The following is a 72,089-nucleotide window of genomic DNA, read 5'->3' on the forward strand; positions in this document are numbered from 1 at the left end:
GCAGAGAGCTGGATCAGAGGGTGGAGCTGCTGGGACCTGAAACAGTGCCCATATGGGATGCTGGCACTGCAGGCGGCAGCTTCACCCGATACACCACAGCGCCGGCCCCAATCAATCTATTATATATCCTTTAGAAATGCAGTAAATCAATCTATCTTCTTTTTGCATCCTATCTTTTGCTATTTTCCCAAAAAGTCTCAATCTGTATTACATTCTTTTTCTCTCTGGTGTCTCTTTTTTTAACCCTGTCAGTAAAAACTGAACAATTTCCATCTATTGGACTGAATTCTAAACCTGGACTTAGTGATTCCAGTTCATTATTGAGTGTTCTTTTTTTTTTTTTTTTTCATTATTGAGAGTTCTTAACCATCAAAGGAAGGATTCTCTGTCCAGCAACAAAGTGCTGGTGAAAGTCTTAGAATCCACTGGACAGATCTGGAACTTCGTACACTGCCCACGTCCTAGGCATGTCTCAGCCACCATTAGAACGGAGTTGTCTTTGTTTCCAGAAAATGTCAGCTGACACCCATCAGACCCACGGGTGGACACACAGTGTCGGGTCGACCGGCTCCTGGAAGATTTCTGCCCGTGCTCCGAGTCACAGATCCACACGTGATTTTAAAGATCTTAACCCACCTCTCCTCCCTGCCCCCCAGAACTAATCTATATGCTAATTTGCACTTGATAATGCCGCCCCACAATATGGTAATTGCTGTAATGTTTTCCAGGGAGAGGGGGAGAAAAGAAGTCGAAATGGAGCTGTGGTCTGACCTCACAGGCTGCACAAACAGCAGGCAGCAAAGCCTGGGCCCCTGTCCACATGCAGGCCAGAGCGGCACCCTGAAAATGTCCTCTGCTCTCCAGCGACTGTGCGTAGCAGAGGCCGGGACCTGCACCCTCTTGCTGGTGAGTCAGGCGCGCATTTCTCCCACCTGCGAGGGCCTGCGGGTGTGCAGGACATCAAGGATGGCCAAGGCTTCCAGGGCGTCTGGCTTCTCCACAGACCCTTCATCTGCACCGGGGTCCCTCCCCGCTTGCCTGCTTCCCCACACGTGCTCTCCAATGCTATTAAGATATCAAATGCCGGGATGACAACAAGAGAGTCCTAATTAAACAGCAGCGTGCGCCCTCGAAGGAACAGCCTGAACCCAAACAAGAGGAGCTTGGGACCAGAAAGGGGTAAAAAAGGATAACAGGGGCTTTGAAATCAACTGGGTTTAGCACAGCCAGTTTGTGGGGTGTATTTAAAGGGCCAGATGATGCAAAAGACCCCCATGCTGCCAGGCCAGGGACCAAGCTCTGGATCTGGATTCAAGACGGGAGGAGTAATAGCCACTGAGTCTTATGATCAGAATCCAATTGTAATTGGCCTCTGAGATCACTTATGGCAATCAGGGAAGTAATATGCTTCTGAATAATTATGAATAATTAGGCACATTTATGAATAATTACACTGATAATAACTATCTAACTCATTCCATTTTAAAATTGTAATTCCGTCATTACGGACCAGGGACTCATTCCCTTCATCCTGCTGTCTGCATATTCATGGCCTAATCCACCTGCCAATCTCACAAGGACTGGAGTCCCTCTCCAGGACAGCACCGGACTCACCTTGGGGACAAAGGGACGTTCTGTCCTCGGGGCTGGGGCTTGGTATCCCCCTGATTGATCTGAGAGCACTCTGGGCAGTAGAGCGATGCAGAACAGATCTAAGGAAATATTTTTCTAAAACATTGGAACTTCGCCATCTAGTGACTCATTTATCAATACGCAAATGACTACAAAGCAGGGTCCAGGGGCTCAGTGCTATTGTCGGTGCGGATGGGGGAAGCAAAGCCGTTGGCTCCACAAGCCACTGTGAAGAAAACCAGTACGCTGGACAAGAGCATTCTTCTACAGTGCCTCTGACCAGGGACTGGGCCGCGGAGAGGATCAAAAGCCCCAGCTTGAAGATGGAATCTTAAAACGACATCCCTAGGGCTGTCAACAGAATGTGCCCTTACAGCCTCCCTTCGTTTTTCCATCTCTCTGTGTGTGTATGTGTCTGTCTGTCTGTCTGTCTGTCTCTGCCTCTCTTTTTCTCTCTCCACATCCTTTGCCTACTTCTCTGTCACTCCCATGTCTCTTTCTGTTCTGATCCCAGTCATGGCAATTATAAAATCAAGCTTATCTTTTCTTGAGTTCAAAAGTAGTAGCTGTTAATTTAGAAATTTGGAAAATATCAAAAGGAGTAATTATTTTAATTTAAATCAATCATCTCAGTACCTGGGAGAACCAATAGTGGCTTGATATTTTAGTGTTCTACTTTTTTATATAGTTCATACAACTGAGATTTTATTACAAAAGCAATTTTGCACTCTGATATTTCTCTTACCATTACAGAATAAGCATTTATCATATGATTAAAATCTCGTATTTTAAAAACTGACAAAACAACTTGATGGGCCATTTGTGTCTTCTGACAGCCTTGTGAAGACATAGTCTAGTTATTTTTTCTTCCATATCAATGTGAAGCATCATTAAAAACAGGTTATTTGGAGGAACAGTAAAGTCCTAAGGGGAAGAAAAATATGTTTGGCACCAAAATTACGCTACATGAAAGTGCACATAATAACCAATTTACAAAAATCGGGGCAGCCGTATTTCCCATTTTTTGCTGTTTTTGCCATATTATCTCGGGGGAGGCCTTCCCTTGTCCCTCCACCTCATTGTACCTCTTCTGTGTTCCGTTCTCATCTTCCGGGCCTTGACACGGCTGTAAGGAGGCCACAGCTCCAGAGGGCAGCGGGGGGCTAAGGTAACTGCCTTAGTGCGCGTGAAGCCTCCCCACGGACAGTCTTCTGCGGCAACAGTAACACGCTGCAGTTTCACTATAAGCGAAAGGCACTGTAACCACAACAAGACTCCGTGTGGACCCTTCTTGAGACTTGATCTCAGGAAGCTGGAGGGGCCTCCCCCTGAGATTCTGGAAGAGTCATTTCCAAATGATTCCCAGCGGCTCGCGCGCCTCAGAACAGCCCAGAGAGCCTTTTGGTAAAAGATTTCTTTATGTGTGTATTTGAAGTGTGGACACAGGAAGACAGAGAGAAAGAGAAAGAGAGACAGTCTACCTAGTTGTTCACTGTTGACCCAGCCCCAGCCATTGCTGCCATCTAGGGAATGAACCAGCAAACAGAAGACACCTTTCCTTGTTCTCTCTCTCTCTCTCTCTCTCTCTCTCTTTGTCTTTCAAATACATAAGTGACATAAATCTTTAAAAATCCCTCTCTGGGGCAGAGTTGAGGCACAACAAGTTAAGCCACACTTGCGATGCCAGCATCTCATGTGAGTGCCGGTTCGAGTCCTGGCTGCTCCGCTTCCAATCCAGCTCCCTGCTAATGAGCCATGGGAAAGGAGTGGAAGATGGCCCAAGTGCTTAGGCCCCTGCCACACGTGTGGGAGACCCAGAAAGAGTTCCAGGCTCCTGGCTTCAACCTGACTCAGTCCTGGTTGTTGCAGTCATTTGGGGAGTAAACCAGCAGATGGAAGCACTTTCTCTCTCTCTCTCTCTCTCTTTCTCTCTCTCTCTCTCTCTCTCTCTCTCTCTGTGTGTACCTCCCTCTCTCTCTCTGTAAGTCTTTCTTTCAAATAAGTCAATATATCTTTTTTTAAAAAAATCCCTTTCATTTCAGAAAAAAATCCCTTTTATTTCAGTTCCTGTGTTCCCCTCTTACCTAAATCCTACCCTCTTGGTTGTAGCACCACACCACCCCATGGAAGGCCTGGATGGATCCCAGCTCCCAGCGTCAGCCTGGTCCAGCCCCAGCACTCAGCACTGATCAGACTCTCGCTCCCTCTCTCTTTTTCTCTCTTTCCCAGTCTCTGTTTCAAAAATAAATAAATATTTTTTAAATAAAACAGAGTGGCGGGGGGTCTACTTTACAAGTTTTAGATAACATGAGCACATTTTTAAATTGTGCTCTGGTCAGATAAGAAGAAACCAAGAGGAGGGAGAAATCGCAGAAAGGTCAAGGGTCTCGCCCCAGGTCACATTGTAAATCAACTGCAAGCTAAAATTAGGGCAGGTAATTAGTGATGAAAAGCACACACTCTCTTGATCCAGCAATGAGAAAAATGCAGCCTCACCAGACCGAAATCCATCTTCCTAACTCAATAATCACTGGTAAAAGTGACACCGGGCGCTGTCAGCATCGCGCCAGACAGCCTATGGAGAATGTGGATGGATGGCCCTGGAGAGCGGACGGGAAACAGGGGGGACAGCGAACGAGACAGCAGAGGGCGCTGCTGCGGCACTGGGCACATGAGGGCCTGTCAGAGCGGGCAAACGGCTCCTTGACACGGTGAGCTTTTACATGGATTTTACCCGATAATCCCAAGCATCCACAAAGTCTCAGAATAAATCCTGAGAAGGCCTTCATGGGAATCCCTTAGGAATGGGAACTGAACTGTAAATCCTCACTGGAATTTCACACATCAAATTATAGTGAGTGAAATGATATTTTAAGCAGCTTGGGCTACCAAATGGAGTTTGGAGAATTTATTTTACTTTATTATTATTATTAATAATAATAATTATATTCCACTTTAAGATTCCTCTCTGCACCCATTGGATCTTTGCATATCTCTTGCGCATACAACACTTGTGGTTATAGACCTTGAAGCAAAGCAGGCAGGTTTTCAACCTGAAAATTGCTTGGATGACAATTCACTTACTCTCTTGGGTGACAAACTTGCCGAGTGCTCTTGCTATCAAGGATAATGCCACACAGATTCAATATACAAATGGACAGTGGCCAGATCGTATATAAAAATAGACCTCCAACCCACAGTCCGCAGCAGCCAGCCTAAGAAAAAAATCACCTTACCTACAGTAACCAACACAGGGAGTGGGCTTTGGCCTGGCAGTTAACACACTCGCTTGGGAAGACTGCATCACACAATGGAGTGCCCGGGTCTGGGTCCCAGCTCCACTCCTGAATCCAACTTCCTGCTAACGCACATCCCGAGAATCAACAGATAAGGACGGAAGTAGATGGTTCCTACTACCCATGTGAGAGACCTGAATTGAGCTCCTAGCACCTGGCTTTAGCCCATGTGAGCATTTGGGGAGTGAACCAACTGATGGGATCTCTTTCTCTCTTTCTCTCTCCGTCTCTCTCTCTCTCTCCCTCTCTCTCTCTCCCTCTCTCTCTCTCCCTCTCTCTCTCTCTCTCTATATATATATATATACACACACACAAATATATATATACACACATACCTCCTTGCCTCCCTCCCTCTCCCTTTCAAATAAATAAAATTAATAAAAACAGTAACCAAGCAAGGAAGACAGCCTATTATCTACAAGTCAGATGTGGAGAAAATCAGACTATTATCTCTAGTTATCAGTCCAGGAAGCCAAATAATAACTCAGTTACAGCCCCAAATGCCCAAAATTTAATTAATAACTAATGTATTCCCTAATCTTTATTCCCATTTCAACTTGGGACCAACCAGAGAAAGCCAAATAAGCACTCCAAATCAATCCTGTGGGATGCCATGTCTTCCTCCATTCAGGCTGCTTTCTAACAAAATACAGTAGACTGGGTCATTCATAAATAATGGAAATTTCCATGGACCTGGAGACTGGGGAGTGCAAGGCCAAGGTGCCAGCAGACTCAGCGTCCGGTAACAGCTTGCTGCTTGATTCAGAGGTCATGCCTTGCTGTGTCCTCGCACGGCAGATGGCAGAGGGTGGGGCAGCTCCCTGCAGCATCTTATGAGGGCATCGCTCCCATTCACGAGGGCTCCACTCTCACGACTCCAGCGCCTCCTACAGGCCTCACATCCTAATCCTATCCCCTGGAAGATTACGTCTCAACTCCGGGATCTGGGGAGGACACATTCAAACCAGAGCACTCGGCTTCCAGGTGGCCCACCCCGGGCCCCCAGTCCAGCAATCCCAGCAGCCTCCACTCGGCACACAGCTGCAGCCGTCCCTTTGTTCTACTGCAGAGCTTCCCACCCCACCCTGCTGCCTTTAGTCTCTGCCAAAGCACCAAAGGGGGGCTGACTGTCTTGCTACAGCAGCTTCTGAATCAACAGCCCCTTCTCGTTAGGCTGGTCTTCATGGATTTCCACGTGCCCCAAACTTGAACTTCCAGAAAGTTTAATCAGAAAAATTCAGTCCAATCCAACTCTGAGGAGTGCAAGGACGTGGTGCAAGCCTGAACCTTTCACTCCAGGGGTCTCAGTCAGAACACTGTGAGGGTATTTCTGGACACAGTTATCCTTTGAATCGGCAACTGAGGGAAGCGGCTTGTCCTCCGCAGGTGGTGGTCCTCACTCAATCGTGAGAAACAATCCTCTCTCTGCCCCGCTGTCTTCGAGCTGGGACATAGGTCTTCTCTTGCCTTCAATCTTAACCCAGACTAGAACTTGCACCATCAGCTCTCCTGGCTCTCAGACTTGTGTACTCAGATCTTTTTACTTAGACTGGAACAACATCATCGGCTCTCCTGGTCTCCAAGCTGCCAACGCCATCACTTCGGACAATTCGGCCTCCACAGTAGTTGCATAAGCCAGTTTTTCACAGCAAACTGAAAGAGACCAACACCCCTGCCGCACTCCCCACCCCCACCCATTTTTTAAGAATCCAGGCTAATACTCCCAGGAACAACTTCAAAAAGTGAATGCTCAGAGCCTACCTACTGATTCAAGAATTCCTGGGGATGGGTTTTAATAGCCAGCAGTAGTTCTGGAGAATGGTAAAATGTGAGAACCTTGCTACAGAGCATGCCTCGGAGCCTAGGGGTCAGCTCCCTGCACGTTCAGCCTGCCCCGTGCAGGAATGAGGACAAACTCCTCAGTCATGCAGAAAGAACCCCCGGAGCAATGAGTGCTGAACTGGGCAAGCACAATACAGACACCAACACCGGCCACTGTGGCAAAAATATGCATAGCTGTCCTTGGAGCTATCACTGATGGTTGGCACCGGCATCTCCCACCCAGGGAGCCTTCCTCCGTTCCTCAATTGCTTGGATTTGGTTCCGACACAGAATTTTAAATGGGAGTCAGCGATGATCATCACTCTTCAGCAGTTCTCTCCCGTTTGTCTTCCAAGCGTGTGATGAGAAAGCACCTTCCCTTCATCCAGAGGCAGACGTGGCCACGGGACTGACTTGGAGGACTGGTAAGTGCCACGTGTCCCCCTGCCTTGCAATCACCGCTGTGAGTGTCTGCATGAAGCCTCGGGCTGGCTGGGTCTCAGAGTGACCTCGAGGAGCACACCCGCCTTCCCAGGGCCAACTGCGTAAATACGCAACCCACATGAGCCCCATGCTCACAAGGACCCCATCCTTAGGTCATCGCTCTACTCTCACTGTCTTGAAATTCTTCACAATGATCATTTGCTCTGTGGAATTCAAATTTCTTAGCTCATCCTGCCCCCGGTGACATCATATTGTATTCATAGCATGAGAAGAACATAAACTTTTGTGTGTGAAGCCACTGAGATTTAAGCTCAGAACTTGTCCTAAGCGCACAGGTTCAGACCCTATACACTTAATCCCGATAGCCCAAATAACTTGTCAGGTTAATGACATCACATTCTGTACACTCTGTCTCAAAGGCCAAGAAATACAAAGAAAATCTGGAAATCAACTGATTTCCCCTACATATATTATAATCTTACCAATATTTATTAAACATTATTATTAGTTGTAGATGCAATCACTACTCAGAGCTGAGTTAGCACTTCTTCCAACTGTTATCTGTTGGTTTGTCTATTAATACACAGAATAGGGGCAACTTCAAATTATGCAGCCTAGTTTGGTGTTTGATTAACATCTCAGGGCACCAAGGGTAAGTATATGAAATATATAAATGAACAACTGTTAAGAATTAGAGTATGCTATAATATACATATCACTCAAGCTAGGCCATATAATTTTTTTGATGATGCAAGGTAATTCAGAATTTGTGGCTTGTGGCTTGTGATTATCATTCTGAATGCCATTTATCTTAAGCATGTTAGATTTTTCTGTGATAAAGATTTCTAAATGAAAAATTTTGGATAACAGAGTTTTTATAGGAATAATAGTAATGATAATAAAACATAACCTTAAGTATTATTACAAGTGCCAATTACATGCCAAGGATATAACCCATTTTTCTCACCATGGGAGAAATCAGACTTCTCTGATTCCCTTTTACACTTCAGGGCAATTTCAAGGGACCAGGAGATCTGTCCAGATCACATACACAGTAAGAGGCAGACACAGGAATTTGAACCTTGACCTACCTACCCCCTTTAGTAAAAGCCCATGAGCTCCACAGTAATGCTAACTCAAAGGAGGAAAAAAGAAGAACTGTATTTATTTATAAGCAAACATAAAATAGTTCATTTAATACAAGTAAAATCACAAGACTAAAATTTTTTTTTTAAAAAAAGGGTTTTTCAGGGCCAGCATTGTGGCACAGCAGGTTAAGCTGCCATCTGCGATGCCAGTGTCCCAATTGAGCCCCAGTTCAAGTTCCGGCTGCTCCCCTCTGATTCAGCTCCCTGGAAATGTGTCTGGGAGTGCAGAAGAAGATGGCCCAAGTGTTTGGTCCCCTGCCACCCAGCTGGAGTTCCCGGCTCCTGGTTTCAGCTTGGCTGAGCCTTGCTTCTTGTGGCCCTCTATGTAATAAAAAATGCATCTTTTTTAAAAAATGGCTTTCAATGAGAAAACAGCTAAAAGAAAATTAGATTATAATTGACACAATGTAAGAAAAAGTGTTTATAATCTATAAAAGACATTGCAAACATAACATACTGTTTTCCACTGATATGGATTGTGTAATCTTACTTTTTGTTATCAAATTAGAAATGAAAAAGTGGTAAGCACTCTCCAAGTTTACATTTCCAGTGTAATGGCTACATCATATGTTACCACGACTTTTATCTTTCTAGCTCTGGAAACTGATGGAAAAAGATGACTGAATGTGATGGGATCAGTAGAAATTTGAGGAACGTCAAGTAAAGCGCCTTACGTATTATTGCTGCTTTAATTGTGTGACATCTTGTAGACTTCAGTCTCTGCCAGAATGATCAATCCTTCACTTGAGTTATTTGACTATTGATTAATTTTCAGAAATGTGTTGACAGAAGTCTTGCTGTAAAAGGAAAACCAGCTCCCCTGTCTCCTGTCACCAGGATTCCGAGTCGCACGTCTTAGCCTTTCTGCATGATTAATGTTGTGCTGAAACTGGAGAATCAATAAATATTTTCTGAAGCAGGGATAGCCACCTCCCTAAAGAGGGGTGCCTATTTAGTTTCACAGTCGATCTACAAAATGCATTACCCTTTGGAATGGAAGGGTCAGGCGTGGCTGGTTGATGAGAATCAGGCATTTTATTCAGTTTGGTCGATCCTTAGAGAAAAGTCCTACATTCAGGTCTAGGAGTGTACCAAATAGTCCCTCTGGTGGCCTGGAAGAGTTACTACACCAACATATCTCCAGAATGACTTAAATATTGGAAAGATCCAGTTCTCTGAGTACTGCATTTTGAATGTTGTTGACAAGGTCCTCTTAAGAGAACAAAACTGAAAGAAAATTCATACAATACGCACACACACTCAAATACATATAGGATTCTCTGGAAGAGTCAACATCAACCTCAAGTGCTTAAGAAATCTACCCTGTTCCAAGAACTAGCATTCACTCAGATTGAAAGAAAATTTGTCTACTGAGACCAGAGTATTTGGCTCTTCTGCCTCTCCACAGGGACAGATATGGCCTTGGGGTAAATGGCAATACTGACAAAAGTTCATGGAAAGAGGGGAGTAAAGGGTGAACTTATTTTGTGCAAAAAAAAAAGTTGAAATCTATGCCTAGTTTTTAAAATAATACACATTTTTTCATGAACATTTTATTATATATTACCATATATTACCACACACACACACCCCAGTGCCAAGGAGTATGACAAGGATGTCCAACCCTGAGAAATGTTTGAAACAAAACCATGGTCTAACTTCTGTACCACTCCAGACCCAGGGAAGGATAGGGAAAAAAAATTATGAAGTAAAGTATGGTTGAGACCTTTCTCTGGAAGAAATGGACTGCTTCTTGTGATTCTGGACTCCTGATTTGTAAAACAGGACAAGGAAAACATGATCTGATGTCCTGAATTGATGGCCAATCCACTTGGCCTAAATAGGGACCTTGTCAACACACTGGATTTTAAATCAAGAATTCCAAGAAAAATCTTTTCTTGTGCACTCATCCTGGGCTACCAGCCTAGAGAGGAAGAATGAGAATACCTGATTTTCTTACAGAGGATGCCATGGGGAAGGTATTTGGTTGGCCCAGCAGTTTAGACATCGCTTGGGGGCTGGCATTGTAGTACAGTGGGTTTAACCACTGCTTGCAATTGCTGACATCTCATATCAGAGCCCTCATTCGAGGCCCAGCTTCTCCAATTCTAATCCCTGCTGATGTACCCGGGAAGGTAGGGATGATGGTCCAAGTACTTCCACCCCTACCTGCTGTACGCGCGAACCAGATGAAGTATCTGGCTCCTGGCTTTGGCCTGATCCAGCCTCTACTATTGAGGCCATTTGGGGAGTGAACCAGTGGTTAAAAGATCTCTTTCTCTTTCTACCCTTCCTTTCTCTCCATGACTCTGCCTTTCAAATAAATAAACAAATCCTTAAGAAATAAAGCCACTTGCGATGTTCACATTGCATACTGGAGTGCCATTTCACATTCGGTTCCGGCTTCCTGGGAGGCAGCAGATGATGTTCAAGAACCTGGGTTTCCACTACCCACATAGGAGACAGACTGAGCTCTGGGTTCCTGGTTTCAGCCAGGCCCATCTCTATGGGCAAACAACAAATGGAAGATCTCTTTCTATCTGTCTGTCTCTTTCTTTCTCTGTCTCTCTGTCTTTCAAACAAAATTAAAATGAATAAGATGCCATGGTGAACTCCAGTTTTATCACAGCAATGATTCCAAAATCAGCCAACTTCGGGGGCTATTTGTGGCACAAATCTTCAAAGAGGATTCTTTTCTTGCCTGGGAAGAATAAAAATTAGCAGTCCAACCATGTCATTGAACCAACCTGGGACATTATTTAATATATCTAATTACATGAGAATAATTTCATTAGCACCAGCTTTCATTTGAACATCCTGCAAATGGTCAAAAAATTTATATCTCCTCACTGGAACACATCCATAATGAGATTCCACAGCTAAAGATTTACTCCATAAGACAACTACAAGGTACAAGATTTCCAGCTGAAGGAACACAGTACTCAACCAGGCAGTATTTCTTAGCTTCCAGATTATATTATGTACAAAGTATTCTTGTAAGTACCAAATATCCTGAAAGCCCAACACACAGTTTGTAGAGAGTGCCCAAGTGGAAGAGCCCTTCGCAGAAGCCAGGGGGTTCCGGATTCCGGCTCCTAAGCCGTCCTCTCTCCTGCGTTGAGTACGGACCTGGGAAGCAGGTGACCTGTGCTTCCTCTGCCTGTTCTCACTCACTTGTGAGGCTGCCGGGAGCTGGGTTCCCTGTGCTGGACAGCCTTCAAACGAAACGTGACCGCGGGCAGAAAGCTAAACTCTCCTCCTCTTTCCCTCCAGTCTTTCCTCCCTCTTTCCATCTCTCTTTCTCAAGCTGTCCATTTTCCCTTGCCTTCCCTTCATTCCCTCTTCATGTGCCCCACTCTCAACAGCACCAGAAAGTCAACATTCAGCGTTGACTCTTGCTACCTAGTAATACCAGCTAAATGTTACTTATGGAAAAGTGCATCATCCCACGACAGCTTAAAGACTGCCGGATAAATACATCACAATCCAGCTCAATACAGCACCCCGTCACTGGCCTGTATAGTTAGCAATCCCACTGTTTTTCGTTACTTCATATGACTTGGCCAAACAGCCACCTGTCCCTTCAGAGCCTTCTGTGACCAATGCCACGCTGTCTTTCGTTTTTCTTCTGCACTAACTTGTAGCCTGCATCACTCTATCTCCACAAGGCCCCTGATTACTTAACCAGATCCGGTACCTGGTAGCACTGCATTATCTTTCTATTGGAAGCAGCAGGATGAGGACTGTAGTCACAGATGCAAGCAGGCACCCATAAAACCTTATTAATACCTGCAGCTTCAGAGGAAAAACCAGACCAAGAGCTCGGCTTCAAAAATGCCAAGAATCAAGATGACAAAGGCAGGCTCCTGCTCCCCCAGCCCCTCTCCAATCCCCCTCCACCAAGAACAGATGATATTTCACCCAGATTGAGTGAGAGAGGATGAGCCTCCCCGAAAGAAACCCAAAGGGAAAAAATGCACTAAATTCAGTCCTTCTTCCCCCATAAGTCTTCTGCCACTATAAGTGTGTTCATTCCGACACGGCCGCTGTAGAGCAAAAGAGAGCTTCAGGTGAAAGGTTACCTACATTTATAATGTCAGGCACTGGGCCTGCCAGGTAAAAGGTAAATGGTAATTTTATCATTAGCATGCCTGACCCCGTGGCCCACCATATCTCACAGGAAACGGTAAGAACAGCTCACCTGTCAAGACGCAAAAGCATAAAGGTCAATGCTCAGAGAAATCTTCCAGAGCTTACAACGGAACTGCTGACACCTTTTATTATTGCCCGCTTAAATAAATGATCCAAGGGGCAAGACAAGGGGAGGCTGGCTTCAGCTTGAGGTGTGCATGATGGAGTCTTGGAGCTTCTGCTTTAAAACTAGGAAAATAACGCTTTTGCTGTGCTTCGGGATTAAGGAATGAACAAACCCTTGGAAAATCATAAACATTCCTGGGCCTAAGAGTTTTGAGAATTCCTCAGAAATACACTATTGTTTTTAATATAATCATGAGGCAATTCCCCCCTGCCTTTCTTCCTAGTCTATGTAAAGATAATTTCTCCACTTTCTTCTGCTTTTCATTGCGGGCAGAAGGCTTTGAACAGCATTGTGTGAACATTACCCAATTAAAAAAAGTGAGAGGGATGAATAGAGATTTGAAAGATTACCACTTATCTTTTCACTAGTAAAGCCATAGGGGGAAAAAATACATTGCTTTAAAAGTAAGCACAGTGGTTCCTCAAATGATTAAACGTAGAGTTGCCTGATGGCCCAATAATGCCACCACCAGGTATGGACCACAGAACTGAAAACAGACACTCAAAGAAATACTAGGCCGGTGCCACAGCTCACTAGGCTAATCCTCCACCTTGCAGCCCCGGCACACCGGGTTCTAGTCCTGGTTGCAGCACAGGATTCTGTCCTGGTTGCCCCTCCTCCAGGCCAGCTCTGTGTTGTGGCCCGGGAGTGCAGTGGAGGATGGCCCAAGTGCTTGGGCCCTGCACCTGGCTAGGAGAGGCACCTGGCTCCTGGCTTCGGATCAGCGTGGTGTGCTGGCGGCGGCGGCCACTGGAGGGTGAACCAACGGCAAAGGAAGACCTTTCTCTTTGTCTCTCTCTCACACTGTCCACTCCGCCTGTCAAAAAGAAAAAAAGAAAAAAAAAAGAAAAAAGAAAAAACATTAAAAAAAAGAAATACTTGTGCTCCAGAGCTCACCAGAGCCCAAGTGTTCATCGGCAGATGAATGGGCATACAAAGGACGGCACACTCACGCACTGCATAATGAAGCTTCTGTCAGTGACTGACCACATACACAATGGTAGTCCTGCAAGATAACAATGGAGTTGAAAAATCCCTGTCAACCCTGTCGTGTCTGGTGTGCTGCTGGTGGAAGCACACCTACCGTGCCGCCCACCATGTCAAAGCACAGCCCGTACAGTTACACACAGTGAGGAATGGGTCTCGAGGACTTTATGCCAAGTGAAATAAACCACTCACAAAAGGACAAATAGTGCATGGTTCCACCCATATGAACTGTCCAGAATAGGCAACTCTATAGTGATGGAAAATGGATGAGTGATTCTCTAGGCCTTGTAGCCAGGGGTCATTTGGGGGCTGAGGTCTCAGGGGTATGAAATACCCTCTTCAGCCAATGAAACTTTTCTGATTGATTGAGTTGATGGATGAATATCAAAGCCATGAAACTGCACACTTTCAACAAGTGAGTTGTGTGCCATGGGAATCACAGAACAAAAACACTTTCTTTTTTAAAGTAAATATGATATATATTAGGGTGGGAGCACTAATATGACCAATGCAATAAAGGCAGAGTTTCCCGATAAAATAGGCATTGGTCTTATTATTTGCTAAAAATCCCACAACCCTAGCTAACCCCTGCAAAAAAAAAAAAAAAAAAAAACAAAAAAAAAACACCTTGATACAATAGTACCACCGATGCCTGTTTGATCCATTCTCCATGGTGAGCAGACAGCGTGTATGCACCTCGTCTCCAGGTAGAGGGATCACGGCACTTCCAGCTCCACTAGTGTCAGGTTCTGGCTGGGAGCCCCTGCAAAGCCTCCTCCGCTAAGCCATGGAAAGTCGGGGCTTCTCGCCTTCCGGAAGTCTTTCAGAAGGTTAGCTCCCAAATACTAGCTCGTTATCGCTCAAGAAAATGGATGGTCACACTTGAAATAGCTCCCCGCCTTGTATTTAAATAAAACCTCTCCTCTTTCAAGCTGCTTTATCACAGCCACTCTCCTGGGCCCTTCACGCTGCCACACTGCAGGAGCCTCGGGCCATGCTAAGATAAAGGTCGTCAGAATGCCAAGCAAAGATGAGGTTGGTCACTCACAGGTTTGTTTTTTAACCTTCAAAGGACCATAAAAAAATGGGCTCAGGGAAAGAAAATAGGTGCAGAATAGAGATCTACGAATAGTCTCAAATATAACCTTAGTTAAAATTGATGTTTAAGGATGCCCAGTTTTAGGTTCTACTTTTATCTAGGAAAGCCAACTTAAACAAAAGAAAACAGCCCCCTGAAAAACGTTCATCGGAGGATCTTTTTGAGTAACCCTCCTAAATGGGGTCACTGCCTTTGTAAAACAAGAGACCCAAGGCACTTTTTCACCCTCTTTCTGTCCCGTGTAGACACAGGAGGAGGTAGCCATCAGCAACCCAGAAGAGGGCCCTCCTTGCAGCCAGACCCTGCTGACTCCCTCTTGCCACACTTCAGCCTCTCGAGCTGGGTCATTTATGCCACCCAGTCTACAGCAGTTTTGTCATAGTAGCTCCAGTGGTCTAAGACAAGTGTCTACCTCAGTGGCCAATTTGTACTGCGTGCATTCTCTCTCTAGAAACCTGGGGTATGGAGGGCATGCGAGCTGCTTTGAAAGTGTGAGCCCCACTCAAAGGGGATTGGCCAGCATCTTTTCTGGCTCCCCTCCAAGAGGATCTGATAATTGTGTTTTCCCTTTATCAGATCTCATCCCTTGAGTCTCATGGCTTCCTCTGGACCGTCCCCTTATTGCGCTGTCTCCACTCCTTACTCATGTCACTCTAAAAACTAAGTGAAAATCTTGCCATCCCCACCGTGACAGCACCCATGGAGATGCTCTCTGTCCTACTGGAAGCTGACGTCCTAGGCAAGCTTCACCCTATCCCTTCCCATCCTCCTTTTCTTCCTACTTCCTCTGCCTCTTCTTCCCTGTCTCCCATTCTCCTTCCCACTCCACTGCCCCACACACCACAATTCCTGCACATCTGGTGCAGCCCTCTGAGAGCCATGTGTAAGGGATTTACTGGCAGAAGTCAGCTGGAAGGGCAAAATAACCAAACAACCAGCATTCTATCAAGAACCCTTAGTGCTCTCAGGAGCACGACAGCCTGTGAAGAAGCCAGATCTTCCGTGGTTCCCCTCCAGACCCTCCTTGGTTGGTCTGCTGTGTGACTGGCCATTAGTTACCAGGAAATCAGAGGTGAATTTGCTAACAGTCCCTGCAAATGTGGGGGCTCTCATAAAGCTCTGGGGGTGCCCAAGACTATCCTTAAATGATGGGAAGCTTTCCTCTCTCCTTACCTCCCATATTGGGGAACAGAAGGAAAACAGGATTAGGACCTCATTGGACAGGTGCATGTAAGAGTCAATTTGATTGCTTTAGAATATAACAAGGTGGCCTTACAGGAGTGGACACACACACTGTTTGCTCTCTAATGGAGCTTGGGGCTGGCCACTGAAGTCAGTACAAAGAGCAGTGAATCACTGATGAGATATAACAAAAGTGGAGTGATAAATCGCTGATAAGATATAATTGAAGCTCAGCATCACTAATCTTGGCCAAGGAAGACGCCATCATCATCTGTCTAAGGGACAGGAGAGAGCCCAGGTAAACTTTGTTCCCCACCTGTCTGCAGGGGAACTAGATCCACCGAATAAGTAATTTTTATAAGATGTAAATAAAATAAATCCAGGCAAATTCTGAACACAACATGAAGGGTCCTCAAAAAGCTCATGGAAATGTCTATTATGAAAAAACTTTGCATGGATTTCAAAATATTTTGTACCAAAATAATCTTATCCTTTAGTCCCTTTTTTCGTTGAGCTTTGGTTATGCCGCTGTCTATCCAGCTAACTGCAGGGTAGTGTATAGATCAGGGAAGCAAACAAGCTCTTCTCTTTTTCATTACCAGTTGTGCAATAGTTTAAGATAGTTTGAGCATCATTTTATTTATTGTTTGATTGGCTGAAATAAAAGGCACCAGAGATTATCCCATGCTGCAGCGCCTGAGGATATACTTTCTAATTTAAGTCCTAAGATCAGACCAGAATACACTACGCCCAATGTCCTTGCAATCTTATTTCTACAGAATCTGATGATCAAAATCCCTCCATTTGTATGCTTGTTTATATATAGATTTTATATGAATATGTAAGCATGAAGAAGAATAAGATGTATTCTATAATGTATCCACCAGTTGAGGCAGGATATGGGAGAAAAGCATCGGAGAGAAGTACATGGGAGTTAAGCAAAAGGGCAAAAGAAAAAAATGAAATCACAAGACATGAACCTATGTAGTACCATCCCTTTTGGACGACTTTGAGGTTTTTAATTTACATTTTAAGGAATCTGTACAATTTTAAAATTAAAGAATAACGCCAAGCAAATGTCTAAGGAGTGAGTTGACAGCCCTTCTCCATTTGGGTGAAACGGCTGCCTTGGCAGAATTTACAGCATGGGCTCGTGACTGCCTCTGTGAGTGCCTCCACGGGGGCAGGGACTGTCCTGCACGTTCCCCACTAGGTGTGGCGCTGCTTAAGGAATGTTTTGATTGAATGCACGGCTGACAAGGCACTCACTTCTGAAGGATCTGCAAAACAAACCAGCACAGACGCAGGCGGATTATCCCTCTTCACTGAACAAATGAGAATGTGCATTCGAATACTGCGTAGCAAATTAACCACACAGCCTTCCAACTGGAAGAACTAAAAAAAGTAATCTTCCCTTTTCTAATTTCAGATTCAACGAAAATACTCCTATCTTATTTTAAGAAACAAAGTAGGGAAGGCTTGTGTTGTAGCAGAGAAGTCACTGCCGGGAATGCCCACGTCACATTTAGCAGTGCCTGGTTCTCTCCCAAATAGAAGTCCAGGCTACTCTCCTTCCAATCCGCTTCCTGCTAATGTGCCCCCTGGGAGGCAGCAGGTAATAGTTCAAGTCCTTGTCACCCCATGGGTGACTTACATGGCTCTCGGCTTTCGCCTGGCCCAAAATTGTTGGTGACCATCTGAAGGGTGAACCAGCTCTGTTTCTCTCTGTGTCTCTCCCTCTCTCTGTCACTCTGCCTCTCGAAGAAAGAAAGAAAGAAAGAAAGAAAGAAAGAAAGAAAGAAAGAAAGAAAGAAAGAAAGAAAGAAAGAAAGAAAGAAAGAAAGAAATATCTTTAACAAAAGATTTATTTATTCTTTTGTTAAAGATCTTTCTTTCTTTCTTTCTTCGAGAGCCAGAGTGACAGAGAGAGGGAGAGACACAGAGAAGGTCTTCCACCAGCTCATTCACTCCCTAAATGGCCACGACTGCTGGAGCTAGGATAATCCAAAACCAGGAGGCAGGAGCTTCTTCCCAGTCTCCCCACCAGGAGCAGGGGCCCACGCACTTGGGTCATCTTCCACTGCTTTCCCAGACCATGAGCCGGGAGCTGGATTGGAAGTGGAGCAGCCGATTCTCGAACCTGTGCCCATATGCAATGACAGGGCTGCAGGCGAAGGCTTAACCTACTATGGCACAGCACCTGCCTAGGAAATAAATCTTTAAAAAGAAAGTTCAGACTAGCGCCACGGCTCACTAGGCTAATCCTCCGCCTTGCGGCGCCGGCACACCGGGTTCTAGTCCCGGTCAGGGCGCCGGATTCTGTCCCGGTTGCCCCTCTTCCAGGCCAGCTCTCTGCTGTGGCCAGGGAGTGCAGTGGAGGATGGCCCAAGTGCTTGGGCCCTGCACCCCATGGGAGACCAGGATAAGCACCTGGCTCCTGCCATTGGATCAGCGTGGTGCGCCAGCTGCAGTGTGCCGGCCACGGCGGCCATTGGAGGGTGAACCAACGGCAAAAAGGAAGACCTTTCTCTCTGTCTCTCTCTCTCACTGTCCACTCTGCCTGTCAAAAAAGAAAAGAAAAGAAAAGAAAAGAAAAGAAAAGAAAAGAAAAGAAAAGAAAAGAAAAGAAAAGAAAAGAAAAGAAAAGAAAAAGAAAGTTCAGGCAGGCGCCGCAGCTCACTTGGCTAATCCTCCGCCTGCGGCACCAGCACACTGGGTTCTAGTCCTGGTCGGGGCACCGCATTCTGTCCCAGTTGCCCCTCTTCCAGGCCAGCTCTCTGCTGTGGCCTGGGAAGGCAGTGGAGGATGGCCCAAGTCCTTGGGCCCTGCACCCGCATGGAAGACCAGGAGGAAGCACCTGGCTCCTGGCTTCGGATCAGCGCAGTGCGCCGGCCGTGGCAGCCACTTGAGGGGTGAACCAACGGAAAGGAAGATCTTTCTTTCTGTCTCTCTCACTGTCTAACTCGGCCTGTCAAAAAAAAAAAAAAAAAAAAAAAAAAGAAAAGAAAAGAAAAAAAGAAAGAAAGTTCATAAGTAAGCTCTCAGGAATACTTTTCTTCCAAACATTGGGTAGAGTCGAATTTTGCATTTGAATGCACTATTTTTACCTTAATCATTCAGGGCTTAAACATGGACCTTAATGTAGATAAAAGGTGCAGAATTGTTGTAAACTTACGTTGTAGCTGCTTTCTGAAGAACAACTGCCCAATCGTGGTCGTCTTGCAGTGACGACCGTGGGCGTCCCTCTAATGAGAACCTCTTTATGATTTTCCAGCCCATTGTTAATTCACAAGCATTTATTCCACTAAGGTCATTAAACTATGCTATTTGCTATGGGCTGCTAAAAAGAATGCTAATAATTTAAACGTACTCCCTGATTCTGCAAAATAAGGTCACCCTGTGTTCCACTTCATTGTATCTTCATTCTTCCTTTTTAAAAGCCAGACATTTTCACCTGCAATCAATTTTTTCCCATTTTCCAGGTAAGAAGATAGCAATAGACTTAGCAAAACAAAACCCTTCACGTTGTTTCATTTTACTCCACTAATTTTTGAAAGGCGATATTTGCACTTTGATTCCTCTTGTCTTCTTTCTACCTGTAAGTGAACGTGGCCTCAAAAACACGGTTTCCAGAAGCTAATACGTTTAATTTTGTTGGCTTCTATTGGTTTCCAAAGAGCTTTAGACACGGGATATTAAAAAAGGGCAACAGTTTCAGAAGCCACTAAAATTTTATACTTGGCTTTGTGGCCAGGATTAACACATTTTAGGGAAGCTCGATAAGAAACGCCCGTCATTGCACTGTGTGCCTGTCACAGCCGTGAAAACTCCCCACCACATCAGCCTTCCCCATAAACAGTAAGTGTATTGTAAAACCATTTATCGCTGCTGTAAAAATATTTTGACTACTTTACCCGACTACCTTAGCTGCTGATACTAGGTAAGGAAAAAGCATTCTCTGTCCAGTCAAGCCTTCCGGAACGTGGGGGAAGGCGTGGAGAAGAGGAAAGCTACTTTTCTGCAGAACTGGCTGCAGCTGCACCGACAGCACACCCGTGATAGTGTCGCATCACAACCAATTATCTTCTCTTTTCAGGGTCTTCATTTCCTGTCCGACAATAAAGCATTCAGCCCCTGGCTTCCAAATGAGAAAGGCCATGCACTATGTTGCGACAGTGTCCAATCTATCCAAAGGAATGCAGACCCCAGCTGTCCACAGAGGACATTTCCAGGCTGACCCAACAATACTCTGAGCTTTAAACAAGCGTCCTTCCTCTGGGGAGCGCAGCTCCGGGCCAGGCTCTACAGCTTAGCACCCTTGCGAACACCTGACACAACTTGGCTGGGGCACATTTCCACTCGTATTCCGTTCTTCCTACAGCCTTTCTACCCACATGTTTACCAAAAACCCTACCCTCTTAGTGCCAACCTGAACTCTAGAAGCAAGTCCTTACTTCACATATATGGACTAAGCCATGATATACAAAATAGACAATGGCCAGACCACAGTTCAATGTTTAACTGACTCGCAGTTGTGCAGCCAGCCTGGAACAGCAACCCATGGGAGGCGAAAGCACAACACACAATATGCATGTTCAGGAGGTCAGCCGCTATCTATAGCGACCATCCAGGAAGACAGACAATAAACCCAGTAACATTTGGCTCTGAACAGCCAGGACTTACGTCTCTGCTTTCAAGTTAGAATCAACCAGAGACGGTCAAAGAACCACCCCTCACAAATCCATGAGATTCCCCACCTCTAGTTGGCTGCCTACAGCTTACCCAGGCCAACACCTCCAGTGAGCACTAATGAGCCTTCCCTTGGGTTCACAAAGAAGCTTTCCCAGGTAAAGCTGCCACCTGCAGTGCTGGCATCCCATATGGGTGCTGGTTCAAGTCCCGGCTGCTCCACTTCCAATCCAGCTCTCTGCTATGGCCTGGGAAGGCAGTGGAGGATGGCCCAAGTGCTTGGGCCCCTGTATCTGCATGAGAGACTGGGAAGAAGCACCTGGCTCCTGGCTTTGGATCAGCGCATCTCTGGCCATTGCAGCCAATTAGGGAATGAACCAGCAGATGGAAGACCTCTCTCTCTCTCTGCCTTCCCGTCTCTCTCTGTGTAACTATGACTTTCGAATAAATAAATAAATCTTTAAAGAAAAAAAAAAGAAGCTCTCCCAACCCTCTGCCTGCCTTGAAGTCACTGCCAAAGTGCAAATGCTGATGGCCAACCACCTCACTAGGGCTGGCTCTGAGCCTAGGCCAAAATACCCAAACTACCCCTACAACTTCAGGCATTTCTTCAAGGACAATTATTTTACATGATTAGACTCTGCTTTTTGAGAAACATCCTGATTTCCATTGCAAGTAGAAACAAATCACTCCCAAATTTCCCAGGGCTGCTCCCAGAGGGCTCTGTGCTAAACCATACCATGTGAAATGTGGGTGGGCCACGTGAAGAGAGTTAATGTGTGACACAGTGCCTGCTACATCACAGATATTCAGTAAATATCTGTCACACAAACAGACGAAATCAAACACAATCTAAAAGATAGATATTCAGTGCCCACTGACACTGAAGGCGGTGGTGGCAACAAGTAGTCAATGAGTAATCCACTTCTACATTCTCATCTGGCGCTTACTGAAGACAACATAATTTTTAAAAGTAAACTAGTGACACGTTTGCAAAACATGAGATAAATATTTCCATTCTGCTGCCCTTCCAAGGGGGTTAGAATTCCAAGACTCAGGACACCCAACTCCACATCAGAGTGCCTAGATTCCAGTCCAGCTCCACTTCCTATTCCCATTTCCTGCCAATCCGCACGCCAGGAAGAAAAGGTGATGGCTTAAGTAATTGGGTCTCTGCTGCACATGTGAGAGACCTGGATTGAATTCCTGGATTCTGGCTTTGGCCTGGCCCAGCCCCAACTGTTGGGGATATCAGAGGAGTGGATGAGGGGATAGAAGATCTCTTTCTCTCTCCCTTTCTCTGTGTGTGTGCCCTTCTGTGTGTGTCTTCCTTTCAAATAAATAGAAATAAATTGATTTTTCAAGAATTGCAATGCTCTCTCCCTCTGTGTATGCCCTTGAAATAAATACAGATAAATTGATTTTTAAAGAATTGCAATGATAACTTTCAAAGTCAGTAGTCTTTGCTAATTCTCTAAGGCTGCTCCTTAAACAACAGACTCCTGGGCCCACAACCTCACTGCATTAGAATTGACAGAACAGGATTTAGGGATCTGTATATTTCTAATACAACCTCTGAGTGGTTATGAGGATGGTCAAAGTTTAGATAGTACTGTCTCAGAAACTAAGAGTGCTGCTCGTCACGGGGCAGCAGGTCCGAGAGAGCTCCTCAGGGCCAGCCTGGGGAGCTTGGGGGCCGAGCGGGATGACGAGTGTGGGCGGCAAAGGAACCACACCAGAGCCGGGAGATCAGTCAATGCCCAGCGTGCAGCCGGGTTCTTGACTTTATTGGGAGGGGAAGAGCTTTTACAGACACAGAAAGGGGGCTGTCCAGGGCACAAGGGAACTGAGCCAACCAGCTGAAAGGTAAGGCAGGACATGAGCCGGGCACGCCCTCAAGGGCCTATCACAGCCGAGGACACATACTCTCCACGAATACGGAAGTCTCCTATCAGGCTAGGTACCGCCCCCGGAGGCCATCTTAGGTTGTTGGAAACGCTGAGTCACTGAGATGTGGAAGTGCGGCAAACTCGAGCAAAGGCTTAGAGGCCTTGTGGAGCGAAGGCTTAGCAACTTTGTTTCCTTTTCGATTGGAGCCCCACCCCCCCACCCCCGCATAAGAGTACTAGAAAAAGCACAATAGTGGGAGCTGGAAGTCCCGAGTTCGGGGGCCCTGTCATTCACCAGATGCAAAACTTCATGCAGTCCCCGAACAATGCTGAGCTTATTCCCTTCTCTGTAAAGTGAGGAAAACCGTAGCTGCCCTACTCACCACACGGGGCTGTTGTGAGGGCCAAATGCAAAGCTCTAAGAAAGCAATGATGGGCTAGGGAAGTATCCTTAGTATCTACTTACCTATAACTACCCACCTCATGCATGGCTCCAAGACAGTGTGGTCACTCACGGTAGAGAGTAAGTGGGCATTTCAGCAACTTAACAACACAGGAATCCAAAAAAAACACAACTCAGACTTGAAATGGTTTCCCAACAATGTGACAACCCACATGCAAAATGCCAGTGTGAGTTCTAAAGCTCAAAATCCTACATAGAATGAGGCTCAGCAGGGAAAGGGGAGGGTCTTCCCTTCTAGAGCTTTCTAAGAGACTGGGAGGCGGCACTGCCAAGGTGAGAGGTGAAACGGTGGTGGTGGAAACGTAATCTTTGTGCACTTGCAGGCATGGGAGGGAAGGGAGAGATGGTTGTTGCTTTTCATGAACTGACTACTTGACACTGTCTTAACTATATGTCACCCAATTAATCAAACCACTTCTCCTAGTCCAGCTGAGACAAACAAAAAAGGAGATGCTTGTGGCCCTCTCTTTTGGTTTTAGCTGCACCATATAAAAATTGTTGATGTGAAAGCAACCTCTCAATCTTATTTTTCTGTGTAGGTATCCAAATGGTATTTCAATGACATATTCCTAAAGTTGCCTGCTTAGGTCTGGTACCCTATTAAGGTGAGTGGGGCTTTCTCTAACAGCACAGGTGTTCCAGTTCTGAGTATTCTGTCTCATGGAGCAGTCAGAGCTGCACAGGGAGCAATCGATCCATTGAGAGCAAGGCTGCAGAGGGAAGGATGGATGCCATTTATAGTATTGATGAACAAGGCCAGCCTGTGATGAATGACTTTATAGTAGTAACAAGGGCTGCCAGATTCCGATTCTCGGTTAACTTGAATTTCAGATAGGTTGTTTAATTCCTTAGCTATAGAAGTATATCCTGTGCCATATTGACTCTGAAAAACAAATGTGCCAGTGATGTGAAATTCTGATTTTACTAGAAATCCTGTATTTTACCTGGCAGTCACAGCAGCCCTCAGTTTCTCTTTGCTGGTCCAAGTCTACGCTGCCCATTCCAATCACTTGGAAATTCCCATGTCCAAACTGCACTCTGGACCAATGAGACAGACTCCCTGAGAGTGGTACCCAGGCTTCTTTATTTTTATGAATCTAAATCTCGGTCAAAATTGAGAAATACTGTCAGATATCGAAGTTTTAGTCAATATTAAAACAGCAAGAAAGATCATGGATAGCAGTTTTTTCCAAGGTTTCTTTCATTGGGGTAGAGTTTCAACTTCTAGTTGGATTCAGTCTTAGCAGAAAAATATGATTTACGAACGCTTCCACCAATAAGCACAGATTGAACCCGGTGCTGGACACTGGAGTAACAGAAATGCAGGAAACGGAGTCCCTGCTCTCAGGAACATACTCAGGTGTATTTATCTCTGCAAGTAAAGTTCTTTCTGTCTAAGGAAGAAGCCAGTGAGCAAGCGGAGAATGGCATGTGGAGGGCGATACCGCCGTGTGCTGGTGGGCACTTGATTCAGAACAGAGATAACACAGGAGGATGGACGAAGAAGAAAGGAGAGGGAGAGGAGGCTACAGACTAAATGGAAACATTTTATAAGATGATGCAGGAGATTAAAATCATAAAACCATAAAGCAAAAGATTGATAAATGCAACCACATTAAAAATTAAGAACATCTGATCTTGCAAAGACACGTGTGAGAAGGACAAGGTAAAGCCAGAGACGAGGACAAGATCATGAAAGTTCAGACCCTATTCATATTGTGAGTATATATTTTAAAAAAACAACTCCTGCAAACGAATGTGGAAAAGACCACCCCATAGGGGAAAAGATAGGGGCCCCTTAGGTGAAGCCTGTCCCAACTCAACTTGCATTACAGACACACATGTTTAGGAACAGACGTGGGTTTCTGTGTAGCAGCGACATGTATGACCAGAGGTTGTGGTCAAACACCGTCCCCCAAATACTTCCTTTTTGTCCCAACAGATGCCTCAAGCAGGTCTTCATTTCTACAGCAGCTTTTGTTTATTCTACTCAAATTCAAAGGCCACTTTCAAGTGTAACATATTTAGTCTAACAGTTTAGCCTGATATTTGCCTTTTTTAAGCTTGTTTTTCCTGATTGTAAGATTTATTTATTTATTTGAAAGGCAAAGTTACAGAGAGCAGGGTGAGAGAGAGAGAGATCAATCTTCTATCCACTGGTTCACTCCCCAGATGGCCACAATGACTGGACTGGGCCAGGCCAAAGCCAGGACACTGGAGCTCCATCTGGGTCTCCCAAGCCGATGGCAGGGGCTCAAGCACTTGAACCATCCTCTGCTGCTTTCCCAGGAGCATTAGCAGGAAACTGGATCAGAAGTGCAGCAGCCAGGACCTGAACTGACACTCATATAGATGCCAGTGTCGTAGGCAGTGGCTTAACCCACTACATCATAACCCTGGTCCCTAACCTGTCCTTTCAACCTAGAATCATAAAGATGAAAGTATTCTTAGGAATTACTTTCCCCAATGAAATACTGCCATCGTCTAAATAAGGGCGTTGGAGGCTGATGGGTGCCACAGCCTACCCAGTATCACTGGACTGACGCTGGCCATGCAACACCAAGGCTGCGTCTCCTTATTCTCTCCCCAAGGCTCTTTGTGCTGTGAACGTCCTGGCTTCAGTGTAAATAAATTTAATGAAGTATTTCCTAAGAGCAGAGTGAGAGAGCCGGCAAGTCAGCGGGTATTGGATTCCTGAAGTAGGTGGAGAGGCACCGAGAGAAAATGAGTAGACCCAATTCACAAATTTTGCCTAGGGCTAGACCTTTATACATTTAATATATGATGATAATAATAATAGATCCACTCAGTCGTTCTTTTCTTCTGAGGGACCAAATTCACCTGCTCCTTTGGATGGTCAGATAGGAATGAAATTCAGGGGCAATGACATTCCATATACATTTTGCCCTTGATGTCCCCCGGTGCACCTTCCTTGAGGGTTATAATTCTTTAGCTGGCTTCAAGTCTACTCCTGGTTCTCACACCAATGACTTACACCCAAGAGTGTATATCTATTATAATTGCTACCTAAAGAGAATAAGAATTACAGATAAGTAATTTTCTTTTTCTAATCTAACCCCCTGGAGGCATTTTAGCAGCTAATACGGGTGATGACAGGCATTTCGGCTATAATTTATACAATTTCATTTTTCTTAATCATGGATTTTAGTTCTCTTACATCACCTGCTTGAAATGGAAGCAGCATTTTTGTCGCTGCTTTTACATTTATAGTCTCTCTTGTAGAGTGTTTTAAACGTCCACACAATTATGAGAAATTCAGATTAACATCTCCTCTGAAATGGCTTTCCTCTAATTGCCTGAAAATCTTCTTAAAACAATTTATAAAGCATGAATTCAGGGGCTTCACTAGGGCACCATATTTTGAGTACTTAAGAAAACGTGAAAAGTTAATAAGTGGAACCTTAGAGCTATTTGCCTTGGCACAGAAATCGGCGACTTTAAAAGGTGTACTTAGAATAATTTGTATGAACATTGATGAGAATTAGGGAATGTTTCAGGGTAGATGTGGGTTTGTATAATTCATTTTTGTGGTTCTCATATCTAACACAATGCCCGGTATGAAGAAATGTCAGTAAATATTGGTCGTTTGTATCTAATATCATTAAGAGGTCTTCATAAAATGCAGTATTTATTCTGATCACTCCCTTAACCTCTCACCCACTCTTTCAAAGCCAGTTCTGTGATGTCCACCCTAAGGAATCCAAGTGGAGCTAGCTAGCGTTCCCCAGTCAAGAGAGTCCAGACATTCTGAAACTGCCCAGAGTTCATCCAAGATCTAGAACTGTGGGTGGTGATACCATTAACGAATCAGTGAGTCAGAAAACAGGACTTTGTTGGAACGCTATGATGTTACAGATCAGCAGGATGCATCCTGCTACATTTTGAGTTCATGTGTTACAGGCTTGGTCCCCAGGTGCATGGTGTGGGAGGTGGTGTGGAGCCTTTAAAAGACAGGGTCTAATGAGAGGTCCTCAGGCAACTGGTGGCAGGCCCTTGGAAGGGATGGGGTGCCCTTTCTCTCTGGCTTCCTTTCTGGCAATGTGGCCTCTCCCTCTCACACCTGCTTCTGCCAGTGTGGAGCCATCTGTCATAAGTTGATTCCAACAAGGGACCCTCACGACAGCCAGAACTATGCCATTTGAATTTTCAACTCCAAAACAGTGAGCTACATAAACTTCTCTTCTTTTGGGTGCTTTCTGATGGCATTGAAAAACTAATTCAACATCTCACATGGTAAGAGAAAGCATGGTTTTATGAACTTCTCGGAGCCAGTGTTGTGATGCAGTGGGCTAAGCCGCAGCCTATTTACCAGCATGCCATATAGGCACCAGTATGCTGTGGCATAGCAGGTAAAGCCGCCGCCTGCAGTGCTAGCATCCCATATGGATGCCGGTTCAAGTCCCCATTGCTCCACTTCCAAACCAGCTCTCTGCTATGGCCTGGGAAAGCAGCGGAGGATGGCCCAAGTTCTTGGGCCCCTGTACCCATGTGCGAGACCCAGAAGAAGCTCCTGGCTCCTGGCTTCAGACATTTGGAAAGTGATCCAGCAAATGGAAAATCAATCTCTCTCTCTCTCTCTCTCTCTCTTTCTCTCACCCCCACCCCCCTTTTCCTCCCTCCCTCTCTGTAACTCTGCCTTTAAAAAAGAAAAAAAGAAAAAGAAAATTTTCATTTCCCTGGGTACACTGGGGTTAAGTATTGTAAAATGTATCTCTCTGTGGACTTCAAAATAAGTTTGAAAGCACCATAGCAGATTAAATGGGGTCCCCCAAAATGATGAGTCCACGTTCTAATACCTGGAACCTATGAATGGGACCTTATTGGGAAAAAGTATCTTTGAGAAAATCATTAAAGAAAGCTCTCAAGATGCTGAATCATCCTAGATTACTTGGTGGGCCCTAAATCCAACTAAAATGACCTTGTAAGAGAAAGGCAGAGACCTATTTGAGACAGACTAAAGAGGAGGGAGCCATGTGACCACAGAGGCAGAGACTGGAATGATGTGCCACAAGTTGAGAGATGCCTGGAGACACCAGAAACTGGAAGAGGCCAAGAAGGACTTTCTCCTGGAAGCTGTAGAGGGAGCATGGTTCTGCAAACACCTTCATCTTAGAACCATGGGTGTAGTCACGCGATCGAGCTCCCTGCTCATGCGCCTGGGAAAGCAGAGGAAGACAGTCCAACTCCTTGGGCCCCTGCACCCACGTGGGAAACCCAGAAGCAGCTCCTGGCTCCTGGCTTCAGATAGGCCCAGCTCTAACCATTTGGGGAGTGAGCTAGTGGATGGAAGACTCTCTCTCTCTCTCTCTACCTTTCTTTGTATCTCTGTCTTTCAAGTAAGTCTTTTTTTAAAAAAACATGATAGGATAAATTTCTGATGTTTTAAGCTATTTTAAGTGGTTGATAATTTATGACAGCAGCAACAGGAAACTAATGTGGGCATTGATCCAAAAGATCCCAGATCCTGGGTGCTTTCAACAACTGCAGAACAGCCTTACCCTGCTCTGGTCCACAGCAAAATCCCGAAGTTACTGACGAAATGAAGTTCATTCTAGTTCAGAATTCACCAACACTTTTGAAAAGTCATGGCCTTTTATGAGAAACCTAAATATTCAGGACTCACATTCTGATGCAGCCCCAGGAAGGAAAAGGGACCCCTCTCTCCCTCACTCACAGCCACCGCAACCAAATCCGGCAGTCCTCAGCCCACTCCTTTCTGACAAGGGAACTTCATCAGGCTGGATTTGCTATGCAGCAGATCTTTTATTTAATTTTCCTAATATAAACTTATAGCAAAAGCTATGGACTTACAAACTTAAAGAATAGATTGGAGGGCAGCGCCGCGGCTCAATAGGCTAATCCTCCACCTGCGGCACTGGCACACCGAGTTCTAGTCCTGGTCGGGGCGCCAGATTCTGTCCCGGTTGCCCCTCTTCCAGGCCAGCTCTCTGCTGTGGCCAGGGAGTGCAGTGGAGGATGGCCCAAGTGCATGGGTCCTGCACCCCATGGGAGACCAGGAGAAGCACCTGGCTCCTGGCTTCAGATCAGCGTGATGCACTGGCCGCAGTGACCATTGGAGGGTGAACCAACGGCAAAGGAAGACCTTTCTCTCTGTCTCTCTCTCTCACTGTCCACTCTGCCTGTCAAAAAAAAAAAAAAAAAAAAAGATTAGATTGGAAAAATCACTAGCTTAGAGTTCACATTAGCCCCCAAATAAAAGATAAAGATACAGATAAATAAAAGAACTTGACAAGAATGAGGACTGGAGAGAAAAGAGGACTCATTAATAACCACATAATTCTCGAATCTTCCTTTATGAGGGACTTTTAGAGAGTTCATGGAAAATGGAATTAAAAGATAAATTTATTTCAGTGAAAAAAGACTTTTGAAATCCATGCAAAATTTTTTCTTAATATGCATTTGCATGAACTCCTTGAAGATCCTTATAGTCCTTCCTGGATTGACCAAAAGAAGCGCTGTGTCTAGAGATGTCCAGTCAATCACCATAGAAGACACCACGCAATGCTGGTTTCACCCTTGAGCAACCGCAAAGCATCCAAACTGTACAGAACATGCTTTAATTAGACCAGAATAAAATGGAAATTCAGGTGCTAATAACAAATCTATGCTACTATTTGTATCAGCAATATTTAGTGCTATGAATTGCCAAGTACCTATCACAGCTTAAAGCAACTGAGTTCCTTTGGTCCATGCCAGCTTTACATGAAGACTGGGTAGTTCATGTCACTTCATGTAACTGACCTCTCTGTAGAGAATATAGGAGGCAAAACATCCAAATCTTGTTCACTGACTTACTCATCACCACACTTTGCCATCTTGATCTGAGTGACTGCACTGGTGTTACAATATCTGGTAAATGCATTACACATAATAGTCACTCAATAAATATTGAATCTATTTGAATTATGTATTTTATGACGGCTGTCAGACTTAGGCATTAAGGATCATTATTGGAGTGCGCGCTGTGGCACAGTGGGTTAAGTTGCTGCTTGCATTGTCCACATCCAATATCACAATGCAGATTCAAGTCGCAACTATTCTGCTTCTAACCCAGCTCCCAGCTACTGCATTCTGGCAGGCAGCAAATGATGGCTCAAGGGGTTGATACCTGCCACCCACATGGAAGATTGCCAGTGGAGGTTCAGGCTCCTGTCTGTGGACTGGCCCAGCCCTGTCTGATGCAGGCATTTGGGTAGTGGAGCAGCAAATGGAAAAAGCAATCAATCAATCAGTCTCTCTCTCTCTCTCCCCCACACACACTCCCAGATGAAATAGACATTTTTAAAAGCATAGATTTTCATGTATGTGGTTATATCAATTGTTTTTTAAAAAGGAATAATTATTAAGTGTGAAGAAAATAGAAATGGACATAAAAGTAATTGTGACGGAAACAAACAACTAGCTCATTACATTTCTGACCAATGTGCCCTTTTCCTTTTACATTTAAAAGAGATAGAGAGAGACGAGATTGTCAAATTGCCTAGGTCCCCACTAATAATACATTAGTTGAAGATCTCTTTGATCCCCAGCAAGCCAGGGCAAATTGAAATTCACTAGGGACTCTGGGCATTGCAGAGATAACTCTGGGTTCATCAAGGCATTGATGAACTGCTCACTTCATACTCATGAAACTACCTATAAAAGTGACTTGTGTACATTAGGGTGGCTGTGAAAATGACGTGAGGAGCCCTTAGGAGGAAAGAGAAGCAGTGGTCAGGGCTGGTCAAGGAACTCACAGAGAGCAGTCAGTGTCAGTAGTCCAGGACAAAGCCAACTTCACAGGTGCAGAATTGGCAGAGCCATTTTACATTTAATATTCACTTGGATTCTTAGGCAAATAGTAGGAGATAGAACTGTGCAACATTATGCAAACAGGCCTAGCTGCACAGACTGCCTGCCCCTGATAAACTCTAATTTTGAACAAGTGAAAAGTTTGCCAAGTTTTGGTTTTTCCTTTCTGTAAAAATTAAGATAACACCAAGCTGTAGGTTAATATATCCATCAGGTTAAAGTCTAATTGACACTGCACTCAATAAAGATTTACAATTTCATAAATGCACACCTGCTTTCAACTACTGGGGATTCCCTGTAGACTACTACTTGCAACATCTAGAAAAAGGTGTGTGATTAAGTTACATGTTCTTCAGACACAATATCTTCACATTTCATCAGTGAAGAAAAAACTGAGAAGCTGGGGCAGGCATTTGGCAAAATGATTAAGACACCACTTAGGATGCCTGTGTCCCACATAGGAGTGCCTGGTTCAAGTTCCAGCTGCCTGGTGATGCACTCCCAGGGAGGCAGCGGCTGATGTCAAGTGGATCCTTTCCACTCCCATGGCAGAGCCTGAGTCCCGGGCTCCTGCCTCGGACTGGCCCAGCCCCAGCTGTTGTAGACACTGGAGTAGTAAACCAGAAGATGGAAAACTCTCTTCCGCTTTCTCTATCTATATCCCTATTTCTTTTTTTTTTTTAAGGTTTATTTATTTATTTGAAAGTCAGAGTTACACAGAGAGAGAAGGAGAGGCATAGAGAGTCATTCATCTGATGGTTCACTCCCCAGTTGGTTGCAATGGCTGGAGCTGTGCCGATCCGAAGCCAGGAGCCAGGAGCTTCTTCTGGGTCTCCCACGCCGGTGCAGGGGCCCAAGGACTTGGGCCATCTTCCACTGCTTTCCCAGGCCACAGCAGAGAGCTGGCTCAGAAGAGGAGCAGCCGGGACTAGAACCGGTGCCCATATGGGATGCCAGCACTTCAGGCCAGGGCGTTAACCCACTGAGCCACAGCGCTGGCCCCTATATCTCTATTTCTATCTCTCTGCCTTTCAAATAAAATAAATTGATTTTTAAAAACTGAGGACGCCTGTTTCCACAGTCCAGCTACATGCTGTCACCAGCTTCCCAAGCGAAGTGCTCTAATGCTGTTTCCGTTCCACTCAAAACTCCTCAGAGACTCCTCTCCCTCCACTCCATCGCTTTTTCACTCAGTGCAACTCCGAACACTACAGCAAGTTGTTCATAAGAGTGGAACCTGCATTCAAATGCTTGTCACACAAGGTGCCCTCCTCCTAACAAGTCCCTTTATTTCTCAACGCTTCCATTGCTCCATATGCAGGAAAGAAATAATAACACTTTACAAAGTGGGAAAATAAGACTTATTTGGGAAAAGCTGTTTTAGGACTTGAAAGCCATGACATCCTCAAAAGCAACAACCAATGCCTGTGTTGCACTATTGAGTGCAAAGCAAGCACTCAATAGATTCTAATTTATTCTGTATTTTCTACTCTTGTTCCAAACCTCTACATCCTTCCATCCCATATCCCACATCAGAGGGCTCCTGTTCAATGCCCTTGACACTTCTCCTTGGCTTTGCTCACACTGTCCCTTCTTCCTGGAGCGCTGTTCCCCATCCCTAAATATTTGAAACCCATCCATTGTTCAGGACCCACACTGATTGCTATCGTTACCACAAAACCTCTCTTCTGCCCAGCAAAACAGCAGAAACAGTTCTCTCTTTCAGTTTTCTGGACCTTTGCCTTTGACCTCCTTATTTAACACTTCACATTCTCAGTCATTGGTCTAATTTCTATTTCCCCAGAAGAATGAGTTCCCTAAGGGCAGAGTCTCTGTCTGCATCTACTTCCATAATCAGTCTGTTACAGGAGTGGTACACATCATGATTTAAAAAGTATGTGCTGAGCCGGCGCCGCTAAGTATGTGCTAATCCTCCGCCTAGCGGCGCCGGCACACCGGGTTCTAGTCCCAGTCGGGGCGCCGGATTCTGTCCCAGTTGCCCCTCTTCCAGGCCAGCTCTCTGCTGTGGCCAGGGAGTGCAGTGGAGGATGGCCCAAGTGCTTGGGCCCTGCACCCCATGGGAGACCAGGAGAAGCACCTGGCTCCTGGCTCCTGCCATCGGATCAGCGCGGTGCGCCGGCTGCAGCGGCGGCCATTGGAGGGTGAACCAACGGCAAAGGAAGACCTTTCTCTCTGTCTCTCTCTCTCTCATTGTCCACTCTGCCTGTCAAAAAAAAAAAAAAAAAGTATCTGCTGGTGAATGGATCAGCAAAGTTACATGATTCCCTGTCTTCCATTTTACTTTATATGTCTGCATATGTTTACAAACAAGTTTAGGAAAGTTTCCAACATCTGCCTTCGACAGTCCAAACATTTTATGGCCCCTCATTTCCTGTAAAAAGCAAATGAATTTAATTGTGTTAGTTCCTAGCATCTGACAGCTCTGGGGCTTTGTGTATGAGAAATCAAATCAATCAGTTATTTCATTAATTCAACAGTAAGAAATGTGTCAAAAATATCACCTGTCTTTGTATACACTGATGAATTGACTAATTTTTTTCTCTTAATTTGTTTGGGGTCATAGAAATGACACATCAAATACAATGAAATGATCTAATTTACTGAAAATTCATCTCTATGAATCCTTTAAATTTTGTTTTCACTTTTAAAACTGTATTTAATACTTAAAAACACTTATCAGTATCATTTTTTTAAAATTATGAATGGAAAACAATGCTGCTTCTTTAGGCCACCAAAAGATGAGGAAGCCAACCCACCAATTACTTTCAGCTGCCAGTACCAGAAAGGCATTTCCAAGCACCTTGTGTGTTTACAACCAAACTCTCCCACCCCAATACGCTGTCCTGAGGATTTCACCTCTAGAGACAACGTGAGGAACAAGCCCAGTTATCTGTAAGTTCAGTACGGCTGCATGCTTTCCACCTGCCCTAATCTATTCTATCTTTGTTATGCTGTGAAGGCCTTGAGAAACAAAAACTAAACCTAGTGCAGTATCATTCTGGCTGCCACTTGGTTCAGGATTTAGATAGTCCATTGGTAGAGAATCACAACACTGTCAGGTTCATCGCAGAAATGTTGTGATTCAAGTATCCCGCATATGGGAAAGGGGTCACAGTCTGATGGTGGTGATGCTACCAGCCTGAAACCTCACTCCAACTTATCTACAGTCTCTAACAAACCCTTGCACCTGACCATGTTTGTCTTAAAAATGAGGGCATGAAATCTCCATCTTACAGAACATTATGAAAGTTCATCTTTTTTAATACACAGCATTTTAAAAGCCAGTGATTTTTTATGCATAGACTTCTAAAATATTTAATGGCTATTATTAATTTATCAACACTGTTCTCCAAGGTGTTAGAAAGCACCCAAATAGATCTTTGGTGATAAGTGTTTTCTGTTGAATTCACTTGAATGTCAGTGTAGCAGACAACCAGACATAATGGACCACAGGATTAGACTACATACTCTTATCAAGTCCAGTCTTGTCACTTGGGTCTTTATCATTTATTATTATAAAATTTTGAAAGAGGGTGATTCCAGCAAGATGGCAACCCAGGAACCGCCAGCCCAATATTTCTCTGGAGAAATACATCAAGAAATAAATAGGGGCCAGTGCTATGGAGTAGAAGGTTGAGCTTCCTCCTGCAGCAGTGGCATCCCATATGGGCGCTGGTTCAAATCCTGGCTGCTCCACTTCTGATCCAGCTCCACGTTAATACATTTGGGAAAGCAGCAGAAGACGGCCCAAGTGCTTGGGCCCTGCACATATGTAGGAAACCCGGAAAATGCTCCTGGATCTTGGATCCTGGATCGTGGATCCAGGCTTCAGACTGGCTCAGCTCCAGCCATTGAGGCCATCTGGGGTGTGAACTCTATCTCTCTCTCTCTTCCCCTTTCAAATAAATAAAAATAAATAAATAATTTTTAAAAGAAAAGTAAACAGAGCTAAAGGGACTTATGTAACCCCATCAAGAGGATAAAATGGAAGATTAGAAAGAGAAAAGAGGGGAAAGGGAGAGAAATATGATTTCAGGTAATACACGGAAACCTCCCAAATGTGAGGAAAGACATGGATCTACAAATCCAAGAATATCAACAACTCCAAGCAGTGTAATCACAAAGATACGCTATAATTAAACTGTAGAAACTCAAAGATAAAGAGAGGAACTTGAAAGCAGTGAGACAAGAGACTCACCACATATAAGGGATCTCTGATAAGATTAATTGCAGACGTCTGAGCCTAAAATGTGCAGGCCAGCATGTAGTAGTATGATGTACTGAATGTACTAGAAAGAAAGAAAAAAAAACTGCCAACAGAAAAGCCTATATTGTCTCTAGCAAAAGCATATTTCAAAAGTGAGAAAAAAAAAAAAAGATACTCCCAGGAAAACAAAAGTTGAAGGAGTTCTTTACCACTAGACTCTACCCATAAGAAATGAAACAGGGAGTCCTTTATGTTGGAATTAAATGACCTTAGACCCAGATGGAGTTCTGGGCTCCTGGCTTCAGCCTGGACCAGCACCAGTAATTGTGGCCATTTGGGTAGGGAATAGCAGATGGCAGACATCTCTCTCCTTTCTCTCTTCTCTCTCTTCTCTCTCTCTCCCCCTCTCCCTCACCTCACCTCACCTTCTCCCTATTTCCCTCCTTCTTCTCTCCCTCCCTGTCACTCTGCCATTCAAATAAATAAATAAATAAATATTTTTAGATAAAACTGTTGTAACTAATAAATTCATTAATTTAAAAATGCAAAATAAATAACAAAAAACAGTTCCATTCCTTTTTATACCCTGACTACAATAGTATCAAAAGAATAAAATAATTAGGAACAAACTTAGCCAGGGAGGGGTACGAGGATTGTTTGATTGACCAACTATTATTCAGGCTTCTGAACCCTGTCTTAGGCCCACCTGTGCACTTCCTTGTAGTATGGTATTAAAAGCACAAGAAACAAAGCAAAAGGCAAACTGGATTAGATGAAAATCTAAAAGAAAAAGTTTTTTTTACAAAAGAACATAGTGAAAGGGGGGAAATGTGAAAATCACATATCTGATCAGCGGTTACTATCCAGAATATATGAAGAACTCCTACAACTCGATGACAACAATAACAAAATAATCAAATTAAAAATAGGCAAAGGACTTGAATAAAGCTCCTGGCTCCTGGTTTCCGAGTGAACCAGAGCCAGCCATTGCAGCCATTTAGGGAGTGAACCAGAAGATGGAAGACTTTCTATCTATCTATCTCTCTATCTATCTATAGATATAGATATCCCTCTCTCTATAAACTCTGCCTTTCAAATAAATAAATAAATCTTTTTTAAAAATCAAACATAGAATGACCATATAATCCATCAATTGCACTTCTGGGTATATACCCCAAAGAATTGAAAACAAAGATGTGGGCCGGCGCCGCGGCTCACTAGGCTAATCCTCCGCCTTGCGGCGCCGGCACACCGGGTTCTAGTCCCGGTCGGGGCGCCGGATTCTGTCCCGGTTGCCCCTCTTCCAGGCCAGCTCTCTGCTGTGGCCCGGGAGTGCAGTGGAGGATGGCCCAGGTGCTTGGGCCCTGCACCCCATGGGTGACCAGGAGAAGCACCTGGCTCCTGGCTCCTGCCATCGGATCAGCGCGGTGTGCCGGCCGCAGCGCGCCGGCCGCGGCGGCCATTGGAGGGTGAACCAACGGCAAAGGAAGACCTGTCTGTCTCTCTCTCTCACTGTCCACTCTGCCTGTCAAAAAAAAAAAAAAAAAAGAAAAAGAAAACAAAGATGTGAACAGGTATTTGTACACCTACATTCATAGCAGCATAATCCACCATAGGCAAAAGCTTCAAGCAACCCAAATGTCGATTGACAGATGAATGGACAAACAAAATGTGAGATATACAAATGACAGAACATGATTCAGTGTTGAAAAGGAAGGGAATCCTAACACATGTTACACGGTGAACAAACATTGAGAGTGCTCTCAAAAGTGAAGTTAGCCTGTCACAAAAGGACAAAGAATCTGACTCTACTTACATAAGGTACCTGGATTAGGAAACAGAGACAGAAAGTAAGGGAGACCAGATAAGGATGTTCCTGGCTCCTGGCTTCAGTCTGGTCCTTCCCCAGCTGCTGCTACAGGCATATTTGAAAAGTGAACCAACAGTTTCTCTCTCTCTCTCTCATAAATAAATACATAAAGATAAAAATGATTAAAATGGGGAAAACTATTAAAAAGGAATTTAAAATACCTAAACACTTTTCACATTATCAAAAAGTATAAAGTGTAAAAAAACTGCTGAAAGAAATTTTGTGTTATAAACATAAAATACTCCTTATATGACAAATCACATCCCATCTCTTACACACACTGATTTATAATGTTCCTGAGGGATCAGAGCTCAGTATCTCATTCTAGCCAGACCATGGCCACAGCCAATCATTCCTGTCTCCATACAGTGCCCTACTTCAAACATCTCTTACTAAACCATCAACTTGGGAGTCAGAGATCCAAAGTATGGAGATCGAGTTAGCCTTTAATTATTAAAATAAGGATAGATAGGAAAATGGATGAAGTCAAATCTTAAGGTCCAAGAATTGAGCAAGGTAAAGAAACTCTGAAACAACATCACAGAAAAGACAGAATCAAGTTTTAAAGAATGTGACTATAAGAACAGGGTTTTGGTACAGGGATTATGACATCATTTGGATACCACATCTCATATCGAGTGCCCGGGTTGGAGTTATAACTCTACTTTCAGCTCCAGCTTCCTGCCAGTGCGCACTCTGGGAGGCAATAAATGATGACGCGGTGCTTGGCTCCCTGCTACTCACATGAGACAACAGGACTGAACTCCTGCTCCTGGCTTCAGCCTGGCCCAGCTCTGACTGATAAAGGCATTTGGGAAGTAAAGCAGCAGATGGAAGACCTCTCTCTCTCACTCACTCTCTCTCTCTCTTTCTCTCCCTTCTAAATAAAATAATTAAAAATAATAAATAAATAGGGCAATTGGCACAGCAGTTAAGATGCCACTTGTGATGTCCCTATTCCACATCAGAGTAGTTGGGTTCCAGTCTCAGTTCAGCTTCCCGTTCACTTTCCTGCCAGTGTGCACCCTGGGGAGGCAACAGATGATGGTTCAAGTACTGAGTCCCTGCCACACATGGGGAAGACCTGAACTGAGTTCCTAGTTGCTGGCTTATGCCTGACCCAACCATTGTTGGGAGTAAACCAATAAGTGGAGAGCTCTCTCTCTCTCTCACTCTCACTCTCTCTCTTTGCCTTTCGAATAAATAACAACAATAAGAAGAAGAATGTGACTATAAAAGGATGGCGATGGGAATCTGGAGAGTTACGGGTATTTTTTATGTGACTGTGATGATGGTTATATGATTTCAGATGTCTCAAAATTCATACAAATATACATCAAAAAAAGGAAGCAATAAATTTTTTCAGTAGCTCAGATCTCCATGTTTCACTAATTATCTCCATCTCTGTTCATTTTCTCCTAGTCACAGAATCCACATCTTAGTCTCTCCATTGACCACTGGAATGATATTTGTATTTTGAGAGAATGGCAAGAATGGCTAAAAGGCATCTACAAGTGTTAAACACTGAACAATGTCTTCAAACACCTGAAAGAAAGGTAATCTGAATTAAGTGTGTGAGCTGACATTCCACTCTTGGTCTGTCCTGGTTCTACTACTGTTCTCTCTCTGCTGTTAGGAGAAGTGTGTGCACCCAATAAATATTAACCATCGAGCATAGAACGGCAGCTCCCTGTTCCAGAAAGGCCTCTTGTCAGCTCTCCCTGGGAAATAATCAGACCTACATTTAATATTCTCGTAGCAATAGCAAAGTGCCTCCGGGATGTGATGTGAAAAGTATAAGTCAGAAATCATTGCTGCCTTATTTATTATGCTGTCGTTTACTGTCATGTGGTAAAGGCCAAAGAATCTAATTCCCTTCACTCCTAGTATTATAGCAGCTTGTCTTTTTATGCAGATTTCAGATTTGAACAATACTTAGGTGGGCTCTCATTGTAACCTGATGCCGCTGATAATGGTCTTACCAGGGTCCACATACAATGTAGTTTTTACACAGAGAAAAGTAAATTCAACCCTTGTTTTCTTTCTGTCACCTTATCCTTTCTTTTGAGTGTCTGCCTGAGATAAAATTGAATCTGATTACTTTATGTGAATATTTATCATCTACGTCATACATTAAGTGCATATGTAAACTTGTGGTTTTTAGGTTGACAACACCACGTTGAGGCCATATTGAGGCAAAAAGAGAAGTCAACAATACCAGTCCTCTAATTAAGAAGTTCATGTCTTGCATTAACTCTAATTTTTAAAAAATATGGTCTTGAAATGTTATTTATTATAATTACTGTGGGTTTTTTGGTAGTCCCTTAAATGTTGCAACTGAGCTAAGTGCCTCTCTCTTCTCATCCTAGTCCTGGATGACAGTCCAAGCACAAAAAATTTAAATTGAAAGTGATGGAATTTTCTTACAAATGATTAATAAATGTGACTTGTTTCAACCACTCCAAATCGTGTTTTGCCAACTGTGTTGTGTTCCCAGGGTTGCCATAACAAAGGACCACAAGCTGGGAGGCTTAAAATAGCAAAACTGTATTGTCTCAGAGTTCCAAGAGAGTCAGCAGGGCTGTTAAGCTCTCCCATGGCTCTAGGGAGGAGTCCTGCCCTGCTTCTTCCCAGCTTCTATTGGCGGCTGTCAATCTTCGGAGTTCTTAACCTGGCAGCTGCATCCTTCCCATCTCTGCCGCCCTCATAACAAGGCCTTCTCCCCCATATATCTTCAGGTCATCTCACCCACATGTTGAATGAAGATCCTGTTGAGGTTGATTCGTTTCTGAGAGGTTTCGTTCTGAGAGGAGAAGGGTGGCAGGGGCAAGAGGCGCATAGTCAGCACACAGACCCCGGGAGTCGGGTGAAAGCAGGCCAGAAGCAAGCAGCCCACAGACTCGTTTATTTCAGTTGCTACAGCTGCTTATATAGCCAAGGCAGCCAATCCGGTCAAGGGGTGGTCTATGTCCTAACCAATCACAGCCTGTTGCCAGTCAGGCTCTGTTGACTTGTGGTTTCCAAAGCCATCCAATCACGGCCTGTTGCCAGGCAGTTTCTGTTGTCAGCGGCCATCTTGGCATGACCTTTTCACCTCAGTGGCCATCTTGGCATGACTTTTCACCTTCTCATTCCACTGCAGATCCTACTTTACTCTAGTGTATCTTCTTAACTATGTACACCTATACTGACTCCATCTTCAAATAGGTCAAATTCAGGGTTGCTGGGGGGTTAGGACATCAACTATCTTTTTAGGAGGCATAATCTAACCCAGAATACCAACCAAAATAGTTGATAATTTTCATTCCTATTTTTGGGTTGTCTGTACATCAAATTGCCTGTGCAGGATTTGTGAGGGATATAACTCTGAGCTGGTGGCAAATAGTGATCTCACTGGACTCCTCTTCTCTTTCTCTTCTCCTACTTGCTACCTATGACATACAACCAGTCCTTTCACACTGTTCTTGCCCATAGCATAGCTGCTAATGTCTCTCCCCATTTCCACTTTGCTTGCCACCCACATCCCATTACCAGCTGTGTGAGAAGAGCTTATGTCCTAACTAGTCAATCATCCTTGACCATCCTATTCTTCAATTGATTTGAGACTCCTGCTCAACTCCTGTGCCTAAACCTTGCTTAATTAAGCCTTGCTATGACTGAATATAGTTTGAATGTTCCCTTTAAGGGATAATGTACTGGAAGATTGGTCTTCAGTGTGACGATGTTGGGAGGTGGTAGAACCTTGAAGAGGCGGGCCTTAGGGCAAGGTCATTAGGTCACTAGGGGCACTGCCCTTGGGAATGATTGAGGCTGATCTCAGAAACAAATTGTTGTTAAAAAGCAAGTTGCTATAAAAGATCAAGCCTGGTCCCTGCGTCTCTCCCTGGCTTCCCATTTCACTGTAAGATCCTTCTCTCATGCACCCCGGCCATGATGTCATTTGCCAGGAGGCCCTCACCAGAGGCCAAAATAAACAGGGCACCCTAATCTTGGATTCACAGACTCCAGAACTGCGAGCTAAATAAACCTCTTTACTTTGTAAGTTACCTAACATCAGATATTTTGTTATAGTATCAGAAAATGAACTAATACAAGCCTGGTTGTGAACCTCATATGAGGTGATTGCCATGCATCCTATCTCTATCCTAAAGGCTTATTTCTTTTGGTTAATGGAAAGTCTCAAAATGCTGAATGTGAGCTACATACACACGATTCCATGGGAGTGGAGAGGAGGCAAAGATGAGAGGGGAAGACAGGAAATAAAGTATTTGCTACCAACTCTACACACCGGTTTTCTGTTCTTCCTGGGCAGCCAGCACCTTAGAGCAGTAAACCATTTGTTTAATCACTTTGCTTTCCCCAACTGCTAGTAATGAAATGCTGCACTCTCTAAAATAATTTCCTGACTATTTGCTAAGATTCATCTCTGACATTTCATTAAATATGATCATTTAACTGTACAAGTACAAATGCATTTTTAATTTAGCTTACTGCAGATATTACAGATGTGGGGAAATGAATTCGTATTGCTCTAGGACAAATATATCATTCACATATGCATGCCACAAAAGAACAAATTATTAAAAATTACTGAAACTTCCATAAAGATTTATATTTAACTTTCCCATTTGCAATCTCTATGTCATTGTGAAAACATATAGCATGTCACTTTGTTAGCTATGATTCTCTGAAGAATGTATGACTGGTCTGATCGGGATTTTGATTGATTCCCTTCGCCACTGTCAGCAACACACTGTGAGGTACTGAAAAAGATGGAGACTGAGCTTCAAGTGGGAGGCTGTGTGGTCACCATTTTTTCATTAGGCAACAGGAGACTTGCCTTCTCTACAAAGAAAAGAGCAATAGGACGTGTGCCTTCTATCTTGTGTGCTACAAACCCAACTGCAGTCCATGTTAAAGTTTCCATAGGAAAATACTCAAAATGTAAACAAACACTCTTGGATGTCTTCTTGGCACATTTTGTCATTGGGTTTGAAACTGACTCATGAAAGCACAAAGCTTGGCTTTTGGCCTTGAGCTATGAAATCTGGAACTTACAAGTTGTAAGCTAACATTATTATCTCATTGGGTATGAGTTGTTTCCACAGAATGTACTTTTATTACTGTGGGAAAAAGTAAACATATTTTCAAAAATATTTATGGTATATTGTAGGCAGATATTGTAGCAAAATAATAGAGGTTTGAAGCAATTACCTAAAAGAAAATTCATTCCCAACGTAAAAACAAAAAACTCATCATTTCCAGATCCAATAAACCAAAAGAATACAAACATCCTTGACACTAAAAACACAAATAAAATAAAAGTCAAAATCAATGATGATAAAAAAGCAAAATGTACTTCTCAGCCTATTCTTTTGTGTGTTTTAGGTCTGCACTTAGACTTAGAATTCAACGTAAGAGAGTTCATTCAAACACCCAGATCATTCATGCAGAGTTAAATTCTCTGTCTAGTTTCCAAGTCATCTTCTAATTTCGAGATTTGGGGTTTGTAAAGTCCCTTTGAAACCACATGGCTTGTGCCTAACCCATTTATTTCACAAATAAGAAAAATTAGGTTCAAATAATTTGCATAGACATACAATCAACTGGTGGCCAAACCCAGAGTGAAAACCACAGTGCCTGGATCCTGGAATGATCCTCAGAGAACTCCTATGAGACATAGAGGCTAGCACTACTTTACAGATGAGGATATTAAACCACGCCAGCAGAGGGCTGGGAGGCAGAGGAGCAACTGGCCGTGATCTGAGTGATGTGGGACTGACCTGCTTACGGGAGTGGGATAAGAGGGGTTAAGAGATGGAAGAGCACTACAGCAATTCGCCTCATCAGCCTTCCAAAAGCCCTCTAATCTCACAGATCTCCTGACTTCCAGCTTAGCACTCTGTCTGTCACGGTTCCTCTGAGGTGTCAGCATGACTGAGCAATAGGATATCAAGATGTTTGGCCACACAATACTCTAGCTGTTCCTGGAAAGGTGTTTCTGGATGAAGTTAACATTTGAATCTGCGGACAGTGAAGCAGTCTCTGCCCTCCCCACTGTGGGTGAGCCTCAGCCAATCAGGTGAAGGTCTGAATAGACTGAAATGGCTGAGCTCCCCAAGAAAGAGCCAATACTGCCTGTGTGATTGAAGTAGGATGTTGACTCTTTCCTGCCTTGAACTCAAACCAAAACATAGGCTCACCTGGTTCTCAGGCCTTTGGACTCACACTCAAGCTATGCCATCAGCTCTCCTGATCTACAGTCTGATGACTCCAGACCATGGGAACTGTCAGCTTCCATAATCATGTGAGCCACGTCCTTATAATAAGCACGTACAACACACATGTGTGTACACACAACACACATGTACACGCACATGTATATTCACACACACACATGCACATCCTATTGATTCTGTTTTTCTGGAGAACATTGGTGAAGACTAGGTCCCTGGCATCTGTAAATTTCACATCATTGGTCATTTCTTTTTAAATTTCAGTTCTTTGTTCACAAAAAACTGTAGCTCAGACAAATAATGTAGAAACTCAAAACTTCAAAGAATTTGCAGAAATACAAAAACCTGCATGCTAGAGCTGTTGGATTATATTTCTAAAATTGATGGCACCATGCGTCACACAGAAAAAGTCTCTGGCTGGGCACAGTGAAACGGCTGTCATTCTCCAGGCCAAGTTTTCTGTGAAACTGACTGGATCATCTTGAGTTTTTCTAGAGGATTTTTTAAAATATCACACTGAGTAATCACACAACTTGCAAGGTTGCTAGCATTGCGCAGTTACGCATGTTTGAGGTGTCTTTTTGCCCTAATAATGAACAAAATTTCTCCTTCACCAAGGTGTGAGGCAGGAATGTTTCCAGGTGCAATGCATTCAAAAGCCATCAGGGACACGCAGTTACCCCAAAGTTCTCTTACCTGTGAGTGGCAGCATAGGACCCAGTTTGTCTTGGGTTTTTACAACAAAAAACCCAACACTGGGTAGAGTACAAAAAGAAAAAGGGTTGATTTGGAACAAAATGCTGGTGGTTAAAAAGACCACACTGCATGCCACTGACATCCGTGAGGGCCCCCTGGCTGCTTCACAGTGTGGCAGGTGGTATCATACGCATGAAGGCATGCAAGAGTTCTCCTGGTGAGCAAGGATGCAACAGACCACTGAGGAGCCAGGCTTGCTCTGTTGCACCAACCCCTTCCCACGAGAGCCAATCCACTTCTGCATGGTCTGTATGCACCCCTTCAGGAGAGCAGTCGTAACTCAAACTCTTACCTCTCAACATCGCCCCCTAGTGAACTAGCTTCCGACACATGAACCTTCCGGGAGTAAACCAAAGCACCCTTGTTACCTGATGAGACAATCAAGCCAGACAGAGCTTTAATTCATGTGCTCCGGGCTTGTTCAGCACCACCATCTACAAGTGTTATTATCCTGCTCCTGTTGCCAGTGAGGGCGCTGAGTGAGGCTATGCACCGTGGAGGAGTTTGCTCATCAGCAGGGATGGGGAGTGAACTCACCCCAAAGTGATAAGGCAGAAGCGAGATTACCATTGACAAAGATTTCTTTTTTTAACCACAGGAGCAAACGTGTCATTTTTCAAAAGCTGAACTAAACCCAGCTAAATCAAACCATTTTTGAGTGCAATGTGTCAAAACATTACAAGAATAATTCTGTCTTTTCAAGACTGAGCAAACAGTTGGAGAAGAGATAGAAATGAACAACTCTCTCATCATAAGTGTTTGTTTTAAAATATTTTTAATATGTGAGTTTGCCAGTGAGTACAGCACTCAGACATATAATAGTGAAGTTTTACACTGTATGTTTAAGAAGTTGGGTAGCTATCTTTTTTGTTTTAGTTACATCTAGGGTCCAGAAGAAAATTGGGCCCCTTCTTGCTCAACTATTTCCCTTTATAGCATGGTTGGTAAGCAGCAGCTGATATCTACAACTAGGGTAGGAATAACACAGCATGTGAGATGAGTTATAGCCTTCGCCTTCTACAGCACTACCCTGGAGACAAGTATGGTATAAGCCATCATGACTACATTTCCATCCTCCCCTCCCAGGATTTCTGATGTTAAGGAAAGATTTATATGGGATGCCAGTTAGACCTCTTACCAGCCCAGTTCAACAATGAACATTAACATTCTTGCAAGAGAAACTCCTAGTTTCCAAACTTTTTGCAATTTGGACCAGAACCACCTGTGTACCCAGTCACACCACATTCTGTATCTTGAGTCTTTTTAGATCTCCACTCATTGGTCAGTAACATCTCTTGTTCCCACCCCTCTGCCTCACATGTGATGTCTGAGTTGACCACTTCACCCAGACCTTTGAGTTCTGATTTCCTCTCTCCCTCTAAGGTATGCCAGACCCATGAGCTGGACCTGGGACTGACACAGTTAACAAGCAACTCCTCAACTGAGTTCTATGCTTGCACCTAACTTCCATTAGAAGAGAGGCACTGTTGGGCAGTAGAAATGAGCGATCTCACAGTGAAAGGCAGTAAGTCATTGGCAGGAGGAAAATGAGCTTCCCATCCAAGCATCAGTCCCCAGAAGGTGCTTCCGCCCATTCAAGCCAGCCACAGCCAAGCTGAAAAGCACACAACAGCAGCAAAGGCTGTCCTCAGAGGACTGCCACTGGCTCCTGTGCTCCTGCGTGCCCTCCGAAACCTGCTTCTCCCACGCCTCCTGCAGGCAACAACACGCCCATTGCCATTTCTGCTGATCCTTCAAGTGCCCATCCTTTCCATTCTCAAAAAAAAAAAAAGATGCACCATCAGTTATGGGAAACCCAACTGTGCTGCTATAAAGGCCAAACAATTATTTGGTGTATGTCACACAAAAGGCCTGACTTAACGAGAGAAGCAACGTGGAGGAGAGAAGAGCAGCATGGTGGAAGAACAGAAACCTGAGCAAAGGCTCAGCCACACAACCAGCTCTGGGGCTCTGCAGGCAAGGACCTGAGTTCCCTCTGCTCTAAAGCAGTAGCACTGGAACAGGGATTTGACCTACTCGTCAGGACATCCACATCCCAGGGTACCTGGATTCAATGCCTCCTTACAGCTCCTGAGTCCAGCTTTCTGCCAGTGCAGACCCTGGAAGGCAGCAGTGATGGCTCAAGTAACTGGGCTCCTGCTATCCATGTGGAAGAGCAGGACTGAATTCCCAGCTCCTGGCTTTGACCTCAACTCAACTCCAGCCCTGGAGGGCATTTGAGCAATGAACCAGTAGACAGGAATTCAATCTCTCTCTCTCTCTTTCTCTCTCTCTCTCTCTCTCAAATTGTACAAGCAATAGGATCTTGGGCTGTTGATGACCATGGAACCATCATAAAAAATAATAAGCATAAAATAGTGCTATATGTGGTGATATTAGGGAGAGTAATAATTCTATGTACTTTTGGTCTTAAATTTACATGGTATTTTATATTTCTCAACACATTTTAATTTATTCATGCCTTCATTCAACATATATCATTTCATCCTTAGCTTCAAAACACACTGGATTGAGGAGACAGTATTGTATTTCCCCCTACAACAGATCGAAACTGCCACATCCACGAGATTAAATTACTTCCACAAAGTCACATCTCTCTGAAGGGACTTATTATATGGTTAAGTAGGCAGAATTCACGCAAAAAATAAAAACAATCATAAAATGCAGCATCTGTCTTGTAAGGCAGTAAATACTATGAAAATTCAGTGGCACCACTCCACATTCCCAACCCTAAAATTTCACTTGGGAAAACTTTAGCCAAAAAAAAAAAAAAAACAGCCCCAAGTGTAGGGGCACTTTGGGCCACACCAGACAGGAAAGCAGATTTTCTTAAATCATGGTGACCCAAACAGACCTTCATGGTGCCAGCATTATACCACAGTGGGTAAAGCCACTGCTTGCAATGCAGGCATCACGTGTGGGCGCTGGTTTGTGTCCTGGCTGCTCCACTTCTGATCCAGCTCCTTGCCAATGTCCTGGGAAAACTAGCAGACGATGGCCCAAGTATTTAGGCCCCTGTCTCCCATGTGGGAGACCTGGATAAAACTCCTGGCTCCTGGCTTTGGCCTGGCCCAGTCCTGGGCATTGCAGCCATTTGGGGAGTGAACCAGGGGATGGAAGATCCCTGTGTGTCTTATTCTCTCTGCCTCTGTAACTCTGCCCTTCAAATAAATAAGTGAATCTTGAAAATTCATAAATAAAAATGACCTCCATGGCAAGTAGAGTAATTCAAGCAAAGGTGCTAGCCAGTGAGGCCACTGCTGTGACGAAGTAGGCTAAGCCTCCACCTGTGGCACCAGCATTCCACATGGGCACCAGTTTGTGTCCCGGACGCTCTACTAAAGATCCAGCTCTCTGATGTGGCCTGGGAAAGCAGCAGAAGATGGCCCAACTCCTTGGGCCCCTGCACCCACGTGCGAGACCCCAAGTAAGCTCCTGGCTCCTGGCTTCAGATCAACACAGCTCTGGCTGTTGCAGCCATCTGTGGAGTGAACCAGCGGATAGAAGACCTCTCTCTCTCTCTCTCTCTCTCTCTCTCTCTCTCTGTAACTCTGCCTTTCAAATAAATAAATAAATCTTAAAAAAAAAGTCCCATCCCCTCCCTCCCTAATTCTCTCTTGAGAAATTAGAGGAGGAGCTAAAAACCTTCTGACCCTGCCCCAAACGAAGCACACAGCATTTGCAATTCCCGTTCACTTCTCAGGCTTCAAAGATAGACATGTCATAGGTGAAGACCATGCTTTCTATTTTTGCAATCTGAGCTTTTTTGTTTTTTCTTTACTCAAAATTTAATATATCTTTTTTAAATAATATTTTATTTATACAAGCTGAACAAATGTCATGTATTTCATATATACAGATTTGGAGCATAGCAACACTTCCCACCTTAACCTACCCCCTTCCCTCCTCCTCCCGTTCTTATTCTTTTTTTTTAATTTTTACATATTCTGGGTTTATTTTATAATCATAAGCTTAACCCTCCACTAAGTAAAGAATTCAACAAATAGTAAGAAGAAAAACACTGTTCCTCAATGGTATAATATATTACTATTTTCAATGCATATTCGAATCTCCCCTGGCTTAAGTTCCTTGCATGACTCAGGGAGGAGAGACCATGTATATTTAATTCCACTTTTATGATACACACGCAAGTCCCCAGTGGTAATGAAAATAAGAATTGTGCTGGTATTGATTAGGGTGGTGAGGATGATGAGGATCACAAGGCCCACAGTGATCAATAATGTCTTGCCTCCTCAATAATTTCTGCATCAGAATCATTTTTCTGTGGCTTTCTAGCTTCTTTTCCTCCTCAGTAACATCAAGTTTCACTAAGAAGATCTTATCTGCTCTTCAGCATGATATGGTAAGATGAACGGAAATAAGAAAGTTTTCCCTAATTCGGAAAAACTCTTGCTTTAGCGCAAGGGAAGTCAGCCATAAAATACATCAAGGGAGATAAAAGAGAAATTGCAGAAGGAAAACTCAACCATAACAAGCCTCAGGTAACCTCGTCTGAGTAGAAGGACTATTAAAACAGAGCAGAAACACAAATGCAAGAAAATTAAGTTTTGCCAATTGATGTTTGAAACATGAGTGCAACTAAGGAGCTGCTGAAGGCCAAGACGCTGTCCGAGAACAATGCTTAGTCTGAAAAGGCAGGTCTAGGCCACCTCTTCCCATCAGATGGGCCAGAGCTGATGCACCAAGACAGCCGGCTCTGAATAATTGCTGTCACCACGCCAGCGAGCCCTCTTCCTTGTCCTTTGAAAGGAGTGATGCCTTAGCCAGCTTCAGAGACCAGACACGCCTAAACCTGACATGTCTAACAAAGATGCATCTATTTTAATGGGAGCCCATTATTTGATGTTGTTCACTGGAGGAAGAAACGGGAGTGAGTTCAACAGAGGCTCAAAGTTGGCTGTAGATAAGGGTCTCATTAAATGGCTCCGGACTTTCTATTTGCAAGTTGACTTGATGTGATGACCTGTTAGAAAGGAGACTGAAATAGCAAGAAGGGCACAAACATGTCACCCAGGATTGTGTTGTAGAATCAGCTCTTCCAGAGAGTAGGGGATAATTAGGGCGGTGTGTCATCAAAACTTTTCATGTCAACTAAGGAACACACTCTCTAAAGAAGAAGCTGTCAGATCTGCTTAAGGCTGTGAGAGGCAGGCACTTCTCCAGCCTCCACCTTCCTGTTAGAAAGGCCAACCTACGTTGCAGAGCTAACTGGTAAGATGTTTCGTTTGGGTATTGGTCTTGTGAGCATTGGTGTTTGCAACCAAATAAAACACAAATGATAAAACTCCTTAGCCCTTGAGAAAAGTCAGTATCCATAGCTTTCCCTAATATTCAAGCATTTTGCCTCCCTGCTCAGATAATTTTTACAGAAGCCAAAGTAAGTTATTCTTTTTATTGTCAGTATCCAACCAATGGAAAGGGATTTTCACTGTGGAAAAGCACAGCATGAAAATCCCTGCCATGTGCTGGAGACGAGTGGAGCTTACAGAGCTCCACTGAGCAGTTGTTTTAGTGTAACAACAACTCCATCCATTCCCCAGTGTGCGGCTGCTTCACCCTCACACAGGTTAGCACATCTTATTAGAGATATTTATGTTTGTACCTATTCTCCCAGCAGTCTGGAACCTTTGTGCTCACCTTTTAATTTTTAGTGCCTTATGCCAGAACCTACCAATTAATAAGTGCTGAATATACGATATATAATAAATATTCCTTTTAAAGTATGAGTTAGTTAGTCTGCGTGGCATGCTCTCAGATTTAACTAAAGTCATATCTCTGAACTAAATCTCACATTACATTAATACCTTGCCTTTTCTCTCTCCCTGCAATTCCCATCCTTCATTCCTTCTCTCACTGATTAGGAGGCTGATATGAATCTTTCCCTAAGGAAAGTATATTAAGTCACAGAAGAAAATGGAAGAGAATGGTTATTGGCTGAGTGACTACTGTGGTCAAGGTGGCGATCAATGTTTTCGCTATTATCTCATTTAACTCTCACAAAAATGTAGAGAGAAAGCTCATAGTATCTCAGTTGTGGTCTTGGGCCTCAAACAAGTATGGAATTTTCCCTATGTTTATGCTAACACCAAATTGCATAAGCTTCTCCCTATACGAAACTGTCAGGGGGAAAACAAAACAGCAAAACTGCTGAGTGGAATGAGATACACAATGTTCTTTAAAATGGTCAAAGACTCCCCCACCCCAATAAAAGTTCAAAGACCCAAAGGATTCCTTTATTGTTCAAGAAAGAGAGCCAGTCAACTTTTCTGAGCTTCTCTTCTAAAGAAAGCAACCATGTTCTTCACATCTGCCTTCAGCCTCAGCGACTGTACAAATGTGGACATTCATAGACACTGCTGCAAAAAAGAGTGATTGAAAAAACACAAGCAAAACCAGTCTCTGCCCTTCTCTCCAGGGAAGAGCTGCCTGTGGGGACCTCTTTGACAGAGAGCAGGGGACCCGAATGATGGAGGACGGAGTAAGCCCATCTGCAAAATCGCTCACCAAACTCTTTCCTGTGATAAAAGCGACTTAAGCTAGGGTGATGCTAACATTTTGTGAGAACCATTTTTATGAGTGGAACACACAGTAGGAAAATCAGTCTTGTTTCAGTAGTGAAGAAAAATCACTGGACAAAGGAAACACAAATGTGCATTCCTAGCTCGAGCTAGAGAGTTGGAAGGCGTTCCCCTGCCACATCAACTAAGAGCTGTGCAATCCCCGAGGCCAGCATGACAAGACTGCTTCTGAGGTTCAGATGGCCAGGCCTCACATCCCACTGGAGCAGCACCCGGCAATCCCACAACACTCTCTCAAGAAAAAGGAAGAGACTTAAAAACATGAGCTTGAGGACAGTAACTGCATTTTTTCTTTAGCACAGAAAGACCAGCTGGAGGATCTCTCCTGGTGGGGAAAAGCACAAGTAGGATGTTCCTTGTCTTTGCACAACCCAGTACTGCTGCGTGGGAGTTTTACCTCGTGGGTGCCGAGCTCCCTCGCTGTGACACCATTTCAGAAGACGGTGCGAAGTCCTCAGCCACACCCACTGGAGTTCTCTGAGTTGATTCCAAAGAATCCTGCCTTTGACAGCAGTGGTTGGCGTTAGTCATCTGCGGATGATAGCCCAAAGTCAGTCCCATTAAGGTTAAGTATCACAGTATCTTCTGCACAGGCACTGAGTAGCTAGGGAGAATCTGGGAAGCTAGGATGCTCTGCTGTAATTCTTAACCTCCATGGCCAAGTAGCTATTTTTTAATCTGTAGCCAGATAATAATATGTTGATGACATAGAAGTAAACAAATAAAATATCTAAAACTGGGGAAAGTAAAAAGCAGATTTCCAGGAGAAAACATGCATTCCTGTGTTATAAGGGAAACAATTCCATGCAGGTCATATTTCTATTCTTTTTATTTATTTAAAAAATGTTTAACTTTACTTCCGAGGGAGAGGAAGAGAGGCAGAGAGAGAGAGAGACAGAGAGAGTTCTCATGCACTAGTGTGTATTATCCCATTCTCGACACCTACATGGCGAGGGCTGGGCCAAGGCAACTCGACCCAGGAATCCCATGGAGTAGGAACCACAACTGTTCAGTCTGCATTAGCAGGAAGCTGTAGTCAGGAACCACAGCCAGGAACCAAACGCAAGCACTTCATTAGGGGGCCCAGGCCCCCCAATTTGCATGTTAATCACTGTGTTTCCATTTTATAAACTTAACTGTAGACTTCCTTCCAAAGAATTTAAGGAACCCATACAACCTCCCCTTATAAATCTATGGAATTATAAGTAACACAGAACCATAAACCTGATTCATCTCATCGCTTTTTACCAAATGTCACCAGTTACTTATGGTAACAGTGACATTTACAGAAAAGACAACTGAAGGCCGGCACTGTGGCTCACTAGGCTAATCCTCGCCTGCGGTGCCAGCACCCTGGGTTCTAGTCCCAGTTGGGGCGCCGGTCCTGTCCCATTGCTCCTCTTCCAGTCCAGCTCTCTGCTATGGCCCGAGAGGGCAGTGGAGGGTGGCCCAAGTGCTTGGGCCCTGCACCCACATGGGAGACCAGGAGGAAGCACCTGGCTCCTGCCTTCAGATCAGCGCAGTGCACTGGCAGTGGCGGCGATTGGAGGGTGAACTAACGGCAAAGGAAGACCTTTCTCTCTGTCTCTCTCACTGTCCACTCTGCCTGTCAAAAAAATATTTTAAAAAAATGCATTCAGTGGCTTGAGTTTTGCAGCTTTTCCTGACATTTCTGTTCATGGTTGTGTCCTTCAATGCTCCTGGAAACTGGACTGAGCTATCCCTCCATAAAATGCTCAGGACCTGCAAACAGAACGGCTTGAGCCAGTAAGAACCTTGGCACAGCCTGCCCAGGTTCTGAACTCTTCCACTACACATATGCAAAGTGACGGCTAATATTTCTTCCTGGGGAAGCCTTCTAGCTGTCTCCCTCTGTGGTTGATGGAACTGAAACAGGAAACGAGGGGAGGAATGAGGTGAGAAGGGTCAAATCCAAGAGCGACTCCAAGACAGGGGTTCCCTGGGCTGGTGTCAGTGGAGAGAAAATCTCTCCTTTTTCTCCTTGGCTTGCCCCTTGCCCACGGTTTCCCATCCTTGGCACATCTAAAGGCCTGGGAAGCGTGAGCAGGGCGCCAACAAGAGCACATTAATTGCTGTTTTCCGTTTGCCTCTAAAGGATACGTCCTGATACTCAGCACTTCTTCATCACAGCACTTCTGACACTTTAAGCTCACTGCTTGTTTAATTAACTGCCTCCTTCAGCAGACTCTTAAATGCAAGTGCTAAGGAAATCACTGGCCTGAGGAGGTCTGAATTCGGTCTAGACAGGTCTTGGAGTTCAGGGACGACAGAATTTCCAGCAGGCACTGAGAGGATGCTGAGACTCGTGCAGGACCCAGCACACTTCCACAGTTCCCTGTGCAGGTGCCAAGTCACCCAGGAGGAAGGGACACCCCAGCCCCCCAAGACAGTCATGAGCTTAGCCTTCACTCAAATGGTGTCTTGGGAAAGACGATTAAGAAGAAAGATCCTGATAGAGAATTTGACGTTTTAAATTGAACAAATTTGTACCATTTTTAAAGAGAAAAAGACCTTAATTTTTAGTTGTCAAATGTTAAGTGTGTGTCTGGAAACAATGTGATACATGTTCAAGCTTAAAACAGCAAGGAAAACTAAAATTTGTTCCACTTCTACATAATAGGTTATTCAGTTTGACCCTGCTTTATCACTGGAGAATATTATCATCCCAAACCCTCTGTCCAGATTATTATGCATGAATGTGCTAGGTATTTGAAGATTAATTGAATAGCACTTTTAAGAGAATAGCACTTTTAAGAAATACTCAACATCTAACAGAAAATTCTTTCATTGTGAGCAGTTCACACGTTGTATTTAGAATTATCCAAAGGATAACTCTTAGAAAGTGCCTACAATTCCTCAGTGGAAGCATTCTCACGTGATCAAGACGAACCTGGGGTGGGAGGAGAGACAAGTGCATCCCACAAGGGCACACAGTGGCAGTGGGCAAGGCTCAGCTACAAATGAGAAGAATGCTGTGGACATCAAAGGCAGGGCTTGAGGCACAGTCAACGTTGAATGAATCTGAAGTCCCTTCACCATGTTCTTCCTTGTGAGAGTCCAGAGGAAAAAGAAATAAATTACTTTGAAGAAAACCCAGGCGGATGGTTATCTCTGAACGCAATGGCTTCCGCCTGGATCGCCTTGCACAGCTCAGGTTATTGAAAATGATTGGTGTTTCCCTAGGGAGTACATTCTCAACTCCCTTCTCCTCTCTTCCCTCTTCAGCTGCAGGATCAGCAAAGATTTCTCCCAACAGAAGCGCTTCACTGAAAACGCACTGCACCAGGGCAGGTGCCGGCTACGTGGCCCTCGAATTAGAACTGGAAACAAGGCCCTCACCCAAATGCCACGGTGTCTTCCACAAGCAGGAGCTGCTCTGCACAGCCGACTTCTGGTCCATAAGCAACAGAGAAGGGAGGCAGGACCCCGCAGCTCAGTTAATGCCGATGTTTGCAATGATTAAACCTCGGTTAACAGTGCAGTGATTTCATTGGTGCGTGGCTCACTGTTGAGGACATTCTTTCCCAAAACTTCACATCCAATTAGGCTGAGTTGATGATGGAGAGCAAAGCTACACGAACAGCCGTGATAGCCTGGGCTCTCACAAATATGTGTCACTGTCTTCAGGAAGGCAGATTCTGCCTGCTGGTGAGAAACCTGTCAGCCGGTGCTGACGGCAGACAGAGCAGAGAAAAAGAAAAAAAATGAGAAATTACCAAATTTGTTCTTTAAATAAAAGGAATCATCAGACCTGAAAATAAGGAGTATAAAAACACATTATTCTATGGGGATGGATCTATAATGTTACTTTTAGGGATTTTTTAATGCAAGTGATAGTCTAACACATAGAAAGTACCTTGCCTTCTCTTGGACATATTAAAGTTAGAAAGTAATCCAAAGACACTAAATATAAACTAAAACGTTTCAAGAATGAAGGAGCAGCTTTTCCCACAGGATCTATTTTCATTTGAGAGACTTTTGAGAAATCATTTGAATATGAAATAAATAGAATAACAAGAGCAGCAACAAAATTTGCTGAGAACCACAGCCAACCTTACCAGAAAGCAAATAAGGATTTACAGCTTTGGAGGTTTTTTAGTTTTCCTACACGGCTCTGGGGAACGGAAAACATGGGGAAGCTGGAGACCAAGTTCTTTGTTTAGTGTTTATGACTTTAAACATGCTGTGAAAAAAATAAATAAAAATAAAAAATTCATTTACACGGGGCCAGCACTGTGGTGTAGTGGTTTAAGCATCAGCCTGTGGCACCAGAATCCCATATCAGTGCTAGTTCGAGTCCCAGCTGCTCCACTTCCATCAGCTCCCTGCTGATGGCCTGGGAAAGCAGGGGAGGGTAGCCCAAGTGCTTGGGCCCCTGTACCCGCATGGGAGATCCAGAAGAAGCTCCTGGCTCCCTGGCTTTGGATAGGCCCAACTCTGGTCCATTGCAGCCATTTGGGGAGTGAACCAACTAGTGGAAGTCCTCTGTAACTCTGCCTCTCAAGTTAATAAATAAATTGTTAAAAATAATTTTAATGCATTTACTCAACGTATTGACTATATTTAAATTACAAAGCAACTAGGAGGGATTGTACTTTTTAAAATTTTCTATTAATTTAATTTTAATTTATTTGAAAGATACAGAGACGGGGCCAGCATTGTGGCACAGCAGGTTCGGCTGCCACCTGTAATGCTGGCATCCCATGTGGGCTCCAGTTTACGTCCTGGCTGCTCCACTTCCAATCCAGCACCCTGTTGTTGATGGTTTGAGAGAGGCAGTGGAGGATAGCCCAAATACTTAGGCCTGTGCACCTACGTGGAAGATCCAGATGAAGCTCCCGGCTCCTGGCTTTGGCCTGGCCCAGCCCTGGCCATTGCAGCCATTTGGAGTAGACCACCAGGTGGAAGGTCTCTTTATCTCTCCCCCCCACCCCGTCTGCCTTTCAAATTAATAAATCTTTGAAAAAAAATACAAAAGATTCAGAGACAGAGGTGTATAGACAGACAGCTTCACTCCCACAACATCTGGAGCTGGGCCAAGCCAAAGCCAAGAGCCAAGAGCTCCATGCAGGTCTCCCACGTGGGGGGCAGTGACCCAAGGACTTGAGCCAGTACTGCTGCCTCCCAGCATGTGCAGTAGCAGGAAGCTGGAGTCGTGATTGGAGCAGGGACTCAAATCCCAGCACTCAGATACAGGATGCAGGTATCGCAAGAGGTTAGCTGCAATGCCAAATGACTGCCCCATATTTTAAGTTTTTAGCAGTCATTTACTACTTAGTATAAGTTATTTCCTAAAGGCAAGTTTTAAAAACACAAATGTATAAGGGGAGATAGGGCAAGCAGAAAGATGGAGCGGGGTGAGGGGGGCGGTTAGAGGCACTAGATCCTTAAAGAGTGATGTCTACCACAGACAGAAATAATTTCTTCAAGGTGGCATGTACCAATGCCATCTCACTAGTCCAAGTGATCAATTTCAGTTCACGATTGATCATAATGATAGGTCTAAGAGTCAAAGAGATCACATAAACAAGACTAGTGTCTGCTAATACTAACTGATAGAATTAAAAAGGAGAGAACGATCCAACATGGGAAGTGGGATACACAGCAGACTCATAGAATGGCAGATGTCCTAAACAGCACTCTGACCTCAGAATCAGCCCTTAAGGCATTCAGATCTGGCTGAAGAGCCCATGAGAGTATTTTAGGCATGGAAAGCCGAGACACTCTGGCAAAAAAAAAAAAAAAAAAAAAAACCTAGATGAAAGATCTCTGCGAGTGAGATCCCAGTAGAAAGAACAGGTCATCAAAGAAGGAGGTACCTTTCTCTGAAGGGAGGAGAGAACTTCCACTTTGACTATGACCTTGTCTAAATAAGATCGGAGTCGGCGAACTCAAAAGCTTCCATAGGCTTGGCAACTCATGACAAGAGCCTCAGGTGATTACTGATGCCATAAACAAGAGTGTCAATTGTTAAATCAACAACAGGAGTCACTGTGCACTTACTCCTCATGTAGGATCTCTGTTCTTAATGTGTTGTACATCGTGATTTAATGCTATAACTGGTACTCAAACAGTATTTTACACTTTGGTTTTCAGTGTGAGTGCAAACTGTTGAAATCTTTACTTAATATACTCTAAATTGATCTTCTGTATCTAAAGATAATTGAAAATGAATCAATGAGAATGGAATGGGCAAAGGAGCGGGAGATGGGAGGGTTGTGGGTGGGAGGGAAGTTATGGGGGGGAAAGCCATTGTAATCCATAAGCTGTACTTTGGAAATTTATATTTATTAAATAAAAGTTAAAAAAAAAGAAATAATTTCTCCAAAGTGCTGTCTGGCCTCATGCAGGCCACTTTCTCCATCTCACATTTTTGCCAAGGCCCAATCTAAATACTTAAAGAATTAAATAATTCCCAGTGAACTTTAGCTAGCAGCATCTAAAACCCATTTAATAATGTCCACCCATTTCTTTCAAAAAAGGCTTAAACAAGTTTTGAAAAGTGCTGAGATACTTCCTGACATGTTGCTCTTTGCTTTTGATTGGTTGAGCAAAGAAAACAGAGAAGCCAGGCAATGTGTCCCTGGCTAGGTGGGAGAAATGCATCCGGATGCCCTCAGGTGTTATCCCAGGGGGACTGGGACCACTGCTGCCTTCTTCACTGCGGACTCCCAGCACCAAAACCAGACCAGCAGGAGGCCACAGGTGACCATTGTTGAATGACCATTTCAACAGATACCGTGTGGCCATCGTTACGCCCCTGCCAACTAAGCTGACAGGCGTCAGTCATCCAAAGAGGAAACTGGGGCTGACAGAAGAGATATCATGCCCAATCACACTGGAACTTAACAGGAGAGCAAGGACAAAAACCCACGTGCTCCCAGTTCTTCCAGAAGGCCAAACTGCATTCCACCATCTACCAGTGTGGTTGAACCACTGCATCCAATTGGATGTCTCCACACTTACTTTCAACTTGAGCAACTTATCATTACCTGAAGCTCATCATGCTTCATAAAATCTAAAATCCTGTCTATTCTGGCATGCACCGTAGATGCGTGATAGTATGCATCACTAAGAAAAAGAAACAGGAAATAAATAAGAAACACTACTGATTCAACTGGAACATGGTGCTTCCATGTCACACAGACAATCACTCTATGCTCATTAAAGGTGGAGAGAGGGGTTGGACCTAATTAGGCTTAGATTTATCATGTGTCACCCTGTGCACCCAATTTCAAGTCACAAAATAAATCAGTTGTTTCTAAAGCTTTCTTACGGAACTCCACTCTTCTGAATCGTTTTCTTACTCAGAGCTGTCTTGGGTTTACATTTTGCCACACAATGTCATCTTCAGTCTTAAGATCACTGGACATGCAGCATTTCTTAAAATAAATCCATCAGAGAGCCATTGGCACTGGGCGCTTGGGTAGCCAAGAGGTACATGGCATGACGCAGGCCTACTTGACTCCAAATCATTTTTTTGATTCTCTAGAATTTTCTTCCAAGCTCTTGGCATCTGCCCTGAAGTTTTTGATGGGGGTCACACCTTTTCAAGCGATGATCACTACAGACCAATAGTGACTGTAAGATGCATCCAATATCAGATTTTTCAAAGTATATGAATTTGACATCAGTAGAATGCAGTATAACATTGATTTTTTTGTTTGCTATCTTTCTGCTCTGTGAGTGCAGAGACTTTGTCTATAAATGCCTCCCTCTTATTCAATGTATGGTTGAATGTATTAATCCTAAATCCCATTAAGTTGCTAATTTAGGACTTTTTTCATTTAAATTTTTTCTGTTAAAAAGCTGTATTTATAGTATGATATCTTTCTATCTCTTTCTCTAACACACTAATCCTAGGTTGAGTTACATCTGATTTTTCTTCCTTTTGTTCATGTATACTTTCTAAATTTTCTAAAATGAATGTATGACGTATTAATCTCATAATAAGAGCATATCTGCCCATTATTTTAATACACATTGCTGCTTTATTATCATAAATGCCCACAACAGCTGGGCTGGGCCGGGCAAAAGCCAAGAGACAGGAACTCAGAGGTGGGTCCCACATGGGTAGTTGGGTCATCATATGCTGCCTCCCAGGGTGTGCAGTAGGAGGAAGCTGGCTCAGAAGCAGAGCAAGGACGTAAAGCTAAGCACTCCAATACGGAATGTGAGTATCCCACGTGGTGTGTTAACTGCTGCACCCCAGTCCACCCCATATTGGTTTATTTTTTGGGTAGTAGAAGGTTAAAACTCTCAGGGGCTGCCTGCAGTGCCGGCATCCCATATAGGCGCCAGTTTGAGTCCTGGCTGCTCCACTTCCAATCCAGCTCCCTGCTGATAGCCTGGGAAAGCAGTAGAAGATGGCCCAAGTCCTTGGGCCCCTGCACCCACATGGAGACCCGGAAGAAGCTCCTGGCTCTTGTCTTCAGATTGGCAAAGCTCCAACCATTGTGGCAAATTGGGGAGTGAACCAGCAAATAGAAGACCTCTCTCTCTCTCTCTCTCTTCTCTCTCTGTGTAACTCTGACTTCCAAATAAATACATAAATCTTTTTAAAAAATCTCTCTGTACTACATAGAAAGAGCATATTTCCCATTGAATTAATCCTTACACTAATGGATTACTGTTAGAGCAGTTTGGTCTGAGGGTTTCTTTCACAGGCTGCATGCTTTCAGTCTCAAGACAGGAGGAGGAGGCCCGGCCAGGTGCTGTGGGACCAGCAGCACTTCTTTATGACCCCAGGCTTGGCCTCCACACCTGCTTGAACAGAGCCTTCTGTCCTCCCAGGTTCTGGCCCCGCCAGGGGTTCCCATGGGCAGCGAAGTCCCTGTGATCAGGGTTCTGACGAGCAGCATCACCAGTGGCCGGCAGGGCTGTGCCATGCAACTCAGGAAGCCAGAACGCACTGCAGTTTGCATAACCAGCATCCCAGACTCCTCCCCTTCAATCTACACCTGCGATGGGGAGAGACATGCTGTGGGCTCAAGAGTGCTCTCCCAAACTTCCTACGTTCAAGCTCTGACCTCAGTACCCGAGAAAGTGACTGCATTTACAGACCGAGCTTTCTTAAGTTAAAATGAGGCCATCAGGTGAGCCGTAATCCAAGAGGACTAAGCCTTAGAAGAGGAACTTCAGGCACTCGGGGAAGCCACTTGGGGGTGTATCCGCGGAAGGAAGGCTGAGGACAGAGGGAGAAGCCAGCTACCCACAAGTCAAGGAGAGGGGCTTCTGAGAAACCAACGCTGCCCACACCTGGGTCCTAGGCTCCCACCCCTAGAACTGGGAAGAAATCAATGTGTTGTTTAAGCCCCCGGTCTGCATGCTTCGCTGTGGTAGACCTCACCAATGGACACAGGGGGGCAGAGTTAGTGATGCTGAGTCAGAGATAACTCTTCTTGTAACAAACTTTAAACTCAGAAAGGAATCCCTTCCTGGCTGACCAATCACAGAGCATACTTTGTAGCAGCATGGGAAATGGGGCCAGAAACACCTTCCACCTGGAGGTAATTCCCAGATTCTTCATTGCTATCTCCAGCTTCTCCCACAGCAGATCTCCACACTTACTCAAAGTTTGTGACAAAGGCACTGAGTTGAAATCCCAGGGCCAAGCTGGGACTCTCGGATGGGCCAACTGGATGATGTAGGGCAGAGGCAGCAGGAAAAGACACCGGGAGTAAGAAGCCTGGGAAACGCACCACTGGGTTCATCAGCCCCTTTCTCGATAGTTCTGAGTTACTTGTGCCTAACGAGATGGAAACGGAAGCTTCCAGCCAGGCAAAAGAAACTGACAAATGCTTAGCCTGACACGCTCGCATTTCTAAGTGCAGATAATAGATTCATTCCGTGGGCCCCCTCTTCTTAACAGTATGGGTTTGATTGCCCTCTTGCCTACAGGTAATTCTCCATCAAAATTAAACGCGTCCTCTCGTTCTCCATTTTATAAACTACGCAGGCAGTGGGAGAGAGGAGGTCTGGCAGGCAGGGGCCTTGCTGAGAGGGAGGGAGGTTGTCTTCCTCTCCCAGGGCTACACCGCCAAGGCGGTTTTTCAGAACTGCGGTCCCATAGTGACATCAGCTGGTCAGATCCCAAACAACAACCTAAACGAGGAGAAACCGGCTCACCCGCATGCCCTGTGCTGAGAACCGCACACAATGTTGCACCAGCTGTCTCTTGACAGTGCACGTTCTAATTTGAATAACACATTCTGCATAAGGCATAAGTACCTGGATACGTTTGTGGTAGATACATACGCGTCTGGATACTCCAGCTTTGTGGGATCGCCTTCCCTTCAAGAGATCAGTGACACGATGCGTGATTATCACCCACTGTTGTTATTACACACCCAGGCCAGTCACTTGGACTAGATTAGGGCATTTTCAGCAATTTAGCAATGTAGGGAAGGTAGCAAAAAGGAATTATAGGATAAATTTATTTTGGTGCAAAAAAATCTGAAATCCATGCATAGTTTTTTCATAAACTACTTCTTTCATGAATTTTTTCAAACTCCTTTATATGGATACATTTTCAAAAATTTTTTTGTACTGAAAGAACCTTACATTTAATTCCATTTCCCACCAATGTGTTGAAGTGCCCTCATGTGCGTTAGATGCAGAAGATGATGGGAGAAGGCCAAAAATGCCTCTAAATTTACGAATTAATTTCATGGATACTCCAACTCCAGGGTCTCTCACTTGGCGTCGGTTTCTTTCCCACCTAGGGCCCCAAGGATGTCTACATAGACGTTCGCTTTGGTTCCCAACGTAGTTTTCAGAATCTTGGAGTTTTTCCTTGGTCCCTCAAATTGTTTTCAGCTTCAGGCCCTGAAAAACTGTCTTGCACATCTACAGTACCGTATGTCCTAGAACAATGAATCTGTTGTCTGCTGTACACTGAGCACCACACTAAGTGTCACAACAAAGCCAAGGATGGGGCAGGAAGTCTTCAAGGAATCTCTTGTTTGACTAAGAGGGAGAACCAGTCAGCACTCCAGAGCAGCATTCCATTACAGACTAAATCGGATAATCCAAGTCGACGTGCACAGTAGCCTGGAAGTTCAGTGGGGGAAACCAGACATTATTAAGTAACGTGGTGCAATCCTGGAATGCATCATCAAGAAGCGAGTTTAAATGAAGCTGGAGACGTAAGGGCAGAAGGCCCTCCCAAGAGGGAGAATGTGGGGGAGCGGCTCCAGCTGGGAGTGAGGCGGCTCTTAATGAGCAAGAAGAGAGCAACAGGTGGAGCCGAGTTATGTCCTGGGACATCGTGGGAGCCCCTGGGCAGATGGAGGTGGGGATCAGACGAGAGGACGGGGAAAGCCTTCTGAGAACTATGACTGGACTTGGGGATCTCAGGTGAGAGTTACTAAGATAACTCTGGGGGCATTTTTCACAGTTCTTGCTCAGGTTTTTCTACAATCTGCTAGAAACAGAATTGGCATTGCAAAGCCATTGGGTGGGTAGCTGACTGACTGGAGGGACGTGGACAGTGCTGTGGTCATCCTCCCCAGCTGCAGCAGTATCATCCAGGGTCCAGGTCCCAAGGACGGGATTGTTCTTCACTGTCCCTTCTGCTGTGTTGAAGAACCCTGGTGCAGAGTGACCGGTCTCAGGGCAGATGGAATGTCCCAGCCGCAGTGTTTATACCACATAAGTTTTATGCCAAATTCTATCTTTAATTCACAATACACAGTCTTATTTCACTTCCTTCCTAGCTTCTTTGCTCTCATATGGACAGACAGACAGAACTTTGGAAGAATACACTTAAACAAAACAAGAAACTAGGCATCTGTAGGGGTTGGTTTCCTCCGGAGTGAATAGATTCCGTCACCATTATCAGGATCGGGATCACAGAGACATTGATGACCTGCATAAACTGAAGAGAAAGCCCTTCAAAGGCTTGTGGGGAGAAGCAAACGCTACAACAGGAGGATTACTGGAGACCCATCCAGAAGCACTGCAAAGCCAATTCCTCACTTCTCAAAGGCACCTGGCTCCAGTCCTGCGTGGCAGTCAAGGCCCTGGATGAGAGCACAGCTCCACCAAATGTGCTCACAGCTGCACAACACAGATGGGAATGCACCCACAGGTCCACCCAGCATGCCCAGCACACAGTGGGACGGGCTGAGCTGTTCTATTCCGCTATCACCACTAACTGCAACTCACAGATAAATAGTAACTTGCTCCAGGCTACAACCCTAACAAGCGGTAGAAATGAGAATCTAGCAGGAGTCTGATCTGCTCCTTCCCCTTGGCTGCTGGGTCCCCGCTGAGGGTTGAAAGAATACAGGGCCGCAAGGACAGGAAATCATGGCTCACCCCAGGCTGCAACCAAAGTCAACCATGGCCAAGAGTCACGGGGCTCAATGTATTTTTTCAACACTTACATGTAAATTACATTCTCAAAGTGTGTTTTATAATGATTCTTTCAGATACATAACAGTGGTAGCTGGTAATCAGTGCAACTTTTGAAACAAGCTTTTAGAAATGAAAACTTAAACCTTCAGGTGACAAACAGAATGATCACAGGCCCAAATAAAGTACTTGAATTGTATAGCTCATGAGTAGATTTTAATTTCAAAATATAGGGTAGAGGGCCAGCACCGTGGCTCACTTGGCTAATCCTCCGCCTGTGGCACCAGCATCCCATGTGGGCGCCGGGTTCTAGTCCCGGTTGCTCCTCTTCCAGTCCAGCTCTCTGCTGTGGCCTGGGAGTGCAGTGGAGGATGGCCCAAGTGCTTGGGCCCTGCACCCCATGGGAGACCAGGAGGAAGCACCTGGCTTCTGGCTTCGGATCAGCATAGTTCCAGCCATAGCGGCCATTTGGGGCGTGAACCAACGGAAGGAAGACCTTTCTCTCTGTTTCTCTCTCTCACTGTCTAACTCTATCTGTCAAATAAAAAACTTTTTAAAAAAATATAGGGTAGAAAATACAACATGGTGTGAGCTGGATTCTCGGACAATATTGAGATGTAAAGGGACTCTGAGAGGCACACAGCTGTGCCAGTTAGCCCAGGCCCAGTGTGAAATACAACAGAAGAGGATTCGGTAGTGTAGGCATACGAAAGTGTAGTTGAGCCTACTTTAGTCCAGGCCTCCTTAATTGGGTTACCAGATAAAGGACTGGTGGAAATCTTGGCAAGGTACTTGTATCAGTCTGTTTTCTGTTGCTACGACAAAACACCTGCGTCTGGGTAACTTATGAAGACATGTTTATTTAATGCAAGAGCATGGCGCCAGCATCAGCTCCGCTCTGGGAGAGCCTTCAGGCTACATCACCACGTGGCAAATGGCATCTTAGCAGAAGCTTGTGAGAGAGAGAGGGTGAGATCATGTGGGGAGACTGGAAACCAAAAGGGTTCATGAGCCACACTTGGTGTTTTACAGCAACCCATGCTCTTGTGGGAAGAGCTAATCACGGCCCTGAGGGCGCTACATTAATCCCTTCCAAGGGTGGTGCCCCCAGTGAACTCACCACCTTCCAGTAGTCTCCACTTGGGAAAGGTTGTGCCACCTCCCAACATCTGCACACTGGGGACTAACACGACCCCTGAGGGACACATTCAAACCATGTCCCAACCAGGGCAGCGCTGATATTTTCATAGCCTTGCTTGTGAATGTAGGAACTAATGTGATTGGAAGAGACTGGAATGCAAGAACAGGGGTCGGGAAGAAGGGGAGAAGGCAGAGCATCGTGCCCACAGCTCATAGTGCAAGCTCACAGAGACGCATGTCCAGGCTCACGGCACAAGGCAGGGGAGAGGCGAAGAAAATTCTTGGGATCCAACGAACACAGTTTGAAAAACACCATCTAAAACCTGCTAGAATTCTGAGGGGAAGGAGTCAGGTGACCAAATATCCAATGAAACAACCAAGGCATGCAGGAAATGACTTATTGCTGAAGAAAGGGTAAGCTCATTTTTAAGGCTAAAGGAAATACACTAGTAAAAAGAATGTGGGAAACATTACAACTGTACGTCTTAAAAATTTAGGGCACATTAGAATGTTGCATCATCATAAAAACACAACTGATTATTCAATAAAGAATTGCTTTCCGCGTGTGTGGAGTCTCCAAGCTCTCCTTTGTGACTATTGTCTCTGCCCAGGGTTGCTTGCTCACCATTCCTCTCGGTCACAGGAAGGGGTTGTCCTGTTCTGTGTGCATTGTGCATTCAGGTTCAGGCTAAAGAAGTTTCTTTTCTTCTCCATAATAATCTGGTGGAAGCAGGAAAAGAGCTGAGAACACACCACTCACTGGCTCCTCAATCTCCACCCTATCTCCTTCGGCAAAGGACGTGAAGTGTGCTCCCCTGACATCAGTGGGACAGAAAGCAGAGTCCTCACACAAGCTACACTGCCATCCTTTATAGGGAGGGCGGAACACAACTGCGAACAGGCACACTGTCTGCCATTTTGCTGCATCCCCAGTGCCTAGCGGCCCCTGATACAAAACAGGTGTTCAGTAAGTGGCTGGAGTTAACGTACGACCTCACGCTACATGTTGACTGCTCAGTCTTTTCTGGTGCAAAGCTTCATCTCTCCGTGTTACATAGTAACTTCCTCTTTTCTACCACAAAAGTCCTACTAAGAACGGATCTCACAAACACGATGTCAAGCAAATGAAGCCAAATGCTGGAAAAGCACTGACTGAAAGGCAGTGGATGAAGAAACTGTGGTGTGTCCATACAATGGAGTGCTACTCAGAAATAAAGAGGAATGAACCATGAGTGCACACTACAGCGTAGGAATGTCTCAAAGTCATGAGGAGTGAAAGACCAAAAAGAGGACATTCCGGATGATTCCACTTACATCAAACTCTAGAAAATGTAAACTAATATACAGCGACAGAAAGCAGATGAGCGGTAGCCTGGGGAGGCAGGAGGAGAGGGAAGGAAAGAGTGGGTAAGGAAACTGTGGGTGATGGATACGTTCATTATCCTGATTGTGGTGATGGTTTCATGGATGTATCCATATGTCAAAACTCATCATATTGTGCCCTATAGATATTTGGAATTTATCATATGTCATTATGCTCAAAAGAGATTTAAAAACGCATTTTAAAGGATACTTACCATAATCTTACATTTATATAAAGCTTAATCTATGGTGCTTGATAGAAAGGCAGTGGTTACCCTTAGCATAGGACTTGAAGGGTTACCAAGTACCTGTGGAGTTGTTGCTCGTTAAATTCGGTGCTGGTTACACAAGTGTGTGTTCTGTTGGTGAAATTTCATTGAGCTGTAGGTTCACAACAGGTTTTTCTGCCTGCAGGTGATGTGTCAACAAAACTTCTTAAGTGTGCTCTTTAAAAAAAATCATCTTAAAAATATTAAAAACCATCCTCATAAATTATTCATTTGTGACAGAAAAATAATAGTGGTGTGATTGCATTCATTTATCATCTACCTTTGAAATGCTGAGGCTATGCATGGGCTTTTTTCCAACCAGTTCAGGAGACAGAGGGCAAACCCCAGGGCTGTGGGTCGCACTGCTGGGAGAGGGTTGCATCCATGCCATGACAGAGGTGACAGCATCTGTCTCTAGACTTCTGCAAATTCTGATGCTCCTGTTCCCCTTTGTGCCCTTGGTTTTAATGACTATTGCTTGCACTCTTCTTGCAAAGAGGCTTAGGAGAAGCCAACTATATGCACAAACAGTAGCCACACTCCTAAAGCGACTGAAAAAGCTGACATGCTGTGCCAAACTCCCACTGATGGGATTATCCTGTGTAGACAGCTGACCTAAGAAATGAAAATTGCCAGACACTTTTATGAGCCCATCATTTCTACCACTTAATATATTTAAAAAAAAAAAAAAAAGAAAAGAAAAACTTTGTCCGTTGATTGATTGCTTTAATGAATAAATGTACAGTCAATGATTTGGTGGCTGGAATGGATTAAATTTCCCTTGCTGGCAAAATGGCCCTAAATAAAAATGAGTGGAAGGTTTATCTTTGCCAACAACCTTCTCCTACACCTTCAAAAAAGATAGAAAATCAGACTGAATTTCAAGTGACTTGGATTTTTTTAATAAATTATTACCCGTTCTCCATGAATTCCCCTGTGGAGTAAAAGCATCATCACTTGTGAGCTCAAACAATTTTAGAAGAAAAATTTCCAAAGTATCATTAGTCTGATGTAAAAACTATTACTCTTTTCTTATGTATAATACTTTAAGATTCCCCATGTGGTTACATCAAACAAAAAATTAAAACAATCATAACTACCTTTGATTATCATTTAAAATATGAAAAATAAAAAATTGAAAATCAAATTTTATATGAAATATCTGCTATCTAGCATGCTTCATGCTATATAGATAAATAAAAACAGAACATTGGTATCTTCAAGTGGGACACCACTCCAGCAAAAATCCTAGACATGTGCCAGTGGCTTCAGCACCATGTGGTTAGTAGAAGAACAAAGGACCTTAAAGAAACCATCAGCATCTTTTTTTAAAAGATTTATTTATTTCATTTGAAAGGCAAAGTTAGAGAGGGAGAGACAGAGAAAAAGACACAGATCTTCCATCCACTGGGTCACCCTCCAAATGGCCACAACAGCTGGGGCTGGGCCAGACTGAAGCCGGGAGGCAGGAGCTTCATCTGAGTCTTCCACATGGGTACAGAGGCCCTTCTGCTGCTTTCCCTGGTGCATTAGCAGGGAGCTGGATTGGAAGTGGAGCCGCTGGGACTCAAATCGGTGTCCAGATGGGATGCTGGCATCCCCCTATGCCACAATGCCAGCCCCCATCAACAGAATCTTAATGATGGCCCTTAGAAGGTTGTTAGTGAGGGCTCAAAGGAGCGTGTAAAAAACAGTACCAGGAGCTGGAGTAAAGGGCATGATTGTTATGCAGTTGCAAAAAAATAAAAAATAAAATAGCAGCACTTGCCTCTAGGAATACAGAAATAGAAAATATTTTTAACGGATAATCTGGCAAAGTAGACTTCTAAGCAGAGTGTTGATGGAGTGACCCGGCTCTGTTTATTGTTTGTGGTGTTGCAGAACAATGAGGACGAGGTTAGTTCTTATCTCACACTGAAGAATTTCCATGCATACCAGGACAGTGAGCAAATTAGAAGCTTATGGAAAGCCACAGCAGTCAGGACGTGGACTCCAGGGGAAGGGTTGCCAGGGAAGCTCGCAAGTGCTGGCTCTTCTATACACGAAGTGGCTCCCTCTCTCTGATTGGCCCCTTTCTGAGAAATGAATAGAGATTCCGCCAATCAGAAGGGCAGAATAACAATCCATTAGGAGGCCCAAGTGACAATCAATCAGCAGGCAGGGACTGATAACTGTCTTAGCCTGCATTCACGTACACCTCCGGTAATCCCAGACAAGCCCCCAAATACAGGGCAGAAGCTCCGGAGTCCGTGCTACAGGAGTAGTGGCAGGAGCTGTCTGCAGCTGCAGTCGCCAGGTATGCACCTTGTCTCTGAGCGATGTGGCAGATTCGTCTTTTTACTGGACTCTTCGGGAGAAGCACCACTCTCACTCTACAGCTCACTGTGTCGCAGCGTCTCCTCTCTGCGGGGTTCATAGAGTGCGGCTGCCTTCAGGTTACAAGTTCTCTGCTGGCTCCATCGTCAGGGAGTGCTGCCACCTTCTGAGCTGCTGCTTCTCTTCTGTGCTTTGTCTCATGACAACAAACAATGAAGCACACGGACAAGTATGGAGTGAAGGAAGCTCTCTAGCAGCCTAGAGGGTCTTCCCCACAAAGGGCTGATTGCTCTGCAGGACTGCTTGCTCTGAGCTGGGGCCCAAGACTGTCTGGCTTGAACTTTTATGCATTTCTAAAGCAGGAAATTCTTCCTGATTGGTCAATGTATATGCTAATGAGGCATGCTACATGAACCAATCAGGGAACTGCCGTTGGAGACAGCTGTTTTGCATGGAAGTGTGCAGATTGCTCCTTCAGGTCCTAGAGGCAGACTCAACAACATCTGAAGATTACATTGTATGTGGTCTCCAGTCTCCTGCCTGCCCCTCCCTCAGGGCTCCTGATGAGTTACATTGTATGTTTTTTCTGTGCTGTTTTCTCTTTCTTTTCCAGAGGTCCCTGGAGTCCCTATCAATAGTAAAATGTGAGTAGAAACATAAACTAAAGAAAGAACAGTTGATATAAATGATCCAAGTTTTTCTCAGCTTAAAACTAAAGCTTTCCAGTACAATGAAAGATGATACCTTCTAGAACTGCTCCCTCCCTTCCTTCAAAAAAAAAAGAAAAAAGAAAAAAATTCAAGGCACTATCAGAAAAGCATGGCATAAAGACGAAGCAAGCGTAGAATTGGAAAACCTTCTGTTAAGATCTAAGAACACAGCGCCCTTTCAAAAAGAACAAAAAATAGTCGCTATAAGATTATTCTTCACATCATTGTCCCTCAGCTGCCATCCAGGGAATCTAAGCTGGAGAAGAATTTATTGAAGAGATGTTAGGTGTGGCTTTTGCTAATGGGATGGAGTACAGTTGATTTACAAGAAAATCTACATTTTTAAATGAAGTGAATTATTACTCAGCTGCAAATACAAGTCATAGTTTGTGGAAAAGGTAAGCTGTTTCAGAGGATGGAGCCCGGAGACAAAGTGTCTCTTACCCAGGTGTTAAGACTGAGCCCTAATCATTTTTTATTATTATTTTTTTTAAGATTTATTTATTTATTTACTTGAGATAGAGTTACAGACAATGAGAGGAAGAGACAGAGAGAAAGGTCTTCCATCCGCTGGTTCACTCCTCAAATGGCTGCATCAGCCGGAGCTGTGCCGATCTGAAGCCAGGAGCCAGGTCTGGGTCTCCCACCTGGGTGCAGGGGTCCAAGCACTCGGGCCATCTTCTGCTGCTTTCCCAGGCCCATTAGCAGGAAGCAGGATTGGAAGTGGAGCAGCCGGGACTCTAAGGGATGCTGTGGTACTCATATGCATGCCAGTGTTACAGGCTTAACCCACTGTGTCACAGTGCCAGTCCAGTAGTGCTTTTTTGGTGAGTTTTCATCCTCGGTACATTTTCTGCACAACCTCACAGCGATGCGGTAGAGGACATTCACTATTCCTTTGGCCCAAATAGCTTTGTAGACCTTAATATCAGGGTGCTCTTCTGGACTCCCCATCTCCCTCATGGCAAATTTCTGGATATGGATCCCCAGGGGCAGAATTCTTGGAGTCCACTCCATGGATGTGCTTGCGATTGCCAACTGCACATGCTCAGGTCACGGCTTCACTGATGGTGATGGACCTTCTTTGTGGGAACCAGCCTGCAGGACCCGCGCTGGAAGAGCACACAGTATCATCTGTGTTCCAGACTTGTCTGTACATTTAGTTCAAGAGCTGATCTGCAGGGAAGGTGTGGCACAGCTGGTTAAGCTGCCGCGTGGGACACATGCATCCATTATCGCAATTCCTGGAGTTGAGCTTTGCCTCTGCTTCTGATCCAGCGTCCTGTTAACACAACCTGGGAGGCCCAGATGCGTGGATTCTGCCACCCACGTGGCAGACCACAAAGGAGTTCCAAGCTCCTGGCTTCAGCCTGGCCCAGCTCTGGCCATTGAGCCATTGAGGCCAACTGGGGAGTGAACCAGCTCGCTCACTCTCTCTCTCTCTCTCCCTCTCTCTCTCTCTTTCAAATAAATAATAAATAAATCTTTTTTTAAAAAATTAATAATTGTCCACAACAAAGTTGGGTGTGAAAATGAAGAGAGTAGGCCGGCGCCGCGGCTCAATAGGCTAATCCTCCGCCTTGCGGCGCTGGCACACCAGGTTCTAGTCCCGGTCGGGGCGCTGGATTCTGTCCCGGTTGCCCCTCTTTCAGGCCAGCTCTCTGCTGTGGCCAGGGAGTGCAGTGGAGGATGGCCCAAGTGCTTGGGCCCTGCACCCCATGGGAGACCAGGAGAAGCACCTGGCTCCTGGCTTCAGATCAGCGCAGTGCGCCGGCCGCGGTGGCCATTGGAGGGTGAACCAACGGCAAAAGGAAGACCTTTCTCTCTATCTCTCTCTCTCACTGTCCACTCTGCCTGTCAAAAAAAAAAAAAAATGAAGAGAGTGGCCATGAGGTCTGCTCAGGAGGGGTACAAACCATATTCCCTTTCAACTTGCTTTAAGGGGCCTTCAAGACAGGAAGGTTGGCCACATGTTGCACATGAAATCAAATTGTGGGGACTTTAGACATCTTCCAAGCCAGCAGTTTCTGAATTTGTTTCAAGCAGTGGCACCCAGGAACTTTTGTAATTGTTAAAATTGGGTTGATCAGTAATTGGGGTTTGCCACATCATGCTCTCTGGTTGTGTGTTTAAAATTTTCCATAGCAAACATTTCTAAAGAAACCTTGCATTGAAATTCAATACACCAAACAGATTGAATGCATGTAGTTTTAAAACTGCCAAGGTATCCTTCCAATATTCTGTGTAATTGCTAGGAATCATTTCCAGGAAATGTTTGTAGATGATCTTCAATTGCTTAAACACTCACAATGACAAAAATCATACTAGTTTCAAGACAGTCATAGTTGGATGGCCCTGTCTGTGGGAAAAAAATAATGTTTATATTGATCTAAACATGCCTCCTTATCATTTCCAGTGAGAATCAGACAGTTCCTCTACTATAAAAATATTTTTGTTCTTTATGTTTATCAGTGCCTTTTCAACTAATTCCAAGTAACTGGCAAAGTATACGATTCTGTCTCACACTAACATATGCTACAAAATCTGCTAGAGAGATGCTAGGGGCAATGTTTCCATCCTCTGGGTTAAAAAGATGTGAACAAAATATTTAAGTAAAATTAAGATACCTGCAGGCAAAGCCTGACAAAGTGTTGCACATTGTGCTACATAATAGATTGAGATTTTTTTAATATCATGATACTCTCCATCTTCACCTGCCTGTCAGCTCCCCATCATTTGTTATTAATTTAACACCAGAGAGCCTGGAAAATGCTGCAAGCTAGCAAGCACACACAAATCAGGAACAAAGATGGCAAAACATCCTTGGAGACTCTTGTTCACAAACTTTATGGGAATTTGAAAAATGCCCCTCGATTTGGAGAATGCTTGATGGGAAATCAAATAAAGTGTTCAGTCACATGTTGCAACTGCCTAGTTTCAATGCAGCAGTTGAGAGTAAGAAATGGGCACCCACACCACACCCATGGAAATCAGAGCGACTCTAGCATCTCTCTCATTACAATGGGCTCATCACCAGCATCAGCTGATTCTTCAGTCTAACGCGCTCCCAACTGAGCTTTTTCGGCTGCCCCTTGCATCAACTGATTCTAAGACACACACATCAGCGTGCCTCTCAGCAGGACAAGTCAGAGGGAAAAATGCATGTGGGCTGCAGTCCAGTCTTCGCAACAGCATTCCCTGACCAAGGGTGACTTGGAGCCATGCACTGAAGCGTTTTATGAAAAGTAGTTGTCCCGAGTCTTGGATGAGTAGTCCTCCTCGCAATTCACTTCCAAACACCATCCAAATCTCAAATGGTTAAAACAAAATGACACCCTAGTGCCACCTATATGAAAAAGACCATACTGTTCTAAATTTCTCCAAGTAATTCTATTTTAGTCTC

Source organism: Oryctolagus cuniculus, chromosome 5 (genome assembly GCF_964237555.1).
Source record: "Oryctolagus cuniculus chromosome 5, mOryCun1.1, whole genome shotgun sequence".
In the NCBI taxonomy this organism is placed as follows: domain Eukaryota; kingdom Metazoa; phylum Chordata; class Mammalia; order Lagomorpha; family Leporidae; genus Oryctolagus; species Oryctolagus cuniculus.